General features: G+C 35.6%; 1 protein-coding gene across 1 annotated transcript; it reads left to right on the top strand.

The window, feature by feature from the left end:
- Positions 1–13,763: 13,763 nt before the first annotated feature.
- Positions 13,764–49,148, top strand: LOC131614321 (uncharacterized). The gene is made up of 3 exons (XM_058885922.1): positions 13,764–13,788; positions 14,239–14,337; positions 48,079–49,148. The coding sequence occupies exons 1-3, from the start codon at positions 13,764–13,766 to the stop codon at positions 49,146–49,148; spliced, it is 1,194 nt and encodes a 397-aa protein (XP_058741905.1).
- The last annotated feature ends 22,941 nt before the right edge of the window (positions 49,149–72,089 follow it).

A 72,089-nucleotide genomic window follows, 5' to 3' on the forward strand; every position in this document is an offset into this window, starting at 1 on the left:
CCTAGTTAGGGACTGTTTGTGTAGGAGACAGTTAAGCGTACCTGATTTTTGTGCAGTGCTGAGTCTCTGCTGATCATGTGATTATCAGAAGACTTCTAGAACAAAAATCTTGTAATTTTGAAATGTAAAAAGATTGATTTGATTGATGGTACAAAACACGGAGAATCGTGCTGTCAGCGGGTTTGACTGTCAACTGGCTGTCCGGGCATTAACGTAGCAGTTAAAGTGAAAATTCAACAGTTAAAGTTAATTTTTCTTTTTGTTTTTTTGTTGTGTTAATGGTGAAAATTTATTTACATGAGTTGTTAGAAAAACACAAACATAATAAATAAATAAAATATACTGTACGCGAACAAAATTACCGATAATAACCTTGAAAAATATTTAATGCACAGTGAAATAAATACTTAACTGGCAGAAAACACACAAAATATTATCTGGATAATTAAACTACAGTACGACAGATAGTACGACATTTAATGCTGACAGTACAAATATTACATAATATAATGAACAGTACAACAAATAAACGGTACATTATTTGAAAATAAAAGATACGACAAACTTTAAAAATGACGATTAAAAACCCATGCTCTAAATAATAACATATAGATGATTGGGAGTGTAAACAACCCAGGTCCGCATTTTTTAGGACTGTGCAGACATAAAAAGGACATGATCACCACCAAGACAGTGATGACCATAAGAAAACATGTATCCATCCACTTCGCCATTTTTGCAGGGGAAGAAGAGAAAATAAATATGAGGTAGAAATTTGAGAGATGAGTTGAAATTTGATGTGAGAATTTATGGAAAAAATGAGAGGTATTTATAGAGTGAAAAGAAGGATAGAGACGTTGGGGAATGAAGTGATTCCGTACAAAAAAGGAAAATTTGAGTGGTAGTAGGATTTGAAAGAAAGTGTATGGTAGGATTTGAAAAAGAGAGATGTGTAGAATAAAGTTAAGATTTGATTTTGAAAGAAAGAGATTTTGAAAAGAAAGGAAAAGATTTTGAAAATAATAAAATATAGTACAAAAATTAGTGGGAAACAAAAAACTAATAATAATTTACTCGTTACCAGTACAGTCTGAATCCCCGGACTCTGCGCCTGCAAAAAAAATTAGTTCTGTACCAATTGCGTCAGTACTATTTATCTGCAAATAAATCTCAAATAAACAGCGTGTGGGAAGTGATAAACAGTACTTGGCGTTCGTGTAAGAATAAATTCAACAGCGAACCAAAATACCGTATAAGAAAAATTCTAAAAACCGAGTATTCATAAAATCAGGATATTTATGAAATAAAATCCAAGATTATATGAAACTCCCAATTTTTAGACAGAAGTCTGTTGCCTTCTTTCTGAAAAAGATGCGGGTAAATTTTGGGGTATAACAACGGGAAGAAGGTCTATGTTCCAAGACCTGGTGCTTAAATCTGCTGGAGAAGTTAAGTTTGGAGGAGATCAGAAGGGCAGGATAATTGGTTCAAGAACCATAAGTACTGATAACTCTCCTTCTATAACTAATGTTCTTCTGGTAGATGGATTAGCTCATAACTTATTATCCATAAGTCAATTAAGTGACAATGGTTATGACATAATCTTTGATCAAAAGTCTGGTAAGGCTGTAAGTAAGAAGGATGGCTCAATCCTATTTACAGGCAAGAGAAAGAACAACATTTACAAGATTGATCTTCAGGATCTTAAGAATCATAAGGTAACTTGTCTTATTTCTCAGATTAAAAAAATAAATCTGGTCAGAGGACTCCCTAATCTGAAATACAAATCAGATGCTCTTTGCGAAGCATGTCAGAAAGGGAAGTTTTCCAAACCTGCATTCAAGTCTAAGAATGTTGTTTCTTCCTCTAGGCCGCTAGAACTTCTGTACATTGATCTGTTTGGCCCAGTCAAAACAACATCTGTCAGAGGGAAGAAATATGGATTAGTCATTGTAGATGATTATAGTCGCTGGACATGGGTAAAGTTCTTGAAACACAAGGATGAGTCTCATTCAGTGTTCTTTGAATTTGATCGCGACTTTGCGTGTCTATTAGTCGGGATAACTGCAAGTGCACAGTCGTGTCGTGTAGTTTTAAAAGATATCGAATCCACAAGGACTATAAATCGACCTACCGTTATCTAAAGTTACTATGTAAAGCTAAGGCTAATGATATTTGGGTTTTTTTATAAATGGGGAAACTAAAATCCTAAATCTAAATAAAATAAAAATGCGCGGATATCGGTATGTAGTTCGTCTAACTTAGGTGATCCGAAGTTCCATTGGCCAAATTCTAATTAAATCAAAGATCTTTACTAACTATGTTATTTAAAAGTCCTCCTCTCAAACTCTCGCTCTATTGATTCAGACTACGATCCTAACTCTTAATGTACGCTTTCGCCATCCCACCAGATTTAGAAACGCTTTTTGAAAACAACCTAGTTAATAAAATGCTTGTTTTATGAAGTCGTTATCTACTTAAATCTCCTAATCTCAAACTCTCGCTCTGTTGACTCGGAACATGCTAATATCCCTAACGTACGCTTTCGCCATCCCGCGCGGGTTTAAAAACACTTTTTGAAAATAAATAAGTTCTAATTAGTTTTAATACGCTTTCGCCATCCTTAAAACTAATGTCCTATGTCTACTATCCAGTTAAAGATCTCAAACTTTCGCTCTATTGATTTTAACCTTTGACCGTCTTAAGCCCTCAAACTTTCGCTCTATTGGTTTTAAGACTTACTAATTAAATTAGACATACAAACCAAAAACAAGTGATATTTAATAAAACATAATTAAACCAATTTATTTTGGATCCCTTTGGTTAGAGTACTTTACATACCGACATCTAAATAAATTAGCCAGACATATTAATACGGTTAAACATGCATAGATTCATTTGGTTTATAGTAAAAGTCATGTTAAATGGCATACAATATATCATGCAATAATAATATAAATAAAGGCGGTAAATAATAAACCTGAAATAAAATAAATCTGAATTGAATTGAATCTTGAAGTACTCGAACTTCCACCACAGGTTGGCTGGATCGTTCTTCAGAAATTATTCAGCGTAAATTAAACAAGGAAATTAAAAACCAAATCTAACGTAAGGTTAGATCCGTTAAAGATTCACAACAATTTCCGGTGTAGAAATTGTTGTGAGAAAATATGAACGAAAGTAGAAATAAAAGCTGGAATTAAAAATGCTGGAATGAAAGGGAAATAATACTGAACTAAAAATGGTGGCTGGGACTAAGCATGGTCCAACCCTTTTTCACTTCGTAGAAGCCTCTATTTATAATGAGAAATGTGGTAACTGCTTCTTCACGTGTTCCTCTTTCTTCCCCGAGAATTTAGGAACGGTTTTGACTTGGAAATAGTTGGAGACGTGCGCCTTGTGTGAGAAAGAAGTGGAGAAAATAGTGGAGAGGTGGAGACGGGCGTCTTTGGTATGGGCCATGAAGTGTTTTAATTGGAGACGGGCGTCTCAATAGTAGTGGGCTGGCCCACTTCGCGTACTGCACCAAGAGACGGGCGTCTCCCTTCAATTGCATGTCGTCTGTCAAATGTATATCACATTATATATGTAACATATATATATGATATATGAATATATATGTGATATCATCACACTAACGTCACATATATATTGCACATATATATATGATATCATCACATTTCACATTATGTGATATTAAATGTGGCATGGGGTCCACATCATTATATATATATATATATATATATATATATATATATATATATATATGTCTTCATTTCTTCTCTTTTTGTGGTTTTAAGCTCGATTCTTCTCCAATTTTGCGATTTTCTTCAAACATGCCCTGTAAGTTGTAAAAACCTGAAAACATAGAAAATACCGGCATAATACCGTAATAATGCAACATAATTAAGATAAAATAGGGAAATAATATATGTAAATCAACCCAAATATGTGATACATTTTCGTGTTATCAAATACCCCCACACTTAAACCATTGCTTGTCCTCAAGCAATCAACCACACGGTAAAAGAAAATGATTAAGCAAGATTCGAAACAAGGGCATGGCACGACTCCCAATCATATTTATGTTAGGCAAATGTTACATCGATAGGAAATAGATATCAACACCAAGGATATCGTAACGACACAATGTTCAGAAACTCCCTCCTTATACAAACCAATTCGAATTATGCCATTATAACTCAACCTATATCTCTCGTTTTTCTTTCGCTCCTTTTCATTCAAGCGCAATCACATTAAGCCCGTTATCCGTACACTCACATAGTAGGGGAATCGGTTAGCGACTATGATCCTTTTCTATTCTTTAGCACGGGGTTCTGGTTTTTTAAATCGCGAAGCCCCATATTTCCCAATTGTGGTTGCGGGGGATCAGACCGTAGTCCACCCTACCAAGCCCAGTACCAGTGACCTCTAGGCCAACCAACAGTGGGTGCTAATTATTAAATCCTTATATGCGTAACAACCGTTGGGCTAAATGACCGGGTGAGGGTCACCTAACTTAGAGGGTTATTTTTTTCAATCAAATCATTTATCTATTAAAAACAGGATCATTCACTTATATTCATCGACTCCCTACGTAGTTTGTGCTTAAGATGGTGTCGACTGCTAATATAAACTACTTAAGAGCTACTTTGAAAACTTGAGCCTAAGGTCTCGACATAATGGGCATCCAAATTGATATCATATAATGAGGGGGTTTAGGGTGTCAGGACGGTATCGATGTTGTTGAAACATCTCAAAGTCTTTCTAACAATGCCTAAAGTGTGACAACCTCTATACTTTCAGAGTGTGTATGCCATGCGTCAAAATTCAAATTTTTGTTGAAGGTTAAAATTTTCAGGTTAAAATTTTCAAATTTTGGGGAAATTCGATAACAACAGAAAAATCATATATAAACACTTGACAATATAACTAGGAAACAATAAATAAAGAAATAAATGAAAGCGGTAAAGCTTCTCCCCCACACTTAAACCAAACATTGTCCTCAATGTTTTGATCCAAGGTGGAGAAGAAAAGACAGAACCTATATGGATGCTACCGGCAGGCTATCACGACCAAATCCGCTCCGCATCCGGAGGAAATACCTTCTCCTATCATGCTCATCAATTGTGTCACCACCAGCAGCAACACTCGTAGGAATGTGCGTGGAGACCTGCTCATCTTTGAGATGATCATCTATAGGTTTTGGTATGGGCCATGAAGTGTTTTAATTGGAGACGGGCGTCTCAATAGTAGTGGGCTGGCCCACTTCGCGTACTGCACCAAGAGACGGGCGTCTCCCTTCAATTGCATGTCGTCTGTCAAATGTATATCACATTATATATGTAACATATATATATGATATATGAATATATATGTGATATCATCACACTAACGTCACATATATATTGCACATATATATATGATATCATCACATTTCACATTATGTGATATTAAATGTGGCATGGGGCCCACATCATTATATATATATATATATATATATTTATATTTATATATATTTATATATATGTCTTCATTTCTTCTCTTTTTGTGGTTTTAAGCTCGATTCTTCTCCAATTTTGCGACTTTCTTCAAACATGCCCTGTAAATTGTAAAAACCTGAAAACATAGAAAATACCGGCATAATACCGTAATAATGCAACATAATTAAGATAAAATAGGGAAATAATATATGTAAATCAAGCCAAATATGTGATACATTTTCGTGTTATCAGAATTCTGCACTCAGATTCAATCTGAGAAAGAGTGTAAAATCATAAAGGTCAGAAGTGATCATGGTGGCGAATTTGAGAATAGATTCTTTGAGGTTTAATTCAAAGAAAATGGTATTGCCCATGATTTCTCTTGCCCTAGAACTCCACAGCAAAATGGAGTTGTAGAGCGAAAGAATAGGACTCTACAAGAAATGGCCAGAACCATGATCAATGAAACCAATATGGCTAAGCATTTTTGGGCAGAAGCAATAAACACTGCATGTTATATTCAGAACAGAATCTCTATAAGACCTGTTCTTAATAAGACTCCTTATGAATTGTGGAAGAACAGAAAGCCCAACATTTCATATTTTCATTCTTTTGGATGTGTTTGTTTCATTCTGAATACTAAAGATCATCTGAGTAAGTTTGATTCTAAGGCACATAAGTGTTTCCTTCTTGGATATTCTGAATGCTCTAAAGGCTACAGAGTATACAATACTGAAACATTGATTGTTGAAGAATCAATCAATATCAGATTTGATGATAAGCTTGGTCTTGAAAAGCCAAAGCAGTTTGAGAATTTTGCAGATATAGATATCTCAATTTCAGAAGCTGAAGAACCAAGAAGCAAAGTATCAGAAGCTGAAGAACCCAGAAGCAAAGGATTAGAAGATCAAGTTGCTGCTTCTTTAGAGAATCTCAGAATTTCTGAAGAACCAACTGTCAGAAGATCTTCTAGACTCATCTCTGCTCACTCAGAAGATGTCATTCTTGGAAAGAAGGAAGATCCTATTAGAACAAGATCTTTTCTGAAGAAAATCAGTACGGACTTATGATCTGAATGAGAAGATGAGAAGTTCTAACTCTTTCAGAATCAAAGTTAAAGCAAAACAACTGTCACCAACTTTTCCAAAAGTTGAACAAGTGTTCACTCTATTTGGACAAGCATGCGTGCAACTGTTGAGACGCCGCCCTAGGTAACTGTGCAAATCATTTCAAATTTCATGTTATCCCACCTAACGTCATTCATCATTAAATGCATTTGATTTTCTTGATTCTGTAACTGTTCATTCTCATAATTTCATTGCATTCTTTTTCAAATCCGTTTCTATATAAACTCCCCTCATCATATCATTTTCTCTTTTACGCATTCTTTCTCTCTCCGTGTATGCATTTCTACAATTTGTTTGCCATTTTCTCTAACCCCAAACCTAAACACAAGAAGAAACCTAGAAATTTCAGTTGTGTGCAAATGGCTGCTTCTTCATCACATATTGATGATTCTTTATCTCCTCCTCAACAACATCAACAAGAAGAAGAACAACTATTCTTTCCACCAGTCACTTGCTCGATTCCTCGGGATGATTTAGAAGTTATTTGTGAGTTAATGGTTGACGTTGCTAATCTTGAAGAACATGGGTTTCGTCTCAGAGATAATATGATCTTTCAAAGGTGGTCATCATTGTTTCTTGAGTTCTGTGGACCAGTCTATCCTGACTTGGTAAAAGAGTTTTGGGTTAATGCTTTCGTCATTCCTAAAGCAATTGTATCTTTTATTCATGGAAGATTCTTTGCTATCACTGAAGATACCTTGAGAATATTGTTTGATTTGAAAGAGCCTGTTGGTGCTTTTGAATTTTCTCGTAGAGCAAACTGGGCAGAGGTTCTTGCTGAACTATACCCAGATGTGACGAAAACCAAGAATGTCAAGGATTTGAAGGACATTTACAAAGTATGGACAAAGATTCTTCTAGGATGTTTCTATCACAGAAAATCAACATGTTCACCAAACTTCATAAACAAAGACCAACAATACATCATGTATTGTATTGGTACTCAGAAGAAGGTTGATGCTCCTTACATCATTTTCAATCATATGTGGAATGCTGTAAGAGATACTAGAGATGAGAACAGAACTAAGAAAGGAAATGTTATTCCTTTTGGAAGAATCATTACCAATCTTCTGGTTCAAACCAAGATGGTTGAAAAACTGGAATCTGATGGTGTCATCAAGGATCTTGTCACTGTCACTGGAAGCATCTTGAATGCTAACACCTTGAGAAAGATGAATCTTATTCGAGCTGTTGAACATGCTCCTCAACCTATTCCAGGAGTTAGAGACAGAAGAGGCCCTGTTCTAGCTGAGTTTGAAATGTTCTTCAGAAAAGAATTATCAGAAGTTGAGGTTAATTATCTTAATGTTTTCAAGAGGGGTAGTGCTATTGATGCTCCTAATGAAGTAAGTCGTCAGAGGCCTTCTACTTCCACGGCTGGAGTATCAGAAGTTGTTCCAGAAGTTGTCCCAGAAGCTGCTTATCTTCAGGAAAGAAGAACAAAGCGCAAGCGTGATCTTCCTTCTGTCAATGAGGAGAAGGATAATCAAGAAGAAGCTGCTGCATAAATTGATGAAAATGTTGTTGTTGAGAATGAGAATATAGAACAAGAAGTTATTGAGAAAAAGAAGAAAAAGAAGTCCAAGAAAGAAAAGAAAGAAGCTGATGAGAAATATTATGAGAAGGACGTAGAGAAGAAGAAGAAGAAAAATAAGAAGAAGAAAAAGAAAGTTGTTGTTGAAAAGAGATCAGAAGAAGAAGTGAATCAAGAAGAAGTGAATAAGGAAGAAGAAGAGAAGGAAGCTGCCAGAAAGAGGAAAATTGCTCTTGAAAATGTGAAGGTTGTTTATGAGAAGAAGAAGCGAAAGGCTATGGAAGATGATTCTGAGAGGCCTCAGAAGAAGAGCACTTCAGGTACTCATGTTTCTGAACCTGACTCTATTTCTGTTTTAAATTCAGAATTTGTACCAACAGAAGTTCCTCAACCCTCTCAACCAGATATTCAACCAGAAATAGCCTCCACCATATCACCCTCACTTACCAAAGTTCTCACCCCTCCTTATTCACCCATAACCAATGTTGTTTCTGACCAACCCATTGATACACTTGTTCTAGATATTCAACCCCTTCAAACACTCTTTCCCCCTCAAACAAATATCTACATGTCTTAACCTCCTTCTCATACAAATTATTCCCCCATTGCTAACCCAATTACCAACAATTCACCTGAATCAGAATCTAAAAGTACTGGTTGTTTAGCACAATTGTTTTGTGATTGCAATTTCACTCCTAAACCCCGTCCTGAACCTGAGCTTGTTGTGCTAGATGCTGAGTCAGAAGAAGTAGAATCATCTCTCACTCTTGATAGAGAACCTCAACCCTACTTCTTTCTGAACCCAGATTCTGCTATCACCAAACTCAAATCCCGCCGAGAATTTTCTGTTGGTGTACGTTTTGAATTGTTAAAACTAAAGATGCAGACAGGTTTGGAGACATTGAAGGCAGCACATCATGCCCGGATGGATGATATTGCTTTGAGAAATCTCTGGAGGATCTTCAGAAGAAAGATGAAATCTGAGTTTCTGAAGCTTCAGAAAGCATGTGAAGCAGAAGCTCCAGGTCATCTTGGATTTCTCAGGCCCTATGAAGAATTATGGGTCAGTCATCTCAGGGGCAGGTATTGTTTTGAAGAAAAAGAATTCGTTGATGAGCTTGCAGAAGATGTATCTGACCAAGTGCCTTGTCTTGCCATGGTCGTGTGGAAGCCCCACTACTCTGTTCTGACTGGAGATTTTCAGTCTTTATTCAACTGGCTAAGGGAGAATCCCTCAGAGAAAGCACCAGATATGGTATATCCAGTTGTTGAATATCCTTTAGAAGTTGCTGCTCCTACACCTCCAAAGAATCTGGCAGAGATTCTTCTAGCTCTTGAGAATGAAGATTCTGATATCCCTGCTGCAGAATATGCTAAAGATGCTTCTATGTCAGAAGCTGGTGCTGAGAAGCAAAGTGCTGAGAATCATCCTGCTGAGAAACTTCCTGTTCAGGAAAATCAAGATGATGTTCTCATGATTGATGCTGCTATTGAGCATGCTATTCCTTTGGATGATAGCTGTGAAGCTTCTTCTGATGAACCTTCTGTTCTAGTGAATGCCATGAAGGCTCTTCAAAAGAATCAAGCTGATCTTGCTTCTCGTTTTGATAAGCATGAAGATACTCACAATGAGTTTCGCTCATTCATGAAGACGCAGTCTGCAAGCACTTCTGAGATTCAAAACCTTCTGGCCAAAATAGTTTCTAAGCTAGGCTAGTTGTAGTCCTTTGGTCTTAGTTGTTTTCTTGTTTCTTGCATCTGTTTCTTGCATCTGCTTCTATCTTTGTATCTTCTGATATTTTGTTGAATCAATGAAATATTATCTTCTTCTCTCATATTGTTTGTTTTTCATCTGAATCTTTTATATGCTTTTTGATGTTATGACAAAAAGGGGGAGAAATGTGATAATTGATTTGGTTTACTATATCAGTTGCTGGGATTAAGTCTCAACATTCCTAACAATATTTGCAAGTTCTATGTCTTTGAGATTTTTTGCAGGATTGAAGATATTCTGAAAAAGCTCAACATGAGAAGCAAATACATGAGGAAAAGCAATTCTATAAAGAAACATGTTCTTGGAATTTGAAGCAAGCTTAGTGCTGTGAAGCTTCAAGATCAGAAGCAAGAAGGAAGAATGTTCTGATATTCTCGTGGCAGAATATGCTCTAACACATTCTATCCCTCATATGTTCTGATACATATTTTTTTAAGAACTTATCAAAGTTTGCTCTGATAGTTTTTTCTAGCATTGCTCTGATACATGTTCTTTCTTAAAAGAATGTTCTGATTCATTCATGCTCTGACTTTCGTTGTCTAGTTTGTTCTGAAACATTTCAGGATGTAAAGATGCTCTGATGATTCTCTGGTACATTCAAGAATGTTCTGATACAATCAAGCATGCTATGATTCAAGAAGAAATTCAAAGCTCTGAAGCTGTCCTATGGAAGCAAGAAGCAGAAGCTCTGAATGTTCTGAAGTTCTAGGCAAATGTGAACGTCTCGACTGAAATGGAAAATACTCAGGGAAGTCTTTTATTTATAAATTCTTCTAGTATTTATTTCAGGGGGAGATTGTTAATCTCAGGGGGAGACATATTCACACACTATGTTTATATGCTTATGCTATAACTGTGTAATTGTCTTTAGTCATCTGATATTCTGATTGCAAATTCATATCAATTATATATGTTTTTGTCATCATCAAAAAGGGGGAGATTGTTAGAACAAGAATTATTCTGATCAATATTCTTAGTTTTGATGATAACAATGTATATGAATTTTGTATAAGACATTGTGGTACTCTAATCCTATGCATTTTCCATTTCAGGAAATATATGATGAGTATGCACAATTCAGCGCAAGAAGCACTGACTCAGAAGGTTCAAGTATGCAACATCAGAACATGCTCTCGCAAGACATCAGAAGATGGTCAAGCAGAATCAGAACATGGTCTATTGAAGCATCAGAAGAACTTGAGTTCAGAAGCAGAAGCACTGAAGTTCTTATGGTATCACGCTAGAAGCACTTCAAAGTTAGAAGACAAGAAGATGCTCTGCACCAAGCTGAATGACTCTGATATTTAAAACGTTGTATCTACAAAGATCAGATCAGAAGCAAGTACAAGATGGCAGGCTACACTGACTGACAAAAGGAACGTTAGAAGCTATTAAAGGCAAAGTCAGTTAAAGCAGGAAAAGCAAGGCTCGAGGTAGTTGACAAAAGAGTGAAACATTAAATGTAATGCTGTACGGATCATGCAACGCATTAAATGCTCCCAACGGTCATCTTCTCAAAACGCCTATAATTAGTGAAGTTCTGATCAAAAGCAAGGTTACCAATTTACGAACAACTCTTTCAATCTTGCTGAAATGCTGCTGAATCAAAAGCTATCAAACTTCATCTTCAACCTCACATTAATTTTGTAATATCATAGTGAGATTTAAGCTTAGAACTTGAGAGAAATATCACAGTTGTGATTATAGCTTATTAAGAAGCATTGTAATACTCTTGTAAGAATTTGCTTACATTAATTTGTAAAAGGTTCCTAGAGTGATCAAGGTGTGATCAGGATACTCTAGAAGACTTAGAAGGTATCTAAATGGAAAACCATTGTAATCAAGGTTGATTAATGGATTAAATCCTCAGGTGAGGTAAATCACTCTAAGGGGGTGGACTGGAGTAGTTTCGTTAACAACGAACCAGGATAAAAATCATTGTGCAATTGTTTTTATCTTAAGAGTTTTTAAAGTCACACTTATTCAAACCCCCCCTTTCTAAGTGTTTTTCTATCCTTCATTTAGTTCCAACTTGGTGTCTTTTCTCACGGTATCGTCGTTCAATTTTTCAATTTTTGCTTCTTTTGGTGGTATTTCTTTACCTGAATCCCGAATTCAGCAAACACTGCTGGATTTATTTTTCTTCTTCCGGGTTGAGGATTTCACAAACATCCATGAGAGCTTTCTCCAATGGTGTTGTTAAGTGTACTTTTTCCCGTACTTTCATAACTTCCTCATCAATTGTGTCAACTCTAAAACAAGCTCCATTGCCTTTAGGATGTTTCATTGCGTCAAAGAGGTTAAAGCTGACTTCTTCTTCTTGAACACACACTTTCATCAACCCATAATCAATTTCAATCATCATACGAGCAGTTTTCATGAAAGGATGCCCCAAAATCAGTGGCACGTCATCATCTTCTTCAATGTCCATGACAATAAAATCAATTGGAAAAAGAAATTTGTCTACCTTGACTAGAACATCTTCGAAAATACTGGATGGCTCTGTAACTGATTTATCGGCTAGCTGCAATGTCATCCTTGTATTCTTAATATCCAAGTCACCAATTCTTTTTTATCACGGAGAGTGGAATAAGATTGATACTTGAGCCAAGATCGATTAAAGCTTTTCCAACATCAACGTTTCCAATAGTTACTGGTAGCATAACTCTTCCAGGATCTTTTTCTTTTTGTAGAAGTGTTTGTTGTATGATTGCGCTGTATCTCGAGTCAAGATGAATTGTTTCTTCATCTGTAATCCTTCTTTTCTTTGTAAGAATTTATTTCATGAATTTTGCATATGTCGCCATTTGTTCGAGTGCTTCAGCAAATGGAATGTTGATTTGTAGGCGCTTGAAGATGTCCAGAAACCGAGCATATTGTCTTTCCTTATCCTTTTTAGTTGGAGCATGAGGATATGGTAGGTTTTGTGCCGGTAGATTGATCATCTTTCCTTTTCTTCTCTAGTTCGCTGATTTTTCCAAGCACCACTTGTTTCTTTCTCATTTTCTTCTTTCTGTTTTTGTATCTTTTCAATTAATTCATCCTGACTTTCATGTTTTTCTTTTTCCTTTTCTTCCTCTTCTTGCTTTCTCTCTTTTTCCTCCATCATTCTTCTATCTTCTTTCTCATTCTCATTTATTCCTCATTCGATTACTCGACCGCTTCTTGTCGTAATTGATTTGCAGTATTCTTTTGGATTTGTTTGTGTTGTAGCTGTGAAAGTTCCTCTTTTTTGATCTGCTAACTGCTTTGCAATCTGTCTAACTTGTGTTTCGATATTTTTGATGGAAGCATTGGTGTTTTTCTAGTTTGCAATTGAGAGTTGCATGAATTGTTGCCGAGTATCTTCAAGTTTGGATGTTCTGTCTGAGTGATTCAGATTTTGTGGTTGTTGGTAGTTCTGGTAATAATTTGGCCTACTTGTTGTTCCAGCATCTTGTCTCCATCCTTGACCATAAGTTGTGTTGTTTCCGCGTTGGAAATTCCGATTGCCTTGATACGATGCCGGTCTTTGTTGATTGCCCATATAATTGACTTCTTCATTGGGTGGAGGGCAAAAACCTGTTTGATGATCTCCAATGCATAATTCGCAAAAAGTTACTTGTTGTGATGAGCTTGTCGGGCCGTGCATTTCCTTGAGTTGTTTAGGAAGTTTGGACAGCTATTTTGTTAGCTCTTCGACAGTTTGACTGAGGAGTTTGTTTTGTGCTAAGATTGCGTCAGTCGTACCCAATTCCAATATTCCAGGTTTCTTTTGAATGACACCTGTATTGTGTTAAACTTGATGATCTGGGAGAGCCATTCTATTAATAATTGCAACTGCTTCTTCTGCGCTTTTTGCAAGTATGGATCCTCCGGATGTTGCATCAAGTAAGAGTTTTGGTTGAGGTAGTAATCCATTACGGAAAATATGGACCTGTGACAAGTTATCAAAACTGTGTTTAGGACATTTTCGTAGCATGGACTTATAATGCTCCCAGGCCTCGCACAAAGTTTCATTTGTCGCTTGAGTGATTGTTGTAATAGCTATCTTCACGTACATGAATCGGTTGTGAGAGAAAAATCTGTTCAGAAAATTTTTCGCTAAGAAATTCTAGCTGGTCATTGTTTCGGTTGATTGATCAAGATACCAATATTTTGCCTTCCCAATTAATGAATGTGGAAAGAGCCTCATGAACCCAACTTCCTCTTCTGTCTCAGGTGCACCTAACATACCGACGATCTCGTAGAATCTGGTGAGGTGAGTGTAGGGATGTTCATGATCTAGACCTGCAAAAAGGTTAGCATAAATGATTTGCAATAGTATTGTTTTCATTTCAGCGCGTCGTGCGGCTGGATTGTTGGTTAGACGGGAGAACCGTCTTGGGTTGCTTTCGCATGGTGGTTCCACATGGTTTTATGCTGCCATATTTGTTACTGGTACAACTGAAGTGTATTCTTTTTTTCTGTACTTGTTAGATTGCTTTAGCTTCTTTACACATCTTTTGTTTTTTCGGGCAGTTCTTTCAATCTCAGGATCGGAAGGTACTAAATCTGTTGAGTTTGTACCTCACATACACAAAGCTTTGCAATTCTAAATAAGAAAGGTTAGGAGAAGTTAAGAATATATATAAGTATATGTGCAATATTTTGAACAAATATACAAACTTCAAAAGATGGCAAAAATCATTTTAGGTTCATAATATCTAAACGCCAATCCGTGGAAACGGCGCCATTTTGATGTTGAGTATATCAAAAGAAAGTATTTTTGTATCGTATCCACAGAGACTGGAGTGATATTACTAACGATTTGATGACTGAAATATTTTTATGTTATGATTTTGAAGAATAGACTTGGTTTGGTGAAGTGAAACTTAAATGTAGTGAACTAAAAATTAAACGTAATAATGCAAATGAAAGGTTACGATTTAGGAAAATCTTGTAGGGATTGGTTTTCCTCTATTGTTTTTGTATGCAATATACTGATTAATTATCCATAACCAAGTTATTACTCAGATCTCCATATACTTTTCAAAAGCGACGTGTATGTCTACGCGAAGTTTTATGAATTCCTTCGGTCTATTTAATTGATGATGTCTCAATCGATTAAACAACCTGAAGGTAATTAAACACAAGTATTTAGTGATCTCAAACATATTTCTATGTCTAGCAATTAGTATTTAAGTGATTGATTATATTTCATTCAGGAATTTGAATGCAATTGTCATTAACATTCCAATTCATAAAGTTTATAGATGGAAATCAAGATAAAATCGATAATCATAATAACATGCTTATATTATAAAGATAATCGGTAAACATACATACTATTTCAGTAAAGTATTCCAATCCCTTACAAGAGAGAGTTTAGTTAGCCATTCTCATGGTAACTTGTACAAAAAGGAAGAAATGGAGAGGAATGAACATCAATGATGATTCCTAGCTCGTTGAAGTGAATCTAGCTCGATTTTCCAATTCTCTCTTTCCTCAATATCTACTAGTTTAGAATATACTATCTTAAAGGTTACAATTTCTAGCTGGTGTAAAACTGATATTAAAAAGATGGTCCTTGCTGCACTTGGTTCTGCTCTTTTTATAGCAGATTCTGCCACCTGCATTCGCTACGCGAACGCTTTCTTCAAAGCTAAGTATTTGAATTTGAATGCCTTCAGTAACTCGCTAGAGTTCGCTTAGCGAACTATTCTTTCGCTTAAGCGAACTATCTTTGCTGCTACTCGCTACAAGCAAACTGAGAAGAAATATTTCTGTTTGCTATAGCGAATCGGGGCTTCCCAGAGCGAATAATGCTTGTCTGCTTGGCTTCGCTGGGGTTCACTGCAAGCGAATGGCTCTTTCTTGTTTCTGTTTTCCTCTGGGCGAGTTCTCTACAACGAATTGGAGCTTTGCGTGGCGAATGTCCTTTTGCTTTGATTTCGCTGTAGCGAAACAGGACATCCTTGATTGAGATTTTTATCCATTTTTGTTTCTATCCTACACAATGCAACATAATTCAGTGTATGTAATATTTATTTATTAAATTGTGCAAACAAATGTGAATAAGTGAGTTGTTAGTACAATAAATGGTGTTTTCGTGAGTGTTATTCTAACAACTTATGGTTTTTATCACAATTGCTGAAGACTATGAAGATGTGACTCTGAAGACTCTGAAGACTTGAAGTTCTGAAGAATTCAAAGATTATTATCTTTTCTTCCAACTCATGTTGTGAGCCTCTGAAGTTCAAGAAGGAAAGAAGATAACGTTACTATGTAGTACGAGGTACAAGGTACAGACGAATGTTTCGTTCCACTACCAAGAAAGGACGGACGTTGTGTACTATCTTTTCTCCCATTACATTCAAGCCTACAAACTTTTAAAAGTTCCAGAACTGCCCTCCAATGGATATATTATTGTATTGGCTATAAAAGGGCTTGAAGACTCAAAGAAGAAGCAAGAACGCTCACGATCATATTCATTATGTATAGACTGTTAATAGCTTCATATTTCTTTTATTCTTAGATTTTAAAAAGTAAAGTTTACATCTAGCTTGTGTAGAAGCACTATATTGTAAACAAACCCTGATCAAAGGTTGTTTGATTGTTCCTTGAGAGGCCGAATGAAGGTTAATAGTCTCAAGAAGTCTAGGACTAGAGAGTCTTAGAGGTTGTTAGTCATAGGGGTTTCCTGTGCAGGTGTTAGTCACAGGGGTTTCCTGAGCAAGGTTAGTCACCAACGATTGCTCGTGCATTGTAGTTAGTCACTTGAGGTAGCTTGTGAAAGGTTAGTCACCAGCAGTTTCACATGCGATTGTTGAAATTCTGGTATGACAGAGTCAGGATGTCATATAAAGATGTCTTGACATCTGATCTGACGTTATAAAACAGATAAGGTAGGAGTTCAAATAACAGTGCAGAAAAGCAATTAAAACACAAGAGAATTGTTCACCTAGTTCGGTTCAACCAACCTACTCTGGGGGCTACGAAGCCAGGGATGAAGTCCACTATTAGCAGTATCAATTCAAAGCTAAACTCCCTCGTTTACAACTTCTCACTTAATCACTACCCAATGACCCTTCTACCTAAGTTCTCCCTAGATATGAGAAACCGCTCTCACTCCCAATCATAGCAATGATGTCTAGCAGTCAACAACTCAGCCACTGCATCGACGGCCTAATTTCCAGCATTCTAAGCACACAAATAAATACAACTTGAAGTTGCTTCAAATCTTCCTCCAAGAACAATACTCCTCTTGCCTACAGACTCCGAGGATCACAATGCTAACCTTCCCACAGACCGGGCAGTTTACCTTACAGACCCAGCCTTTAAAAACTACATTATTAAAATTACGGCTGGTACAAAACTTAGGTTACAAAGCTTCTATTTATAACCTATTCCCAACTGGACTTGGGCTTATAATCACAACTATATTTGCTGTTACAAGTCAGCAGAAATCTTCTTGTAAAAGAAAGGTCTTTAATCATAAGTTTCCTAAATTGTCTCCACAATTAGAAACTACACAATCTTCAATATTATGACTTGATTCTTTTGACCTTTAAATCGTAACAAACTGACATAACAAACTGTTGCTAAAATTACTCCACAATATAAGCTCCAAGATATTCTCCACAAATATCTCCATAAAATATGCTCCAAGTAACAACAATAAGTTGTTACACTTTTGCAATAGATTCTCCTATAAAATCTTTCAACATTTAGTTCCCTAAATGTTCTCCTTAGATATAGCTCCTCATAGGATCCAATGTTTTAGGAATATTCTGTTTCTGTTATAACAGAATCCAAACTACTATCAGCTCAAACACGATGTCATTTACAATGTCATGGTATCTTCTTCGACATGTTGTTCCAGATGTTGAAACATTTCAACACAACATGTTTCTCCATTAAATAGAACTTCAACCTGCTTTCTCTTACAAGTTATAATTCTATTTAACCTATTGCTTCTAAATTAGTTTTACCAAACATAAAGCCAATCACATGACTCAAGGCACTAACAATCTCCCCCTTTGGCTTATTTTGGCTAAAACTAATTTACATAACCTCTGTATTACAGAAGCATAAAAAATACAAGGGTTTAAACATTACAATTCAGTAGCAGCAATTTAAAAGTCTTCAGTAGTCACTATTTATGATATTTTCAACTTTACAAGTGATAGTCTTCAGTCTTCATACTAGGACATTTTTCTGCCAGGTCCAACTCCAATGTTCTCTCTCTCTTTTAAGGATCCCACAGATCACACAAAGTTTCTCCCCCTTAAAAGTTGATCTTCAAAGGTAACATAACATAACCACTTTTCCCACTTTTTAGCCATAATAAGACAAAGGCTTTGTTGAAGGAGAACTCACTATAGCATAAGAAACATAACATCACAGATATCATCTTCATAGAGAAGGAGAAAACTGAGGCCATGATGCACATGAGGAAGAAAATACTAAATGCTCCCCCTCAAACTGAGAACTATGCTACGACAAAAATTGACACAACATCCTCTTTTAGAGCATAAGAGGATACTCACTAACGGAAATTTAAACACTTGGATTATCCATTTACAGACATAGAGAACTGTCATACCCCAAAATTTGCCCGTCTTATTTCATCTGCAAGGGTTCAAGGCTCAATGGTTAAACTCAAGTCACTCTCTTCTAATCAAAGGTTTAAATCAGGGTTTTTTAACTAAAAAGTCAACTCAACTTTGACCGGTCATAACTTTCACATGGTTTGTAAGAAATTGTCCAACCAAAGCCTGTTCTAAAGGAAATTTCAGTCTCTACAACTTTGATGTTGGGCCCAAAATCAAGAAATGCACCATTTGGGAGATATGGACAAAAACATTACAGGTCCTCTTGAAAGTCAATTAGAAGTCATCTTTTTCAAATGAAGCATACATGAACATGGAAGACTCAATCGAGATGAAATAAAAAGGATCATTTAGAGGACACTCTAAGCTTTCTAAAATGTTCAAGAACATCCTCATAGGAGAAAGATTGAGAGAAATATGATTGGTGGAAGTTGGATAATTTTTGAGGAAAGGTTGAAACCCTAAGTAATGGAAATTGCATTCTTTTGACTAATGGGCCTAAGCTTGAAGTTTCTACACATGATCTTAATCTCACCAAAGGCCCATAAGTCCATTATTTTATTTCTCATTATTTTATTTCTTTTATATTGATTTTTTTATCAAATAAATAATGTGAAATAAATATAATATTTGCATTGGTTTATTTTATCACAAATCTTGGGCTAATTATCAATATATTATCATGGGATGGGATTGGCAAAATATTGGGTGCAAGAATGGAAAGAATAGCATGTAATTTGAAGCAAATCTTCAATCAAAGATTCAACCTTTCTGTCATACCCTAATTTTTGACCCCCCTGAGATGACATATCTTCAAGATTTTCATCAGGTCAAAGCAAGTACCCAGAGCAGTCACTTCTTCATCTGGCATTTAATCAAGGATGTTCAAAGACAAGAAAACTCAGGCAAAGGATCAATCAATAGAAGGATTGGTCTCTAACACAATAATAGGACTCAAAAGATTCACTTTTATATTCACCTATGATTGATTAGGCACCCAGTCATCTGAGTACAGGTTTACTCAGGTCACCAGACTAGGGTTTTTTGAGCCTATCAAGGACTGAAATCAGGGATCACCTTTGGGAAACCCTAAAAAGCTCCAGGACATCTATTAAAGACTTCAATCATCTTCAAATGATCCATAAAATAAGATCCACTGGACATCACACCTCAATTCAAGATCCACAGTCACCAATTTCATCTGGTCGACAATTAGGGTTTTTAACCTAATTCATCTAGATAGTTGACTTTTAGTCAGGGAATGGATCCAAAACTCAAGACATGATTCAAGATCCTCTACTACCTCAATATAACCCATTTACATCACTCATTTGAGGAGAAGATCTTAATTCCACACAAAAGTCCAAAATCTCACTTTATCTGGAAAAAGTCAACTGTATGGGATCACCTTTGACTTTTAAGATTTTTGGTCAAACCATGACTTTAAAAGATCAATATCATCAATATATGGATATTAAAGTCATTTGACCAAAGAAATTCAAGAAGAATCATCAAGGAGCGAAAAGTCGGGAATTAGGGTTTTTGAGGGCATTGTGGGAACTCAAAATTTCACCTACACAACTCAAAAAACTTCCAACATGAAAGTTGTAGATCTTGCAAAATAAAACAACATCTTACATAAGAACTTTTTTCAAAAGATCAACCATTTAAGAGATTTGGAATTTTCAAGCTTTAGGTTATAAAAACTTAGAAATTTTTCTAAGTGTTTTTAACCTAGTTTTCATCCAACTTTGGGCTCATTTTTCACAATTTTCCCAAATGATTCTGAAGAAACCCCAAACTAATGATTTGAAGTAGATGTTTAGGGCTTTCCAAATTATGCTCAACCTTCTCCAAATTCATTTTGAGCTAGGAGTTATGCTTGTTCAAAGTTGGCCTCATAAGGTGAAATTATAGGTCATGTACAAATTGGAACTTTGCAATTTTGTGCAATTAGCTTCACTAAGTGATGCTACACGAACTCTAAAACATCTGCAAGCATGCCATACATCAATTTCCATCATTGCATAAGGATTGAAGAAGATTCCCAAAAACAAAGGCATGTGATTATGTAATGATTGCATTTTTGAATTTATGGCAAATGGTGAATCATCAAGGAATCTTGCTCTAAGCCAATTAGAACTCTCCTCTGCATCAGAAATGTTCCCTAAGATCATACAAGATCAATGGTTGGGGAAGCTAGCCCGAAAATGCATCATTGCATTTGGGATATTTTCAAAATTTCTTCATGGCTAAGAAACCAAACTCACTTCACTAAGCAAGCTTGCTATGTTCAATTGCTCTGAACCATTTGCCTATAAATAGAGGGGTCTTTCTCATTCAAAAAACACACCAAAGCAACAGAATTCTTGCTTTCTCTCTTCTTTCTTCATACTTAAGGTTTTCAAAGGTTCTTTGGCAAGAAGACTCGGATTCTTCAAACCAGAGCTCTTCCTTTGGAATTAAGTATTCAAACACCTTAGGGGAGTCATTTAGAGGTGATCCAAACCTCTGAAACACTTCTGAACGTGGGGAATCATCATCTTCACCTCTCACTTGGAGCTGTTGCAGTTGGGGTCGAGCAAGAGGTTCTGGGCACTTTCAGTCCAAGTTAAGCATCTCAACACCTTCCAGGAGGATCACTGAAGCTATCTGGATCGTTGCAACAACTCTGCAACACACTTTGATCAGAGCCAAATCTTCATTTTTCAGGTAAGTTTCAAAAGCTTCAAACTCTATGATTCACGCATGATAAATTTAAAATGAAGTTACCAGTTGGTTTCTGCACCTTCATAGATCATTAGCCCTCAATCAATTGCATCAAATCACGCATATATAGTATTTCATGTTTAATTTCAGTTTTAGGGTTCTTAGTGTTCATGCTTGCGAATTTTATGTTACACTTAGAATAAATGAAATTAAAGGACACCATCATGATCCTCGTCCAAAAACGAGCAAAATCCATCTTTACATCTTTGAATTTAGTTGAGAATTGAGGGAGATAGGATTTCCAGAAATTGAAATCGTGAGGTTGAAGATGAAGTTGCTTTGCGCGCGTTTTTTTGAATTCTCAGAAGCAAGTTTAAAATATAATCAATTGGAAGCGTGTTTTGAACGACTAAAACGTTCAGCTCACTTGGTTACAAGCGCCTCTCACTTTCTCATGCCTTAGGTCTGGGGTTCGATCCCCCCCTCAGACCTTTTGTTTTTATTTTTCATTTTAACGCGCGTGTTTTATATATAACCAATTGGAATCCCTCTTTAGTCACACTGAGCGTGTAGCTCAGTTGGCTTTGTTTTGTGTGGTGACCATGGGAGCGTGGGTTCAAGCCTTGGTAGTGACAAAACAATATTTTTTATCACTTTTTCCATTTGATTTCTTTACAACTTTAAACAATTATTTAACCTATCAAATTAATTTATTTTAATTTCATTTTTTACACACTTGTCATTTAATATATCTATTTTATGAATAATCAAAAAAATCATAAAAATATTATTTATTTCATATATTCTTATTAGGTTTAAAATAGTATGTTTTAAGTGTTTTCTTAAATACTTTGAAAATATATATTTTCATTTTGTTTTAACCTAATTACTTTGTGAATAATTTTATGATAAAACCCTAATTATTTAGGTCTTAATTAGGTATAGATTTCATCTTTGCCTTAATTAAGTTGACTTTTGTCAATGTTCAAAACTGTTTTCAGTCTCCAATTAAACGGATGATTAAGGTTTTCAAACAACAAAACCTTATATCATTTCAATCATTTTCAACTGTTTCTCATAAACAGTAAATCATTTTTAAGTGGGCCTCTAAAAGAGTGTAAGTCCCAACACCTTCTTTCTTTTCATAGTTTGTTTTCAAAAACTGTATTTTCAAAATCTCCTTTCTGTTTTCAAAACATTCTTCTGGTATTTGAAGGGCATTATTCCCGGTGAAACTCTTCAGATACCTATGTGACCTTTGTCCATCTTCACTTCTTCTGTTTTCAAAACCCTTAACTGTTTATCATATATATATTCAACTGTTATCCATCAATTACTGGTAAGGCTTTGTACATACTTCTTCAAAGGCCTCCACTCCATCCAGGTTAGGCTTTACAAGCTTTCAATTTACAGTCTTTATTTAAATTATTGTCAAATATAGAACTGTTTATATATATATTAGAACTACGGTTGAGTGTAAACCCTAGGACAGTTAAACTATATATATATATTATAGGAATATGACCTAGGATTGAGAATGTCTTCCCGGTGAAGGCTCTTTCCTAATTAGAGATTTGTAGTTCAAACCCCCAAGATGAATTATTCCCGGTGAAACATCTTGGCAAAAACCTTAGAATCCAAAAAATAGGACACATCCACCCAAAGAGGAATTATTCCCGGTGAAACCTCTTACCCATTTGCTTAAAGCCAAAATAAGTTCAAAACCACATAGCTTTCTCTTGTGCTATAACAAGGACCCTCGATGACCCTCGACTAGCCTCCTCTTGGGCTTTGTACAAGGACCCACAGGCTTCTTAAAAGCATTTCAGCTTCTTCTTGAGCTTGTATACAAGGACCCATCAGGTTTCTTATAAACATAGGAACAGGTCTTTAGTCACCTTTTAACATACCCTGGTGAGTTTCTTCCAATTTAAACCAGACTTTAAACAAGCTAAGTTTGTCTCAATTTTACATTGAGTACACCTTTTGGAATGAGAGACATGGACAGTCTCTATCACCCTTATCTTCATTAATCTTCCTTAGCAGAGTCTAGGATCCATATTTGTTTACCCTCAATAAGTGTCAGCCTTCATCTTGGGCTTTAAACAAGAAGTCTCATTAGATAATCTTTCCGCCATCATTTTAATAAAACACCCCTGGAAAGGGTTAGCCTCCAAAATCACTCCTTCAAATCCAAAGATTTATTCCTTTAAAGGGATAAATTCCCCAAAAAGAGTCAAAAACCCCTGGAAAGGGTTAGCCTCCAAAGTCAATTAATAAAAATCTGTTTAAAAGAACAAGACCCCTGGAAAGGGTTAGCCTCCAAGTTCAGTCAATAAACAGTTAAAACCCCTGGAAAGGGTTAGCTTCCAAAAATCATTCTTTTCAAAAGATAAACTCACCAGCTGAGACAAAACCCCTGGAAAGGGTTAGCTTCCAAAAAAAATCAGTCTTTTAATAAATAAATCCTTCGATAGAGTCAAAATCCAACAAAAATAGTTATCCTCAACCTTGGGCTTCATACAAGGCACCAAAACAATAAAACTCCCCTGTTAATAGTCAGCCTCAACCTTGGGCATTGTACAAGGCAGATAATAGAGTCTCCCCAGTGAGTCCTTCATCATTCAGGTAGCCACAACCTTGGGCTTTGTACAAGGCAGATAAACCATACTTCATGTGTCAAAGATTCCTAACATCTAGGATCTTTTCCCTATTAGAGTCATTCATATTCAGTCAGCCACAACCTTGGGCTTTGTATAAGGCAGGAAATAATATTTTTTCTAGCTAGAGTCAGCCTCAATTCTGGGCTTTGTACAGAATACAAAGATTCCTTGTAATTAACCCCCAGTGGAGTCATCTTCCAGAGTCAATAAATAATACATTAATAAAAAAGCCTCAAGCTTGGGCCTCATACAAGCCAGTTAAACATCAAATCTTTTATACAGTAGATAGACATAGCTTATCTCTATAGAGAGATCTTTCCTCTATCTCACCACATTCAAACAAACAAACGTTACATTTCATTTTAATTTTAATCAAGTCTCCCATTTAGGATTTTGAAAGGCATGAGCTGGCAGTAAAACCCAGACATGTGGTAACTTTCCCTAATTTGGATGAGCATCTTTCTTTCATTTAAGAGGCATTTGACTGGTATACTTGCACATACACAAGTAAGGTCCCCCTCTTGAATGAAATGAATTCAGTTATTCTGTCACTCTTTTAATGTTTGTGGTGGAATAGTAGAAATACCTCTCTGTAAAGATAAATTCATGTCTCTTTACCGTAAACAGAGATTTAATTCAAGCTTCAACCTTGAGCTTCAAGCAAGGCACCCAAAAATAATTAATAATTAGTTAGTTCCCCGAACTACATTAAGCTCTGACTTCCATTAGGGATATGTAGGCATGAGGTTCACAAGGAATCTCAGCGAGCTAATAAAATACCAAAAATAGTCAGTCAGTCTGTCTGTCTTTCTTTTATTCAATTCAATTCCTTCGCCTAATACAAAGGAGAAACTTTCCCAATAATCATTAGCAGCACAAACACATTTAGACACAGAGAAGGTTCCTGTAGAGTACTACAGATATGTAGGGTGCTTAAACTCTTCCCTATGTATAACCGACCTCTCGGACTCCAGAATTTCTAGTCTAGGTGAATCCCCACACTTAGCAAACTCCTAGGGTTTAGTTGAGATCTTTTTTTCCCTTTCCTACTTGTAGGACAATAAGAAAGTTCGTGTGATATCGTAGGAAGAACTGAAACAAAATTCATCCCACCACGGGCGCATTCTCCTTCCAAATTTCGCGTGAAGGGTCTAGCGTGCCGTCCTCCCAAGTGAAACGGGGAGGTAAAAAAAACGACGCCACACTTTCAAATCTTTGATTCTTTGTCAAACAAAAACCCTAATGGATCCCATATATAAAGAGAAACCTATCTAGCAAAGGGGGGGACGAAAAAAGGAGAGGAGAGGCTAGGGTTTTCAATGTGAAAAATACTCGAAAATAGGGGAAGTTCAAAAGTCGAATTTCCAGGAGTTGTTAGGCTAAGCTATTGATCCAGTATTGTTCCTAAGATTTCCAGGAGTCTCCCCATGTCCAATATCGATCCACATCATGCCCAGAATAAGCTCTTTCAAGTTCACCATTGTTGGTAACTTTTAAATTTCGAATCCATTTAATTATGCATTGTTGACTGATGTTATGAGCATGCATGTAATCAGGGACCTATTTAGAACCATCCTGACGTGATTCATGTGATGTTTGAGGCTGGAATTATGAGACACCATTCTTAGGGATCAAAGGTCGTATTGCTTCGTACCCATGCTTGCAGGTGTTTTCCGACAAAAGTAATGCCACCATCGGACTCGGGATGGTCGATTTATGCGACCTGGGTGTTCTGTGATACCTGATTCACGTGTTTTTGAGTTTTTTTGATCTGCAGCAATTGCTACGAAAATCGCAGCCATGCTTCGTAGCCAATTCCAAGCTTGTTGGTAGCAAATCCAAGGAAGAAGATGATGAACAATTCTTTTGACCTTGGACCCCATGCGTGACACTCCCATTGGACGGTCAAACATAAGGGAATTCTCTCTCTCTGTTTCATTGGTTCATGCGCACAAGGAGGGGCCCACCATTGACCCGGTTTTGAAACTCTATTTACTTCATATTTTCCTTTTTTATTGTTTGGTTTTGGATTATAAACAACTAAATCAATTGGCACATGTGGTAAGGAGGAAGTAATGGCAACCAAGGTGACCTGGGTTCGATCCCCAGGCTGTGCAAAGTTTTTTTTTCAAAACCTTTGAACGCTGATCCCATGGCTCTCATCAACGCATGCCTACCATGGGTCTTCAAACGTGAGCCTCTAGATCTCTCCACATGCCAGATCCAAGAGCCTAGAACTGCACCTCTACCATGCACCCTCGAGAGCCACCACACAGAATCACACCCAGGTTTTATCTTTCTATTTTTTTATATTATTTTTGTTATATTGTTTATATAATTATAATTGGTTTTTAATTATTTTTATTATCTACATAATTTACTTTTAAAATCATATTAATAATAGAATTAGGATTAGGCTATAATTAGAGTTTAGAATTATTTTCCCGATTATTTCGATTATATTGATTTAATTTATTTAATTAGTTTTAACTTATAAAATCACAAAAAAAACCCTAGAAAGGTTTATCAAAGTAGTATTAGGGTTTGCCCCAATCCCATTGGTCACCCTTAATTAATTCTCTTCTCGACCCAACTAAATCTATTAGTCGCATTAGACAAGAGATAAAAAATTTACAAAATTTAAAATACATTCTATTTGCTGCCCGCGACGATCGAATCTATCGGTCAGAGTAACCAGCGATACACAATTCAATCTGTTAACTATAATGATCAAACCTATTGATCATCACAACTAACGGTGACATATTAAACCAGGGTTGTACGCCAAACATTCAAAACACACTAAACCACGACACTACGGAATTTCATCTCTTCAATACTGCGATGTTCAAAACTACGATAAGGTAATTCAAAATACCTTCGAACTTCGCATCTCAAAACTACGATAGGCCATTCAAAAAGCCTTCAAACCATTTCATAATCAATTCTAAGGCGTACAACCCTGTGCCCGAACTACGTTGACTCTGATTCTCCCTAAGGAGATACGTAGGCACTTGGATAACCAAGGCGAGTCCCCTTCCCCATAAATCTCATTTTTTCCCCTATTCATTTCCTTAGCTATTAAACCTGAACATTTTAGCCATAACATTTGACCTTAGATTCAAAGCCATATGAAAGGGTTGAGGGTGCCTAACACCTTCCCTCGACCTGATTATAATAATCTTACCCCGATCTCATAACTGCGTAGGGTTTCCTATTCGCCCTGGTAGAATAGGTGGCGACTCTAAAAGTTTAATTTTTTAGGGCAGGTTGCTACAAGAACCAGACCTCTGTATTGGATAATTCAGAACACAAGACAGTTAGTGCTCATGACTTTAGAATGATTCAAAAAAATATCTTTACAAAACAACTGCAAAGAATGACCTTAGACTTAACAATGTCTGAACACTACCCTTATTCCATATGCTTGTCACAATTTGACAAACATAACCCAGTCTCTAGACTTTACTCATATCCGAAAGAAGAACATGAGAGACTCAAACAAAGAAACAAAATGAAAAGGAAAAGACTCTAAAAACCTGAGAAATTTAAATAACATACCTAGACTTTAACAAATTTCTTGATCAAGAGATGTTATTTGAGAAAGAGCTGCATCAGGTCGACTTGTGCAATGGTTGGAACATGCACTATATCAGAACAAGTGATATACACCATCAATACATGTTTTTAGATGTTAATCCAAAGAATGATCCTTGCTGGTTTTCAAGGATAAAACATGTCTTGAGTTATGTTCTGACATCTTGTATGACATTGTTCTTCTGGCTTAAAGATTAATCTTTGAGAGACTTTCCATTTGATTAGAAGCAGAATAACATTGTCCTTGCTGATCTTCATACTCTCTTACTCCCCATGAGATATACAAATTTAGGACATCTTTGATGTTCGTCCTTGAAGCACCCTTCATTTGGAATTCATCACAGTTTCCAAATTTAGAATCTTCAGTTTGCTTGCTACACAAGATTCAGATTGCCACACTCTGCAACTTGAAGTAGAAGAAACTATGATTGTATAACCGTAAATCAATCTTCAGCAGATAAGACTGAACCTTATCTCTCATGTGTCTTCAATAGTAGTGATGATGTATTTTCATGTAGAGCTTTTTCTTCATCACATACTTCTTCTCTTCATACAGTTATTGCAAATATCCAGCTCCCATCAAGATATTTAACAGTAACAGTATGCTTCACCAGATACCATTGCCAACCTTCCTAAACTTGTGAAAATAACAGTGAACATTAACATTTAGTTCACACTAGTCCATGAATTCTTCATACAAATACTCAGCTCCCGACAAAGTATAGGAATCTTGCATTCAGGCTGCAAATCTAATAAGTTCTAAGTCTCCCGTCAAAGTACTTACCAGTTAGTCTGTTAGAATTTACTACTCACACTAGATCATTATGACTGATTACCTCTTCACACTTATATATTTTCCTCTTGGCAAAAACAACAAAAAGAAAAAAACTGAAGACCTTGAGATGATGTTGTAACATCTAATATGACATCATCCTTCATGGTTCTTGGTTAACATCTCTAACATCTAATTCATAACACTTGGGGTGGAAACAATAGAGTGTAAATATCAGCAACATCCAGACATATCAAGGAATAGAATAGCCAACATCTCAATAAGCTTTTCTTCAGACTTTCATTCTGATTTTGAGATGATGGATACCATAGTCTATACCTATAGAGGAGATTCCCTCATTTAGGTTTCTGGAACAGACTCAGTTATGGTATAACACTGAATTAGTCAGATTCTTCTGAGCCATTTGACTTCCTTGATTCTACATAACACTACCCTTTCTGGATAACAACAAGGGCAGTCAACATTCATGACCATATTTCACTGTGGTTGAGACACAGTATTCAGCTCCAATAACTGCTCTATGGTTATGAATGAAAGACCATATATCTGGTTCCTTTGATTAAAGAAAAATACCAGATGTAAGCTCATCTTGATTTAAACATAAAGGATCAGAAAGGAATACCTTCACGAGTCTTCTTTTAGCACTGAACTTTTACTTCTAAACTCCCATAATTAAAGATTTGGAGTAGAAGTATATGTTGATCGTGTCCTGATCAACTTATAATCAAATGTCTCCTCTTCCAAGTCAGGAGTAGGTTCCAAACCAATGTTCTCACACTACATTAGTTTAGCACCAGAACACCTGTTCTTCAGTTGGTAGCTGCATACCAGTTCTTAATGTCCTAACATCCGGTAGGACATCTGTTCCTCCTTTTAGGAACACTTCAGCCTTGATATTTTTCAAGGTTCACACTTGCAGATGATTATGAACATCATTGATCAGTTGACATTCATCAGCTCTAATAAACCATGCCATTATGAGTGGACTTGAGAGATTACTCAAGTATCTTTGACACTTTAATTATAGCTGTAAGGTTCTGCCATACATTCTGTTGAATATAAATAACCCTAGAATCTTTCTTTTACATTAGAGGTTGCACCATAGGCTATGCAGCGGAAAATAGCCATACTTCAACAGAATTCACACAATGCTTACTCCATGAATCAATTGTAAGCATGACATCCACGGATTGACTGCAACTCAACCCTGCACAATGCTTGCTTCTGCACCAAGCAACATTCTAGACCCTACTCCAAACATCAAATCCTGATCATAAGCCTTAATTACAGAGGTTACCTTATCAGAGTCTTCACTCCCGCATGAAACTTTTGATAATACTCTTCTCTGTGTATAATGATTGATAAATGCAATCCAAAATCCTCACTCCCGCATGAAATTTCTGAATATAATATTCTTGTCCAAGCATCATTATATTCTTTCATCAAGAAGGTACAACAGCTCTAGTCAAGATGGTCTAGTCTTCCACAAATAGGTCCATCCTCCACTTCAAGGGACCATACAATATGAACACTCCTTGTTCAAACAATCTTCTACCTTGTACACAACCAGAAAGTATCCCCCACGGATCTCATCCAGAAACAGACAAGATGCCTGCTCTGATACCAATTGCAATTCTGGTATGACAAAGTCGGGATGTCATATAAGGATGTCTTGACATATGATCTGACATTATAAAATAGACAAGGTAGGAGTTCAAATAACAGTGCAGAAAAGCAATAAAAACACAACAGAATTGTTCACCCAGTTCGGTTCAACCAACCTACTCTGGGGGATACCATGCCAGGGATGAAGTCCATTATCAGCAGTATCAATTCAAAGATAAACTCCCCCGTTTACAACTTCTCACTTAATCATTATCCAATGACCCTTCTACCTAAGTTCTCCCTAGATATGAGAAACCACTCTCACTCCCAATCATAGCAATGATGTCTAGCAGTCAACAACTCAGCCACTGCATCGACGGTCTAATTTCCAACATTCTAAGCACACAAATAAATACAACTTGAAGTTGCTTCAAAGCTTCCTCCAAGAACAATACTCCTCTTGCCTACAGACTTCGAGGATCACAATGGTAACCTTCCCATAGACCGAGAGGTTTACCTTATAGACTTAGCCCTTAAAAACTACATTATTAAAATTATGGCTGGTACAAAACTTAGGTTACAAAGCTTCTATTTATAACCTATTCCCAACTGGACTTTGGCTTATAATCACAACTATATTTGCTGTTACAAATCAGCATAAATCTTCTGGTTAAAGAAAGGTCTTTAATCATAAGTTTTCTAAATTGTCTCCACAATTAGAAACTACACAATCTTCAATATTTTGACTTGATTCTTTTGACCTTTAAATCGTAACAAACTGACATAACAAACTGTTGCTAAAATTACTCCACAATATAAGCTCCAAGATATTCTCCACAAATATCTCCATAAAATATGCTCTAGGTAACAACAATAAGTTGTTACACTTTTGCAATAGATTCTCCTATAAAATCTTTCAACATTTAGTTTCCTAAATATTCTCCTTAGATATAGCTCCTCATAGGATCCAATGTTTTAGGAATATTCTATTTCTGTTATAACAGAATCCAAACTACTGTCAGCTCAAACACGATGTCATTTACGATGTCACGACATCTTCTTCGACATGTTGTTCCAGATGTTGAAACTTTTTAACACAACACGTTTCTCCATTAAATAGAACTTCAACCTGCTTTCTCTTACTAGTTATAATTCTATTTAACCTATTTCTGCTAAATTAGTTTTACCAAACATAAAGCCAGTCACATGACTCAAGGCACTAACAATTGTAATCAGTTTTGCTATAGTGGATTAAGTCCTCGATTGAGAGAGGAAAAATCCTCTCGGAAGGGTGGACTGAACTAGCTTGATATTTTTCAATTGAACCAGTATAAAAATATTGTGTTCTTTCTTTCTTGCATCTTTTTGTTATTATCAAGAGTCGAAAGTTTGTGGTTTTAAGACAGGGGATTGTTTTTTATTACAAGCACTATGTTTTAAAAACCTATTCAAACTCCCCCTTTCTAGTGTTTTTCACACCTTCACTTTTATCTTAGGGATCGAGGTATTCCTAAAATCTCATCTCTCATATACTAACATGTCATAAATCCTGTAATTATATACATATTCATATTTATTTATTCTATTCAACACTAAAGTATATGGTATGTAGAACATGTATATGTGATTAATTGTTATTGATTTAATTTCCAACACATTATTCAAACTTATTAATACTTTACAGAATGAACTAGTAAAAAAAGGAAATGTTGGTTGAAGAATTACAAGCATTATATCAAATTTTAACTGTTAAAGAGCGAGATATAGATAATGAGTTGTAGAAAGCTCGAAAAATATTGATTAATTTAACCTATTATATGCTAAGACTTTCACTATAATGGAAGGTATAACCATGGTGAAATGTTGTACGCTAAGTATTTCACTATAGTTGGAACATTCAAATGTGATGAAATGTTGAAAATCTCTCAAAGTGGTGGCGCCTGGTATCAAACCACTGACCTCCACATTTTACTACACTTGGCTTTCTACAACCGTAGTGATAGGTTATGAAATATTGAGTTTTTTCGACGACTATCATCCTGTGGTAGTAAAGAGGACACACACTACCACACCTTTCGTTACCACAAACTACCATTGGTGCGGAATCATTGTACCAACTGTGGTAAAAGGTTTTTTTGTGTAGTAGTGCCTTAATATGATTGCTTTGTGTATTTGAAAAGGAAATAAAATCTGGTGCAGAGACTTATAGTCAAATCCATAGTGGAATTGATGTTTTTAAGGGAGACTCTAGTTTGTGTTCTCACAAGACCCTTAGGATCAAGTGAGTACCGAAAGAATTAACTCATAACCAATCATAACATAGGCTCCCATATGAGTATATTCACTTTACTAGTTTGAACTCTTCTTCGAAAAACCTTTGCTTGTTTAAATTCTTTTGATATATGCAAAATTTCTCGAGGACAAGCATTGATTCAAGTGTGAGGGGATTTGATCAATGACATTTTGACTATGATTTTTTGTATGTTTTATCTGTGAATCTTAAGAAGTTGATCTTTGTTATTATGCACATTTATGCGTGTTTGTGTGCTTTATTTGCTTTTTAGGTAATAAGGAACTTGTAGGACAAAACGTAAGTGACAAGATCGAAGAATACATGTAAAAAGAATCACCCATGAGGGTCATTATCAATAAAGCATACAAAAACACATAAAAGTGCACGATGATAAAGATCAATTTGAGAATCATAGACAAAACACAATAAAAGCATAGTAGAAATGGTACTGATCAATGTTCATGAATGAATAATTTTTCATCAAGAGTGCAATACTTTTCCATATAAAATATCGGTTTGGTTCGGGTGATTAGTCGGTAAAGTCTCAATTTGGTATGTAAGCTCAACCGTAAAAATCTACCTTTTGTTTTCGAATGAACCTATGTAAAATATCTTGTATTTGTAATAAGATTTGTGGGAATATCCATAAAATCTCAAGATATTTTATAGTGGAAGTTGTTACACCCCAAAATTTACCCTTTTCATTTCAATCATATTTGGCTTATGCTCCATTATCATATGCATTCATACATTAAGATGGGGTCAAGGTATTCTGGTATTCATTAGCTTCATCAAGCTATAGAATAAGGATATTTTTCAATCAGTGCAAAGAGGATCCAATATCCTCTTTATTTTGGTAACTTAAGATACAAGGGTTTCTCATACCTCAGGACATCTCAATATGGATTTTTATTTGATCAAGTTCTTGAAGCATCAACATCTCATCATCATACAAGACATAATTTCTCAAGAGATTCCCTAAATTGCTCGGAGGAATTAGGGTTTTGAAGTTGAACACTCATCTCCTATATTTTGAATTAAAATTAGGGTTTTGGTCAAAGTCAATTTCACATTGACTTTTTGATAAAAACTTGATTCCATGGTCCTCGATATGTCATAAAATATCTAAGGATGAAAAATTAGCCATTGATTTTAATCAAAAGGTTTTCAATTGCTCTAATGATTTCAAATCAATCAAATTTAGGAAAAGTCAACTATGCAGTCAACTCTTGACTTTTTAAGGTGAAAATAATGTTTATAAAGTCAAATGTGGCCTATGTACAAGATTTGATCTATAGATTCCATGGGATTCACAAAAATCAAGAATTATACAAAGTTGCCAAATTTAGGAATTAGGGTTCTTGGAAAGTTACTATTTTTGGAGGGTTTTACAAGTGTCATACCCTAATTTTGACCCCCCTGAGATGTCACACCTCCAGATTTTTCATCAAATTGAAACAGATACTCAGAAGAGTCACTTGTTCATCTGGTGCTTAATCGAGGATGTTCAGAAACAAAAGAGCTCAGGCAAAGGATCAATCAATAAAATGATTAGTCTCTAATACAATCATAGGAATCAAAAAGCTTCATTCTATTCACCTATGATTGATTAGACACCCAACCATCTGGGCCCAAGTTTGCTTAGTTCACCAATCTAGGGTTTTGAGCCCACCAGGGACTGTAATCAGGGATCACATTTGGGAAACCCTAAAAAGCTCCAGGACATCTATCAATTGGTTCAAATATCTTCAATTGGTTCATATGAAATTATCCATTGGGCATTACACTTCAATTCAAGATCTACAGTCATCAATTTCATCTGGTCGACAATTAGGGTTTTTAACCTAATTCACCTAGACAGTTAACTTTTAATCAGGACATGGATCCAAAACTCAAAACATGGTTCAAGAACTTCTATTACCTCAATATAATCCATTCACATCACTCATTTGAGGAGGAGAACTTGATTCATCACAAAAGTCCAAAATTTCACTTCATCTGAAAAAGTCAACTGTACAGGATCACCTTTGACTTTTAGGGTTTTTAGTCAAACCATGACTTTTGAGGATCAATATCATCAATATATGATTATTAAAGTCATTTGACCAAAGAAATTCAAGAAAATTTATCAAGGATCAAAAAGTCAAGAATTAGGGTTTTTAAGGGCATTGTGGGAACTCAAAATTTCACCTACACAACTCAAAAAACTTCCAACATGAAAGTTGTAGATCTTGCAAAATAAAACAACATCTTACAATGCAATTTTTTTTCAAGAAATCAATCATTTAAGAGATTTGGGATTTGGAAGTTATAGGCCTTAAAAACTTAGAAATTTTTCTAAGTATTTCTGACCTAGTTTTTTTCCAACTTTGGGCTCATTTTTCACAATTTTCCCAAATGATTCTGAAGAAACCCTAAACTAATGAATTGAAGTAGATGTTTAGGGCTTCCCAAATTGTGCTCAACCTCCTCCAAATTCATTTTGAGCTAGGAGTTATGCTTGTTCAAAGTTGGCCTCATGGAGTAAAATTATAGGTCATGTACAATTTGAAACTTTGCAATTTTGTGCAAATGGCTTCACTAAATGATGTTACACGATCCATAATACATCTGCAAGCATACCATACATCCATTTTCATCATTGCATAAGGATTGAAGAATATTCCCAAAAACAAAGGCATGTGATTATGTAATGATTACATTTGGGAATTTATGGCAAATTGATGAATCACCAAAGGAATCTCTTCCCAACCAATTGGAGCTCACTTCTGCATCAAAATTTTCCCCTAAGATCAAGCAAAACCGATGGCTAGGGAGTGGTATCAAAGAGCTCATCATTTCACTTGGAATATTCTTTGAATTTCTTCATGGCCAAGAAACCAAACTTACTTTACTAAGCAAGCTCACTATATCCAATTTCTCTGCATCATTTGCCTATAAATAGAAGAGCCTTCATCGGTAATAAGGACACCAAAGCAACTCAATTCCTTGATTTCTCCTTCTCTCTCTCATGCTTATGGTTTTTCAAAGTTCTTTGGCAAGAAGAATCGATTTCTTCAAACCAGAGCTCTTCTTTGGGAAGTAAGCATTCTAACATCTCAAGGAGGTTCATTAGAGGTGATCCAAGCACCTGGATCACTTCTGTAAGTGGAGGAACACCATAGCCACTTTCATTTTGAAGCTCGAGCAATTGGAGGTCTGTAGCACAATTCAAGAGGGGTCAAGAAAGTCCATGCATCCAAACATGTTCCTTAGGATGCAGTGAAGCTATTCAGATGGTCGCAGCCTATCTGTAAGTACAGAATCACTACTTTCCATTCTCACTTGGAGCTCAAATAGAAGGGGTCGGGTAGAACAATACTGAAGCATTCAAGGTGCAATAAGTATTCAGTTAGCATCACTGAGTCCCAGGGAAGCTTTTAGGATCATTCATACAAGCCCAGGTGCTCTCCATCATTCTCACGACCTCCATTTTCAGAGGTAAGTTTCTCAGCTCCATCTCTTCAATTTAGTTGCTCTTTTCGTTAAAACTCGATACCATTCTATTCAGCATCATTAGAGGATTAAAAACCCTCTATCATTAGTCATTTATACTTCAGCATAGCCATTTAATTTAGTTTTCAAATTTTAGGGTTCTTCACGTAGTTTGATTAATTCAGTAGATATAGTTAATATAAATTCATGTTAGTTATATATCTAGAATCGTGAGTGAATTTAGAACAAGCTTGCTGTTTACACTTTGGTCATTGGTTGAGAATTGAGAGATCTGGAAATTCAAAAATCCAAAAGCTAGAGGTTGAAGACGAAGATGGAGGTTGGCGCGCCATTTTCAAACATCCATGACCAGTTTTAAAATATATTTAGTGTAAGGTATTCCTATAACGAATACATCGTTATAGCCTAGTGGTAAAGAGAGTTTGTGTGTTGCGTGTGCCCAAGGTCTGGGGTTCGAATCCCCCTCGCCCCAGACCTTTTGTTTTTTTTTCATTTTATTTGTGCTATACACTGAATAACCAATATGTTACCTTGGAGCCATTGTTTTGTCACCAAGCGCGCGTTGGCTCAGTGGTGTTGTTTTGAGCTAGTGATTTAAGGGGCGTGTGTTCAAGCCTTGGTGGAGACAAACCCATATTTTTATCACTAATTTCTTTTATTTTCTTCACAACTTCACACAATTGATTCACTTATCAAATTAATTCATTTTAACTTCATTTTTCACCCACTTGTCAATTAATATATCTATTTTATCAACAATAAAAAAAATCACAAAAATATTATTTATTTGATATATTTTTATTAGGTTTAAAATGGTATGTTTTTAAGTATTTTAAAATACTTTTAATACATGTTTTCTTTAAAATTTCAAAACCTAAATATCTCATAAGTATTTTACTAACAAAACCCTAATCATTTAGGTCTTAATTAGGTATAGAATTTGTCTTTACCATAATTAAGTTGACATTTGTCAATTTTCAAAACTATTTTCAATCTCTAATCAAACAGACGATCCAGGTTTTCAGACAACAAAACCTTGTATTTCCTCAACTGTTTTTTTTCATAAACAGTAAATCATTTTTAATGGGCCTCTAATAGAGTGTAAGTCCCAACACCTTTTTCTTTTCTTTGTTTGTTTTCAAAAACTGTATTTACAAAATCTGCTTTCTGTTTTCAAAACATTCTTCTGGTATTTGAAGGGCATTATTCCCGGTGAAACTCTTCAGATACCTATGTGACCTTTGTCCATCTTCACTTCTTCTGTTTTCAAAAACCTTTAACTGTTTATCATAAATATTCAACTGTTATCAATAAACAATAAACTGCTGGTAAGGCTTTGTACATACATCTTCAAAGGCCTCCACTCCATCCAGGTTAGGCTTTATAGCTTTCAATTTACAGTCTTTATTTAAATTACTGTCAAATATAGAACTGTTTATATATTGTTTAGAACTACGTTTGAGTGCAAACCTTAGGACAGTTAAACTATATATATATATATATATATATATATTATAGGACTATGGCCTAGGATTGAGAATGTCTTCCCGGTGAAGGCTCTTTCCTAATTAGAGATCTGTAGTTCAAACCCTCAAGATGAATTATTCCCGGTGAAACATCTTGAAAAAAGCCTTAGAACCCAAAATAGGATACATCCACCCAAGAGGAATTATTCCCGGTGAAACCTCTTACCCATTTGCTTAGAGCCAAAATAAGTTCAAAACCACATAGCTTTCTCTTGTGCTATAACAAGGACCCTCGATTAGCCTCCTCTTGGGCTTTGTACAAGGACCCACAGGCTTCTTAAAAGCATTCCCAGCTTCCTCTTGAGCTTGTATACAAGGACCCATCAGGTTTCTTATAAACATAGGAACAGGTCTTTAGTTACCTTTTAGCCTATCCTGGTGAGTTTCTTACATTCTTTAAACCAGACTTTAAACAAGCTAAGATTTGTCTCAATCTCATATTGAGTACACCTTTTGGAATGAGAGACATGGACAATCTCTGTCACCCTTATCTTCATTAATCTTCCTTAGCAGAGTCTAGGATCCATATTTGTTTATCCTTGGTCAAAGTCAGCCTCAACCTTGGGCCCCATACAAGGCATGAAATAATGACTTCCCCAGTTAAGAGTCAGCCACAATTCTGGGCTTTGTACAGAACACCAAATAAAAATCCATCACATAATTACTCTCCAGCTAGAGTCAGCCTCAATTCTAGGTTTTGTACAGAACACAAAGACTTCTTAGCTTAAGTCAGTCCCCAATAGAGTTATCTCCCAGAGTCAATAAAATAATAAATCAATCAAAAGCCTCAAGCTTGGGCCTCATACAAGCCAGCAAAAAATCAAATCTTTTTTTACAGTAGATAGACATAGCTTATCTCTATAGAGAGATATTTCTCCTATCTCACCACATTCAAACAAACAAACATTTCAATTTCAATTTCTATTTCAATTTCAAACATTCTCCCATTTAAGACTTTGAAAGGCATGCTCTGAGGAAAACAAACCCAGACTTGTACACTTTCCCTAATTTGGATGAGAATCCTTCTTTCATTCAAGAGGCATGTTGGCTGTCATACTTGATCAACCAAGTAGGTTCCCTCTCTTAATGAAATGAATTCAGCTTTTCTGTCACTCTTTTAAATGTTTGTGGTGGAATAGTAGAAATACCTTTCTGTAAAGATGATTTCATGTCTCTTTACTGTAAACAGAGATTTAATTCAAGCTTCAACCTTGAGCTTCAAGCAAGGCACCAAAAATCATTATTTCCCTAATTAGTTCTCCGAACTACAAAAAGCTCTGACTTCCATTAGGGATATGTAGGCATGAGGTTCACAAGAAATCTCAGCGAGCTAATAAAATACCAAAAATAGTCTGTCTGTCTGTCTTCTTTTTAATTCAATTCAATTCTTTCTCCTAACACAAAGGAGAAACTTTCCCAATAATAAGCAGGGTGCTTAAACAGAGAAGGCTCCCGTAGAGTACTACGAATATGTAGGGTGCTTAAACTCTTCCCTATGTATAACCGACCTCCCGGACTCCAGAATTTCTAGTCTAGGTGAATCCCCACACTTAGCAAACTCCTAGGGTTTATTTGAGATCTTTTTCCCCTTTCCTACTCGTAGGATAATTAAAAAGTTTGTGTGATATCGTAGGAAGAACTGAAATAAAATTCATCCTGCCACAGGCGCATTCTCCTTCCAAATTTCGCGTGAAGGGTCTAGCGTGCCGTCCTCCCAAGTGAAACGGGGAGGTAAAGAAAACGACACCACAACAAGCTTTTTAGTAAACTCTGTGGCAAGATTTCTCAAAGATGCAAGCTCCAATTCAAATTAGTTTAAACATGAAATGTTGTTCCTTTTTCTCCAAGCTTTCCAACCATGTAAAGAACACCTCATTTGGATTAAAATTGAGAGACTTATGTTGGTTTAAAGACGGGCACTTCAAGCTTTGAAAATCTCAACACTTTGTGAAATTTTCACTAAGTTATTTTCCAGCCAAATACACCAATCTTCGCGCCAGATTTCATGTACCTTGCAAGTTTCAATTCAAATTTTCTCCAACACCAATGTTGAAGTACATAAGTTGGGATTTCCGTTGATTACAAGAACACATCAAATGGTGTAGAATTGAGAGAGAAATTAGCTTAAGTCTAATTCATTTGGCAAGGCACCATGACCAACTTCTTGACAAGATTGCTAGGCATCCTAAAAATACCAAACTCGGGCTCAGTTTCCAGCTTCCTACAAGCTTCATTTCAAAAAGCTTCCAACATCAAACTTGTTCTACATAACTTAGGCTTTACAAGGAGTACAAGAACTTTGCAAATGGTTGAGAATTGAGGGAAATATTATGATAACGCTTGCACGTGTTTTGTAGGTGTTGTGTGTGCACGGGTGTAACTCGGTTTTTCGCGAACTGACTCCTTGCTCTTTTTTGTTTTTGATATTTTTTTTTGCAAGAGTCGCCACCGACTTTTATTTTATCCAAATAGGAAAGGAATAAAAGAATAGGAAAGGCCTTTTGACAGATTTCGGGTTCGGGGGGTTGGTTATACAAAGGGAAGGTTTTAAGCACCCTTTGTATCCATGGTTATCCATGGGCTCTTAATTGCTTAACTCACTTTTGTTTAAATGCTTTATTGATTTGAAAATAGAAGAAGTGAAGATGGACAATAGGTCACATAGGTCTCTGAAGAGTTTCACCGGGAATAATGCCCTTCAAATACCAAATGAAATTTTTTGGAAATAGATGAGAAGTTTTGAAAACACGTTGTTTGTAAATGAAAGGTGTTTGAGCAATCAATTAGGAGTTACCTACTCTCAATTTATAAGATCTTTCCTATGCATTTAATACTTTTGGTATGATTAAAAAAAAAGTAATAAGAGGGAAAACCATAGAGGTGCAAGTGAGCAAAGTGCTTTTTTTTTTTAAGTTTTATCTTGATTGTTAATGTTTTAGCTCAAAGGTAAAAATATGGTCCAAGTGGACAAAAGGAAGATGACGGAAACATAAACAATGCGTCCAAATGGACAAAGAAAAAATAGCGGAAGCATAAATAATATGTCCAAATGGACAAAGAGAAAATAGCGGAAACATAAATAATATGTCCGAATGGACAAAGAAAAAATAGCGGAAACATAAATAATACGTCCAAATGGACAAAAAGAAAATAAAAGAAACATAAATAATACGTCCAAATAGACAAAGAGAAAATAACAGAAACATAAATAATACGTCCAAATGGACAAAAAGAAAATAACAGAAACATAAATAATACGTCCAAATAGACAAAGAGAAAATAACAGAAACATAAATAATACGTCCAAATGGACAAAGAGAAAATAACATAAACATAAATAATACGAATGATAAAAATAAAGCATAAAACAAGAAATATAAAGAACAATATAATAAAATGCGGAAATTAAAGTCAATTGTTAGTATGTTAGCACGTGAATCATCTTGAAGCTAGTCAAGTATATTTACGATGTTAGTGAAGATCGATGGTGAGTGAATGATGATCTCGGATTTAAAGTTAATGAAAATTTATCAGAAGTTTGATAGAATCATAGCGACTACACGATAAATTTCAAAAGTCTTAAATCAACTGCATACAATCTTTGTCATATTTGATCTTTTATTCCAATTCGGGACAAAGAAAAAGATAAGAAATAATATACAAAAATAAACCTGAAATTGTGAAAAATTTACACAATAATAAGAGAGATATTTTGAAAGTATAATTAGGTTAAGAGAAAATAAAATAAAAAAATCTTAAATCTAAAACAAATTAAACCTAATTCATTTTTTTTTGTGATTTTTTTTGGAATTGATTTTAAGTTAATTAACAAGTTAATTAAACAAATAATTATACAAATAATTAAACTTAACAAGAAAAATAAATCTAGTTATGTATAAAATTAGTATATAATATATAAACCTAATTTAACAAAATAAAATATTTTTTTCGAATTTTTTGATAGGTTAGAAATAATTAAAAAAAAACAAATATATACATAATTACTAATTAATTAAGAAAAATAAATTAACTATGAATAAAAATAAAATATTTTTATGTCAAATATTAGATTATAAAAATATAAACCTAAATCTAAAAGGAAAATATTTTTGGAGTTTTTTTGATTGGTTGAAAATAATTAAAAAGCAATATTTACATAATTACTAATTAATTAAGCAAAATAAATTAATTATGAAAAGAAATAAAATATTTTTATGTTAAAAATTAAATAAACATTTTATCAACTTAAAACTAAAATTAAAACATTTTTTTTTGAGAAATTGAAAATATGCATAAATATGGAGTTTTTAATTCATGAACTCCTAACACTACTACATATTAAAAACTACATTGTACTTACTCTATGATGTCCCAAGAGTGGAATAGAGTGATTGAAATTGATTGAAGGTGGCTATTTGAATGAGCCTTGATTTTTTACAAGTTTCTTGAAACTTTTGAAAAATATAAAATGCTTAAACTATGGCTTTGGTGTTGTTGTTATGCTCTCCTTGTTGCTCCTCCTTTTGAATGAAGAAAATGAAGCTCTATTTATAGGCAAAGAGTTTGATATTGGAGGCCAAGCAACTTGAAATTGTCATGATTAATTTTGTGGAAAAAGAATGGAATATTCTTTTATACTAGGTTAAAAACTTAACCATGGTTTAATCACTCAAGTATTATTCTCTTCAATCTTGCAATATTATCTTTAAGAATCTTGAATGGTCATTGCTTGCATCACATGAAGCTTCCTTGCATTATCCTTGAATTATCTCACTTTAATTAAACTTTAAATGAATAAAATTCAATTAAAAATGAAATAAAAATATCATGAATCATGGATATGTTGTGAATGCCTTTAATCATATGAGAATCAAGATTGAATCACAAAATAATTGGCCTTTTTGAAAAATAATTAAAGTTTGGTAATTACTTGTTTCATGCATTTTTCCAAAAAAGGTGAACTTCATCAAGGCATATCTCCCTCAATTTTGATCCTATGAAAGTGTTCTTGTACTTTTTGGAAAGCCCAAGATGTCCTCTACAAGCCACTTTGGAAGCTTTTTTGCATTTGGAGAAGTTATCTTAATGATATGGGCTTTGACAAAAAAAGCTTTTTGTTGACTTTCAAAATGACCTGTAATGTTTTGGCTTATATCTCTTATGCGGAAGCATTTCTTGACCTCGGGCCCAACATCAAAGTTGTAGAGAATTTAATTTCCTTGAGAATGAGCTTTGGTTGGAATTTTTATGATAAATTATGAGAGAGTTATGGTCGGTCAAAGTTCAGTTGACTTTTAGGTAAAAAACTCTAATTTTGAAACTTGGAGTTTTGTCGATTTCTGAAATTTTCTTGATGAATTATGATCAACCATTGATCACATGATGAATCTTTTGACAAAATATGGATGTTGACAAAAAATTGCATTTTTGACTGTCTGTTGACTTTTTGGTCAAACTGGTCGTCTATTGACTGTTTGAGCTGTTGATTGTGCGTCCGAGCGAATCGAAGTTTGAAAATTTGTCTGGTGGTACTTTGAGACATATGGGGATCCATGAAATCCATTTGAGGTCTCAAAAACTCGTTCTCCTGAAAAAAACAAAAACCCTAGTTAGGGACTGTTTGTGTAGGAGACAATTAGGCGTACCTGATTTTTGTGCAGTGTTGAGTCTCTGTTGATCACGTGATTATCAGAAGACTTCTAGAACAAAAATCTTGGAAATTTGAAGTGCGAAAGATTGATTTGACTGATGGTACAAACACGGAGAATTGCGCTGATAGCGGGTTTGACTGGTAACTGGCTGTCCGGGTATTAACGTAACAGTTAAAGTGAAAAGTTAACAGTTAAAGTTAATTTTTCTTTGTTTTTGTTGTGTTAATGGTGAAAAATTATTTACATGGTTTGTTAGAAAAACAAAAACATAAAAATATATACTGTACGCGAATGAAATTATCGATAATAACATTGAAAAGGATTTAATGCATAGAAATTAAAATTTAACTAGCAATAAACACGCATAATATCATCTCAATAATTAAACGACGGTACAACAGATAATACAATATTTAATACTGACAGTACAAATATTACATAACAAAAAATATAACAAACAGTACGACAAATATTATGAACGGTACATTATTTGAAAGCAACAGATACGACAAACTTTAAGTATGACTATTAAAAATCCATGCTATAAACAACAGTATATAGATGTACGGGAGTGTAAACATCCCAGGTCCGCATTTTTCAAGACTATGCAGACAGAAAAAGGACATGATCACCACAAAAACAGTGATGACCACAAGAAGAAACGTATCCACCCACTTTGCCATTTTTTTGCCGGGGAAGAAGAGAAAATGAATAGGAGATAGTATGATAGAAATTTGGGAGATGAGTGAAATTTGATGTGAGCAATTACGAAAAAAATGAGGAGTATCTATAGAGTGAAAAGAGAGAGATAGAGACGTTGGGGAATGGAGTAGTACCGTAAAAAGGGAAAATTTGAATAGTAGTAGGATTTGAAAAAAAGTATGGTAGGTTTTGAAAAGAAAAGGGGTATAGAATAAAGCTAGGATTTGATTTGAAAGAAAGAGATTTGAAAAGAAAGGAAGATATTTGAAAAGAAAGAAAGAGATTTTGAAAAAATAATATAGTATAAAAATAAAAATTAGTGGGAAATAAAACCAATAATAATTTAATTGTTACCAGTATAATCTGAAACCCGAACTCCGCACCTGCAAATTTTAATTATGTACCAACTGCGTCAGCAATATTTATCTGAAAATAAATCTCAAATAAACAGTGTGTGAAGTGATAAACAGTATTTGGCGTTTATGTAAGAATAAATTTAACAGCGAACCAAAATACTGTATAAAAAATTCTAAAAATTGAGTATTCATAAAATCAGGATATTTATGAAATAAAAATCCAAGATTGTATAAAACTCCAAAATTTTAGACAGAAGTCTGTTGACTTCTCTTTGAAAAAAAAAGACGCGGGCAAATTTTGGGGTATAACAATAATGATCATAACACTTAGAAAATGATGGGATCTCAAAGGTCAAAAATTGGGGTATGACAACGGGTTATTATTGGATCCATTGATTTTCCTTTGATGTGTTTTGATGATGATTCTTCCTTAAACATATTTACATGATGGTGTTGAGTTTATGATGTGTACGATACTGAATTGTATGTCAATTCATCTCTCTCACTTCACTTCACCCCCCTTTTCCATTCTAGGTTAAACACATGATACATGGAACCTTACTAGCTAGTTTGCACTTCTTTACCTTTATTTGATGCTCTTAGATCCATACCTTCTAAGCATGACCCATAGGGATTGTTATGACATGAGTTGGTGTTTACTTAAGTGGAAATTTTCTTACCTTTGATGATTATCTTGTGTTTAGGACTTAGGTCCATACTTGTAACTTGTTTAAGTTCTATTCCCCATTTGCCATGCATGTTTGCTCAAGTTAAGTGATGTTTGTTAACATGTAGCCTTTTAATGGTAATTGGTGGTATCTCAAAGTATTTTACACTTAGGTATTTTCCTTTGTCTCTTTCTTGCATGATCGTTTGAACTTTGTTTAAAGTTATGGCCTCTAACTATTTGATTATCTCTCATCCTAGAAGTGTTCACTTCTTTCACTTGTTTCTTTACTTGTTCAAATATATATTGTTTTCTCTTGAGATGTTCATTTCTTATCTTTGAAGTGTTTACTTCTTTGTCTTTGTCACTTATTTTCATTACTTATTCAAGTAATTAGTTTGTTACTTAAGGTGGTTACCTCTATGTGTGTAAACATCTAGTTTAAGATGTTTTAAACTTGCTTTCTCTACTTGTTCAAGTGTTGATTGCTTTCTTTTGAGATGTTCATCTCCTATCTTTGAAGTTTTTACTTCTTGACTTAAGTGTTGAGTGCTTTCTTTTGAGATTCTCATCTCTTATCTTTGAAGTGTTTACTTCTTTCTTGTGTTTATGCCATGTTCCCTTAGGAATATGATTCTATCCCGTTCAATATGAATCATGCATACCTTAGGATTCATATCCATGCATGACACCATTCGGTAAATCTCTCTCTCTCTCCCTCTCTCTCTCTCTCTCTCTCTCTCTCTCTCTTATCCCAACTTTAGGTCCATAAGCATGACAACTAATTGGATCGAGATCCCCTTTTGTTTAGTCATTCTCTTTTGCATTCACCCCTTCTCTCTTCCTTTTCAAATTTCAAAACACTTAATAAACAATAATGAGAATCATGCTACTACGAGCCTTAAGTAATGGAAAAGGGTGAGTGGGTGCAGTCCCTACCTTATTCTTATTTGATTTATAGTCTTTAGTATGGATCGAAACACAAACTATTCCCATAAAAACACCCATCAAAACTCTTCTAAGAAACCTAATTAATAAACGACAAGAATCACACTACCACGGGCCTTAAGTAATGGAAAAGGGTGAGCGGGTGCAGTACCTAACTCATTCTTCTTTCATTTATAGTCTTTGGTGTGGTTTAAGTCCTAAACCTTAATAAAGTAGAGAGGTGATGAGTGTCCTTGCAGTGGGATCCACTTATAATTATCTACAACAAAAACACACACAAATTCAATTTTCTTATTTTAAAAAGCCTTTTCGGGTAAGAACATGTTAATTCCTTTCTACGACAACTGTGCGAGTCTCCAAAGGTTGAGCCACAGTGGAATGCGAAATTAGCATCGTTCATTAAAAAACACAAACTATCCAAAATGTTTGAGCCGAACTACGGAGCTATAATTCCTTGAAAGGGATACGTAGGCATTAGGTCGCAGGGCCTAAGCGAGCACAACTTTGTAAGAACTTTGTTTTCCCTGTATTTTATTTTCTTTACTTTGCATGCACTCCCCTAGCATTATGTTTTAGACTTATAGTTTTACACACTTAGATTAGAACAAAAAAGAGTGGATCCCATAGAGTACTACATACGTGAGGGATGTTGATACCTTCCCCTTGTCTAACCGACTCCCTTACCCTTCCTCTTAGTAGCGAGACCTTGTTATTTCTCTTGTAAGTTTTATTCGGTGTTTTCCTTTCCATTCTCTTGGGATAAATAAATATTTATGAAGCTTTTATCTCTATAGTATCATAAACCGTTTTCAAAAATAAAATAACTTTTTCAAATTAAGCATGATTTATGCACTTCACAATTTAACCCCCTTATTATGGTTAGAGTCATTTTTTCAACAAACTGGCCTCCTTACTAGATTCTCCATCAGAGTTCTCATCTTGAAATAACCAGCTAGGCAGTTGAGTAAACCATACGTTGAGCCTTATTGCGTACCTTATCGCGGGCAGAATATCATATATTGTGCCCACCCCAAGTACACAATGCAAAATAGTAAAATAGATTATTATTTTTTTTCTTTATTTTTTTTCAAATAGCTATTATTGCATATATTGATACGTACACTTTTTTAAAAAAAAATTCTTGACTATCTTCATTGTATTCAAAATTAAAAGTTAAATGAGACGTCCCTTTTCGCGATATGCGTTCAGTCAATTTAGTTGTTTCCATAATTTATAGTTTAATACTATGGATTCAATCCATAGTTACAAATGTTGAATGAGCTTTAGCATAATAATATTAAATTTTACCATTTAAATTAAATAAATGTGTTTATGTTTCCAATTTTAAAATCTTATTTAATTAGGGGCGAGGTGACCAATGGGAAACGTGCTCTGACGTGTTTTCCTTTTTATTTTATGAGAGTTCGTTTATATACTCTGTATAAAAGGGTTTTAAGCTCAATCGTGTACAACAAAGAGAATAAAATAGATAAGATAGTTCAATCGTGCAAAACAAAGAGAATAAAGTAGACAAGATGGTCGCAGAGAAATCAAGAAAGCAGCGAGGAAACAATGGAGAAGATTTTATCCGATCTAAAGGTTCCAACGGCTTACCTTTGTCACTATTAAGTATGATTTCATATGCTTATATGCTCCATCTTTTAATTTTGTTGGTTTCTAAGATGTATTATCATCCCTATCATATCATTATATGTATATATTTTTAAAATTAAGTATCAAATATTTAGCATATATTTTTCTTGTATATGTTGGTTTTGGATATTATTTTCCTTATTTCAATTGATTTTTGAAAATATACAATGTCTTAGTGCGCGCTACTTTCGCCGTTGTGGAGTCTTGGGTTATTTTTGCAGCGGAACCATAACTGATAGGTTACAAGATAGAAAGCCTTGTCGTTTGCCCTATGTTCCCATTTGATTTTTCCTTTCTTGAAATCTTAGTTTTTTCTTTTTAAGTTTCATTTGTTTATTTCTATGGTTCTTAGGTATGAGGAGATTTACTTGTGTTGAAAATCCACCATAATTGCAACAATTTTGGATTACCACTATTACATCTTCTAACATGTTCATAGTATTGAGTTCGAGGTGGTGTGTTGAGTTTTTAATTGTACAAATATATAGTAATGCTTTGAAGGCTTCAATTTTCAAGTCAACTCTCTATTTTGAGTTTTATCTCATGTCCAATTTCTAAGAAGGTATCAACGTTTATCTAAATTTTTTGTTGGACTGCCCACACCTTCCACGCTCAAGGTCCATAGAACTGGGCGTAAATTTTGGAAAGTTCGTTTGATTGCTCATTGTCCCTAGTCACCTATATTGTAAATAATTTAGGTTTCTCTTATTGCAATCTAAAATACCTTCATTATACTAGGTCTAAATTTAGTTTTAAATACTATAGAAACAGTGCCTTATTTTAAGGAAAATTGCTTTCTTGGATTACTATACTATTTAGAAACATTCCTTTATCTCGTAATTTTCAATGATATTATTAGCTAAGTGAATAAGTTTATATGTAATCTTAGTATTAATATTCTAAATTGCCTAACATTGTCACTGTAGCAGGGAAGAAAACAGAGAATAATATTGATTTCAGCCAACTTCCTTGGAATGTGCTTGATACCATTTCCCAAAAACTAAGTTTTGATGATCTCTTTGATTTTGCAAGTGTTTGTAGAGAGTGGAGGGTGGTTAAGAAGATTTATTGGAAAAACTTCCTAGAATCTCAATCGCCATTACTCTTGGAAACAACATCATATGCTAAGAAATCTTTTACTTTTTATAGCATACATGACCAACGAGCTTACCTTTCTGAGATGAGTTATTTTTGGGGATTATTCTATTGTGGTTCTTCCAGTGGATATCTAATCATGGCAGGTGCCAACAATACACTTCATTTAATGAACCCGTTTACAAGAAAGCAGAAAATAATTAACATATCAACAATTACAAATGATTTGAATTATTGTGCTTGTCGTGTCTTACTTGCTTTTGCCAAAGGCTCTGTTGAATTTGTCATAGTGGCTTCTAGCAGATCTTCGTTAAGCTTGCATGTATATCAGTCACGAAATTCCAGTTGGGTGACTTATATTGAAAGAAGAAATCCATTGAAGGTTGTGGACTTTGTTGTTTTGCATAATATAATTTATGTTATCACTAACAAGGCTGAAATTGGGGTACTTAGCTTGAACTCTTCAAGTTTGAAATTTCTACAACTCAAAAATACTCCAGACATAACTGATTCTTTCTTGAAGTTACTTAGTTGTGATGAGAAGCTTCTAATAGTTGATTTTACACCAGGGAGACAATTGGATGTCTACATGATAGACTTTGGCTTAATGAGTTATGTTAAGCTAGAAACTTTGGGAAACATTGCATTATTTTATTCGCGTAACAAATGCTATGCATTAGCAAACCCAAGAAAATGGGGCTATGAGAGCAACTCTGTGTATTACATTAATTGTATGTCTACAGAATGTGAAGTGTATTCTGGGAGTAGTAATGAACTGATAAAATGCATTGTGCCTGCTGGTAGACGTCGACCTCCTCGTAGATCAAGTAGATCAAGAACCTATTGGCTAGATTGGTGTTTTCGAAATCTACACGATGAAGTAGATTATTCTCTTGTTGAGTAGTATGTGGACTTTTACACTATGTAGCTCGTTGTGTGACCTTCCATGTTTGGATCATTGTTCCTCATATTTTCCATCAATTTCCTTATACTTTAACTATACTACAAAATTTGTTATGGTTTTTTAGTTTCATAATCTTGGCTTAAATTATGTAACTTTTGATGAATATTACTTGTTAACATGGCAATTATTTTGAGTTCTTAGGCTTAAAAGGCCTTATGATTATAGTTTATAAAATTTGTTTGAATGTTCTAGATATTGTATTATTTCATTCACTTGACATATCAGTCCCAAAGTCATGTGAGAACAGATGTAGCATGTGTCAGAATTTGCCTATATTTCATCAATCCCAAGTCCTAATGCATGTTTAAAAAGAAATTTTATGTTTGGTTTTTCAATGAGTTTGAATTTGTATGTTTGGACTCACGACGTGTACGGTTTTTCAATGAGTTTGAATTTGTATGGTTTTCTCAATTAAATTAAAATAAATTAAAAAATATATAATAGTAATTTTTAATCTAGCTTTTATATTGCTCAATTTTGTTAAAAATATACTACTAAAAGTATGCTCCTGACAGTGTATTTTAAATTATGTATCCTATCATATGTTTTCGATAACATGATAAAGGATTTAAGAAATTATCAAAAGTAAGAATCCACTTGGGAACTAAGAAAATCTATCCAATTTGTCCAAATAAAAATTACCCTAATTTTTTTATGGTTTAATATATAAAATTACCCTAATTTCTTTAAATTTTTATTTATTTTTTAAAAGTCACGTGGAATTTTTTTAATTAATTTTTTAAATATATATATATATATATATATATATATATATATATATATATATATATATATATATATATATATATTTGAATTTTTTGTATATAATAATTTTTTTTATATTTTGGATGTAAAAACAGTTATTAAAAAAAAATTATGTCCATGAAAGAATAATTATCTTATGCTTACTATGAAAGTAATCTCATCCTTTGATTTAATTGAATACTGTCTGAATTGAAATCATTCCACTTCAGATAATTTGTCCATGAGAGAAGCATATGCCTTCAAATCTATCAACTTTCAATCTCAAACTTGGAGCAAACACTTATGAAATCTAATCATTCCTCTATCTAAGGTCTTTCTTGCTTGGAGACTTTGTCATAATAAAATACCTAATGATGATTACCTAAGATTGAGAGGCTGTAATAGTTCTTCCATGTGCAGTTTGTGCATGTTCCATCAGGAAACCACAAAACACTTGCTAAAGGTGCATACTGCTTATAAGATCTTCGACATATTGAATCTATGTGACATGAATTGGAGCCCTCAATGTAATGTGGTTATTCAAGTAGAATTTTCACCTTTATCAACATTATCTGGTACTCTCGTAATTAAGCCAAATTAAATAAGCACTTGTTTCATTGGAAGAAAGTTTTAATTTGGTTCATGTTAAGGTCTCATTTATAGAAAACATTACTAACAAGTTTTCTAACTCATCCATCAATGAGCTCACTATCATCAAGAACTTCAATGTCAAAATTTATCCTTCTAATTCTCCATAAATTATACAGGTTTTATAGGAACCTCCTTCACGTGGTTGGCTTAAATGCAACACTGACGACTCTTTCTCCATGCAGTTGGCTTCTGTCATACCCCAAAATTTTCCCAACATATTTGTTCATATTTCAGCCCATCTGACTTTCAAACGCTCAAAGATACACAAGAAGGAACCATGCAGTCTCCCTCCTAAACAACAGCCTCTAAATTAGGGTTTTTGATTTAATCAAGGAAAATGGGACCTCTGATACCTTAAGTGAACTTCATGAATTATCATATGCCTCAAAGTAGCCTCATGCCAATTTTCAAGCTCTGATTCAAAAGATTGCTCACCCAATGGCCCAAACGATCAATAATCGACTAGTTGACCTAAAAGTCAAACTATGGTCAAACCATAGTCAAAACTTCGGATTTTTGGTCAGCATCCTCATTGTGAAGTATCATTTATCATTTGATCAAGGATTGATCATGATTCATCAAGAAAAGGCCAAAAATCCACAAAAGTACAAAGTTGCTATTTTAGGGTTTCTAGGTAAAAGTCAATCGAACTTTGATCAGCCATATCTTTCTCATACTTTCTCAGAAATTCCTCAATCGAAGCTCATTCTCAAGGAAATTTGATTCTCTACAACTTTGATGTTGGGCCCAAGGTCAAGAAATGCTTCCGCATAAGAGATATGAGCCAGAACATTACAGGTCCTTCTAGAAGCTCGCAAAAAGCAGTTTTTCGCCAGGAGCCATATCTTCCATATAAAATCCTCAAATGCAAACAAGCTTCCAAAGTGGCTTGTAGAGGACATCATGACCTTTCCAAAAAGTCCTAGAACACTCTCATAGGACAAATATTGAGTGATTTATGATCCTCAGAAGTTGGGCAAAATTTGAGAAAATGCATGAAGCTTTAATTGACTAATTTCATGTTTTTGACTAATGGGCCATAACTTTTTGATTACCCATGAAATCCTAAGCTTAAAAGTGGCCCATAATCAAATCCTAAATTATTTTATGATTTTATTTCAATTATTTTTGATTTTATTCATTTAAAATCAATTTAAAACAAATAAAATCATGATTTAATGAAAGAATATTCTATGGATTATTTCTTCTTCAAATATTCAATCCAAAAACAATCCAATGGCCAAGGAATCGTGAGAAAAGTGCATAAAATAGATTGGTTGCAAAAATGGAAAGTTTGTATGCAAATTCCAAATCAAATTTCATCATCATCAAAGGCTTGATTCAAATGATTTCTTTCCATAATTCTTGACCTAATCTAATGCCCAATATATATACAACAACTTCAGACTCCAAGAGGACGAGATCCTTGCCTAAAAAAAAAAACTAACAAGACTCACCAAAAACTCCAAAGCTAGGGCACGGTAGAATTCTTTCTACAACAAGTTTCAGACTCCACCATCCATTCAAATCAATTCCTGAGTGTCCAAATATTAAATCCAGGTATTTGGTAATGATCATTCACGTATGGAACACGCATACCATGTTCATCCCTTGCATTCATACTTTTAAATTTCGTGCATCATGTATTATTGTATTTTAACGTGATATGGTGCTTTTAACGTGTTCAAGGTGTTATTTAGATAAGCTTAGAACAGTTGAAACGAAGCTTTAATGCATACAACAAGAATCACCATTGTTAGAGCAAGGTGAAGCTCACTCGTCGGGTTCATATTTCCATGAGCTTTCAGCCAAAACCGAGACCATATTCATGTTCAGGGGAGAATTTTAAGTCGACATGGACTTTTCTTTTGTTTGTTCGAATCGATTTTGTAGGTCGCATGAGTGCAGAATAATTTGAAGGGGAAATCGCAAGAAAATCCGCAGGAGATATGGTGGCTAATTCCGCAGGTGCCTTGAAAGAAGAAGATGAACAGTATCTAGGAAACACGCATGGAGGCTTCGCGCACATTCATTGGCCGGTGACTTTTTCCAATTTCTCTCCCTTTTTCTGAGTGGCCGGTCAGCGTTTCAACGCTCTCTCTCCAACTTTGATTGGCTCTGTGTACAATCTGTGGGCCCCGGTTTGACTATCTTTTTCAATTTAACATTTATGTTTTTGTTTTTCCTATTTATCGTTTGATGTTGACTCTCTTACCAACGAAACAACTCAGCGCAGCTGGCATTGGGGAGAAACCCATGATTCTTAAGACAGGGGTTCGATCCCCAAGAACCATTGTATTTTGTTGAACTGATTTGTTTTCAGATCCCATACAGCAGCCTCACACGCACATGCCATGCGCCGTCAGCTACCAGCTATTAGATTCAACTCAAGATAGATCAAAGGGCCCAGAACACATCAGTCCACCATACACCTTCGTAGACTCACCACACATGATCAAACGCTAAGTGCTTTAAACTCTTTACTTTGTTTTCTTTGTTCAGCTTTCTACTATTTTTTTTTAATAAAAATCTTTCAATCAATTCTTTTAAAATTCAACCTTTCTCTTTTTTTTATAAAAAATAATATTAATTAATTTAATTTAAGTTAAAAATTTTAAATTAATTAGGATTAGTAATTCAATTTTGGATAATAATTTTAAATTGATTTTAGAGTTATAATTAGTTTTTATTAGGGTAAATAAATAGATAATTAAGTTAGGGTTTTTAAGTTAGTATTTATTTTAGGGTAATAATTTAATTTTGGGTTAATTAATTATTTTTATAACTATTTTTTATCATGACCACTAATCACTGTTCATCACTGTTAGGTAGATATTGTCCATTAACTTAGTGTCTCTTATCCTAAAACCTTATTCCCTAAAAAAAATCAGGGTTTACCCTGAGTGTTTTCAAAATCTTTTTCATAACCTCTTTTATTTATTATCAATGCCTTGTATTCGCCACAAAAAGTTTTCTACCTTTCTCTTCTTCATTTTTCAGGGTTAACCAAGATCCTTCAGCCACGCGCCATCAGATCAAAAAAGCTAAGTTTTCTAATTTATCTTGTTTAAATATCATTCTATTTTATTTTATTCTGCCTTTTAATAGGGTTTGCCTCTGTAGCCATTGAATCTGTAATACACTCACTTTTTATTTTCCGTCTAATTCTCAGAGGTTCAAGTGAATCAAGGATTCGAGGAAGATCAAGGCTCAAGATAATTATTCATCCCTCTTATTTTTTCTGTCTTTTAATTTCCGCATTGGTTTTTATTGTAATCCCCGTCCCCGCAGGTGTTTATTGTAATAGTGTAGGACTATTAAACTGTTTTATCTTTCTGCTGTGGTTAGTAATCTTAGGGAGTGCAAGCCTTGAATTAACATAGCTCACTAATTACAAGATAACAATATCTGAATTAACCACCTGATTGTATCACACACACACCTTTAGGGTAATCCCTCTTGTTGCCTTTGTTGCCTGTTGCCTTACGATTTTGTTGCCTCTAAGTATACTAAATAGGCTAGTCCCTCGATTCCGAGATACCTAAAGCAATGTTGCCTGTTGTCTTCAAAGTTATTGAGACTCCCTCGAGGTTGCCTTATAAAGAATAATTGTCCCAATTGCCAAGGTATCCTCGCATGATGCCTAAAAAATTAATGACTATTTTATCCTTCCCTTAGACTACCTGCTCTCTTTATGGTAGGGACAGTCTTATGGCGAACGATACTTCCTCGATGACCCTTAAATATCCAATTGAAAGGCTTCCTTCCCTCTCATGGTATGGATAGATCCTTTCGCTCGAAAGACTCAAACTTTCAAATGCTTTTCACACTCTTTTCAAATACTTTCAAACAAGGCTACGCTTATTTACAAGCTAAAGTCCTTAACGAAATCTTTTTACTATTCACACACGACACTTCAAACTTTTCAAACAAACAAGTGAGCTAAGCAATTAAGAGCCCATGGATAACCATGGATGCAAAGGGTGCCTTACACCTTCCCTTTGTATAACCTACCCCCGAACTCAAAATCTTTCAAAGGTCTTTCCTGTTCTTTTAGCCTTTCCAATTGGATAAAATAAAAGTCGGTGGCGACTCTTGCTTACCGCGACATTCCGATAAAGAGTCAGGTCACCGTATTACAGAACTGGCGACTCTGCTGGGGATTTTTTCGAATAAAAGAGGGGTTACCTTAAAGTTTAGGATTCACTTTAAATTGTTTGTATTGTTTGCTTTATATTTGTGGGCTTGTTTGGGTTTACTTGTGTGAAAGATATTAACCCGGATCTGAGTAACTTAAGTAAATGGCATGAGACCAAGGAGACTGCACAGCGTATACTGATGTGGTTGATATGGTGGCCATCGTTAGTGTGACACATTGGTTTGTCCTAGTGTTCCTTGGGATCTGACTTGAGGAAACACTTGGCTGCTGCGTGGTGTCATTAAGCACTAATTTGCCCCTAGAACCCTAGTTGAACTTGACTTTGGCCTATTAGAAAGTAGCGAGATAGCTGGCTTTGGTCCCGACTGAAGTTGGTTGATACTCGAATCTACACTCATATGGACTGGACTTTCAGGACCTTCTCGGTTGGCGATTTGATTGTCGAACTGAGATAAGCGCCTTCGAGAAAGGTCAATGATATGAGCTCCCTAGAACCCGATCTTTATATAGGACAAGTTGAACCAAATTAACTTCAGTGGGGAGGGTACTTACCTACAAACTTCACGCAAGCCTTTACACCTAAGGGCACTTGTGTGACTTGTTTGTGTTTGCTACTAACCTTTGTTTTCCTTTCAGGTTTTGTTTGTAGGATTTGTTTGTCCTTATTATCTTACGACATACCTAATGCATTGCATTGCATAACATCATAACATCATAACAAAACATGTTTGACTAACCCTTTCAAGGATCTTAGGAATTTAGGGCGCACAATTTCAGGTGCCCTTATCAAAGACTGAATCCCTATTAAGGGGCAAGAGGATTTATTTTCCTCTAGCCACATACCTTCCAATTCAGAGACTCGGTACCTATCAAGGGGCAAGAGGATTTATTTTCCTCTAGCCATATACTTTCAAATTCAGAGGTATTCCGAATCAGAGGCGATGACCCACTCGATATGGTGAGCTTGATTCTCAAAGAAGGATGTTCCAAGACGAAAGTCAGAGTTCTTCAGACAAGGTTGCGACCAATTTAATTTCTATATGTCGTGAACTAAATTTCCTAAAGAACCTTGAAAGCATTGCATTTGCATTCATAACATCGCAAAACAGGTTTCTCACAATAGGTATCTCATCCTCTCTTGTTGTTTACTTCAGCACAAATGGATTTCGAGCAATCAGTCAAACACCTTCAAGCTCAGAACATCCGATCCCAAACTTTGATTCTGAACTCAGCAAAGGAAAAAGAAGAATTGAAGGCACTCCTATTCCTGGGTACAATTACAATGCGAGATGTGCTTATTGTTCGAACAATCTTGGTCATGACACTAAGGATTATGGACCATTGAAGCATAAGATTCAAGACTTAATCGATCACAAGATCATTGATTTCATTTCACCTGAGGAACCTCATATAGCTGGTGTTGTGCACAACCAGAAAGGCCGTAATGAATGCAACCAATCTGTTGGGCAGTTATGATCTCTACACCAGCTCCACAACAACGACGCAAGCCAGATGCACCTAAGCGTCAATTCACCAAAATTAATATGACATTGGCTCAAGCATTACAACATCTGTCGAAGATCGAATTGATTACTCTGAGGGACCCTCCTAAGAATCCTAACACCTCCACTCCTGGCTATAAACTCAATGCGAAGTGCGCGTATCATTCCAACAGTCCTGGACATTACACAAACAATTGTCGAACATTGAAGAATAAGATTCAAGATCTGATCGATGACGGGGAAATCAAATTTAACCCTCCTGAAAACTCCTATGGTGATCACCGCTCCTATGCCTAGTCATGACAAGACTGATTGACGTCTAGACGGACGAACTTTTGGATCATTAGATATACTTTCATTTGCAAGTTTCTTTTCTGTTTGTTTAAACATTTGACTCATGATAGACATTATCTGTTTTAATAATCATCATCAGTGCATTGCATATGTTTGTCTTGAACAAATTATTTCGCTATCACTCACTTTAAATTGCGTCTTTACTTTGCATTTGTTTTGTGATACTCGACTCCTGCTAAAGTTGTATGCCTTTTGAGGGAGGATGACGAAAATGATACTGCAACTTCATACAATATGCTTTTGAACAGACTATGCTGACGACGTACATGCATTATTTCAATTCCTAAACAGTGGAGATATAAGGATGTTAATCCCTCGTCAACCCCTTTGAGCCTAAGGCGTAGGAGTTTTCTTTCTTGTACAATTTAAAACCCTTAATCAAAACCTGGGGCAGGGTAGTTACTCTGTTAACTCAATTATACTAGTTGTTGTTTACACAAATAATGATGGGTTCTTGCAACCATTAAGTCAGGCAGTCAATATCTATCAAAAAAAGAAAAAGCTGTTAAGTCAAAACCTATGAAGGAGGCTAATCGAAAATCGAAACATCCCGCTGACTGTAATCTCAAAATAAATAGTTCAGGCAAAAGTTAGGGATAACAAATTCAAAAAGGAGGTTGCTAAAAGATCCTCGACAAAAGAAAACATTTCAAAAGAGGTCAATGCAAATCCTCGACAAAAAGAAAGTATCGCAAAAAAGGACGACTGCCTGTCCAAATTAAACTTCTGGTACTCTAACCATCATCAAATATCAATGTTACAACTTCAAGCTTCGCTAAAGCTGAAACGCAAAGTTAACTGAGCATAGGATCGAAGAACATCACGAAGATTGGGATGGGTATAAATAAATTTTTGAGCCATTATCCTTTGTTTCTTAAACCGTGAACCAAGCCACGTTACAACCCTTGAAAGTCCTAACTGAAGCATGGTTAGTTCAAAAAGCATACTGTCACCAAAAAGGTATCCTGACTCCTTAAGGTTCACCACAAATGCTGAGTTGGTATTTCATTTTTTACAAACACCACGTTTTTACAAATATCACGCTTTTACATCTCATGTTTTAATGTTTTTCAAAAACTCAAGACAGACATATGCATTGCATCTCATGAATTCGTTATTAAACATATTTTGCTACATAATTTCAAATGTTAGCAACAGGAAGAATTTGCACATGGTACAACTAATGACTGAAAGTTATCCCGACAGACAAGATTACTCCAAGAAGCAATGTCTCCTACGTATACGAGGGGCATGACACGTTTTGCCCAATCAATCTGGGGCAATCAAGTCAAGATTCCAAGAATCTCTCAAATGGCAAACAACCAAAAGGCATACATCCCAAGTGGGTTTCAAACTATTTCCCGATCAATCTGGGGCAATCAAAGTCAAGATTCTGAGAATCTCTCAAGGATGCCAAAACAATCAGGGGCATGCATCCAAGAAGATCTGAAGCTGCTTCCCAATCAGCATGGGACATTGTCCTGGGCCTATGACTACTAGGGGCATGACGCCCATAGTGCACATCTCATAAAGTCCTCGCGAGGCGAATCTTTTCAAAGTTCCTACTAACAGGGGCAAATCTATGCAAGTCCAGTTTGACATCTCGATCAAAACTCAATGGTATGTCCTAAATCAAATCCAGGAATGGTAGTTACTATAATACTGGGGGCAATGTTCAAAGCATCCATGCCTTCCCACAACTCTGGCTTCACAGGATCATATTCCCACAGAGTAATCATTAAGAAGATATCTTCAAACGTTCCTGCCCCAACAAAGACTTAGTTCCTCAACTGAGTTTACATATTTGACACTGTTGGTTCTCCAACACTTTGCTCTTCTCCAACATGGTTTATTAATATCTCTAACCCCCAATCAGGATACATCAAGTTACTGATCATCCCCAAGCAGAGATCATAAATCCCCAGCTGAGCATCTACAAGATAAGATCAAACATCAAAATTACAATGACATGGAGATCCATCTTCTCAATCAAGATGTATCAAATAGCATACATCATAAATCATAAACATATTCGTACATCGCATACATCACCTCATAATGAACTCATGCATAACATACAAAGTTTCTCATTTATTTTGAGGGACTCATTACATAACACATACATCATGACATTGCATAAAAAAATTGCCATACCTATTGCAGAATACAGGTACAGACAAATGAACGAAATCTCCAAATTCCCAAGATCTAATTTAGCTACTACGAACGGTACTGACACGGTCAACACTTGAAGATCTAATTCATTTACTACGAACGGTGATGACACGATCATTCTCAAAGATCTAATTCAGCTACTACGAATGGTGCTGACACGATCGACTCTAAGAGATCTAATTCTATCATCACGAACGATGTAGACACGATCATCTTTCCAAAATCTAATTCAGGTATTACGAACGGTGCTGACATGATTAACTCTCAGAGATCTAATTCCATCATCACGAATGGTGTGGACACGATAAACTGTTTCTAAAGTCTATTTCAGTTACTACGAACGGTGCTGACACGACAAGAGATCTAATTCCATCATCACGAACGGTGTGGACACGATCATCTTCTGAGATCTAATTCAGTTACTACGAACGGTGCTGACACGATCAACCAACAAGGATCTAATGCTATCATCACGAACAGTGTAAACACGATCATATCTCTGATCTAATTCAGTTACTACGAAAGGTGCTGACACGATCAACATTCCAAGATCTAATTCTATCATCACGAACGGTATAGACACGATCATCCTTCAAAGATCTAATTCGGTTACTACGAACGGTACTGACACGATCAAAGAAAGAAACAGACTTAATCATGACACTCAACTCAGAAAAGAACACGACAATGGAGTCACAACAATAGAGTCACTACAATCAATTCACTTCACACTCCCAACATCCAGATGGCATCTGTAAGCCCATCTCCGATAAACTTTCCGTCAACGCCTGAATGGCATCTTTAAGCCCATCTCCAACAAACACTTCTCAATACTTCAAGCTCGGATATAGTCTAACGTACGACTTATTCTGACTTTTGTATTTACCCAGATCAGATGGCATCTTTAAGCCCGTCTCATACATCTTTTCTAACACTTGGACGGCATCTTCAAACCCGACTCCGGCAAAAGCCCCTGCTTCAGCCAGGGCAAATTCTTGGGTATTCTAGTGTTCAATCCTCTTCTACCTTCAGATTCCGACAGGTACACAAGCCAATCTACATCGTCAGGTATAAGAAGATTGAACAGGGGCAGCTGTCATACCCCAAAATTTTCCCAACATATTTGTTCATATTTCAACCCATCTGACTTTCAAACGCTCAAAGATACACAAGAAGGAACCATGCAGTCTCCCTCCTAAACAACAACCTATAAATTAGGGTTTTTGATTTAATCAAGGAAAATGGGACCTCTGATACCTTAAGTGAACTTCATGACTTATCATATGCCTCAAAGTAGCCTCATGCCAATTTTTAAGCTCTGATTCAAAAGATTGCTCACCCAATGGCCCAAACGATCAATAATCGACTGGTTGACCTAAAAGTCAAACTATGGTCAAACCACAGTCAAAACTTCAGATTTTTGGTCAGCATCCTCATTGTGAAGTATCATTTATCATTTGATCAAGGATTAATCATGATTCATCAAGAAAAGGCCAAAAATCCACAAAAGTACAAAGCTGCTAATTTAGGGTTTCTAGGTAAAAGTCAATCGAACTTTGATCAGCCATATCTTTCTCATACTTTCTCAGAAATTCCTCAATCGAAGCTCATTCTCAAGGAAATTTGATTCTCTACAACTTTGATGTTGGGCCCAAGGTCAAGAAATGCTTCCGCATAAGAGATATGAGCCAGAACATTACAGGTCCTTCTAGAAGCTCGCAAAAAGCAGTTTTTCCCCAGGAGCCATATCTTCCATATAAAATCCTCAAATGCAAACAAGCTTCCAGAGTGGCTTGTAGAGGACATCATGACCTTTCCAAAAAGTCCTAGAACACTCTCATAGGACAAATATTGAGTGATTTATGATCCTCAGAAGTTGGGCAAAATTTGAGAAAATGCATGAAGCTTTAATTGACTAATTTCATGTTTTTGACTAATGGGCCATAACTTTTTGATTACCCACGAAATCCTAAGCTTAAAAGTGGCCCATAATCAAATCCTAAATTATTTTATGATTTTAATTCAATTATTTTTGATTTTATTCATTTAAAATCAATTTAAAACAAATAAAATCATGATTTAATGAAAGAATATTCTATGGATTATTTCTTCTTCAAATATTCAATCCAAAAACAATCCAATGGCCAAGGAATCGTGAGAAAAGTGCATAAAATAGATTGGTTGCAAAAATGGAAAGTTTGTATGCAAATTCCAAATCAAATTTCATCATCATCAAAGGCTTTATTCAAATGATTTCTTTCCATAATTCTTGACCTAATCTAATGCTCAATATATATACAACAACTTCAGACTCCAAGAGGACGAGATCCTTGCCTAAAAAAAAACTAACAAGACTCACCAAAAACTCCAAAGCTAGGGCACGGTAGAATTCTTTCTACAGCAAGTTTCAGACTCCACCATCCATTCAAATCAATTCCTGAGTGTCCAAATATTAAATCCAGGTATTTGGTAATGATCATTCACGTATGGAACGCGCATACCATGTTCATCCCTTGCATTCATACTTTTAAATTTCGTGCATCATGTATTATTGTGTTTTAACGTGATATGGTGCTTTTAACGTGTTCATGGTGTTATTTAGATAAGCTTAGAATAGTTGAAACGAAGCTTTAATGCATACAACAAGAATCACCATTGTTAGAGCAAGGTGAAGCTCACTCGTCGGGTTCATATTTCCATGAGCTTTCAGGCAAAACCGAGACCATATTCATGTTCAGGGGAGAATTTTAAGTCGACATAGACTTTTCTTTTGTTTGTTCGAATCGATTTTGCAGGTCGCATGAGTGCAGAATAATTTGAAGGGGAAATCGCAAGAAAATCCGCAGGAAATATGGTGGCTAATTCCGCAGGTGCCTTGAAAGAAGAAGATGAACAGTATCTAGGAAACACGCATGGAGGCTTCGCGCACATTCATTGGCCGGTGACTTTTTCCAATTTCTCTCCCTTTTTCTGAGTGGCCGGTCAGCGTTTCAACGCTCTCTCTCCAACTTTGATTGGCTCTGTGTACAATCTGTGGGCCCCGGTTTGACTATCTTTTTCAATTTAACATTTATGTTTTTGTTTTTCCTATTTATCGTTTGATGTTGACTCTCTTACCAACGAAACAAATCAGCGCAGCTGGCATTGGGGAGAAACCCATGATTCTTAAGACAGGGGTTCGATCCCCAAGAACCATTGTATTTTGTTGAACTGATTTGTTTTCAGATCCCATACAGCAGCCTCACACGCACATGCCATGCGCCGTCAGCTACCAGCTATTAGATTCAACTCAAGATAGATCAAAGGGCCCAGAACACATCAGTCCACCATACACCTTCGTAGACTCACCACACATGATCAAACGCTAAGTGCTTTAAACTCTTTACTTTGTTTTCTTTGTTCAGCTTTCTACTATTTTTGTTAATAAAAATCTTTCAATCAATTCTTTTAAAATTCAACCTTTCTCTTTTTTTTTATAAAAAATAATATTAATTAATTTAATTTAAGTTAAAAATTTTAAATTAATTAGGATTAGTAATTCAATTTTGGATAATAATTTTAAATTGATTTTAGAGTTATAATTAGTTTTTATTAGGGTAAATAAATAGATAATTAAGTTAGGGTTTTTAAGTTAGTATTTATTTTAGGGTAATAATTTAATTTTGGGTTAATTAATTATTTTTATAACTATTTTTTATCATGACCACTAATCACTGTTCATCACTGTTAGGTAGATATTGTCCATTAACTTAGTGTCTCTTATCCTAAAACCTTATTCCCTAAAAAAAATCAGGGTTTACCCTGAGTGTTTTCAAAATCTTTTTCAGAACCTCTTTTATTTATTATCAATGCCTTGTATTCGCCACAAAAAGTTTTCTACCTTTCTCTTCTTCATTTTTCAGGGTTAACCAAGATCCTTCAGCCACGCGCCATCAGATCAAAAAAGCTAAGTTTTCTAATTTATCTTGTTTAAATATCATTCTATTTTATTTTATTCTGCCTTTTAATAGGGTTTGCCTCTGTAGCCATTGAATCTGTAATACACTCACTTTTTATTTTCCGTCTAATTCTCAGAGGTTCAAGTGAATCAAGGATTCGAGGAAGATCAAGGCTCAAGATAATTATTCATCCCTCTTATTTTTTCTGTCTTTTAATTTCCGCATTGGTTTTTATTGTAATCCCCGTCCCCGCAGGTGTTTATTGTAATAGTGTAGGACTATTAAACTGTTTTATCTTTCTGCTGTGGTTAGTAATCTTAGGGAGTGCAAGCCTTGAATTAACATAGCTCACTAATTACAAGATAAAAATATCTGAATTAACCACCTGATTGTGTCACACACACACCTTTAGGGTAATACCTCTTGTTGCCTTTGTTGCCTGTTGCCTTACGATTTTGTTGCCTCTAAGTATACTAAATAGTCTAGTCCCTCGATTCCGAGATACCTAAAGCAATGTTGCCTGTTGTCTTCAAAGTTATTGAGACTCCCTCGAGGTTACCTTAGGTGGTGTCGTTTTTTTACCTCCCCGTTTCACTTGGGAGGACGGCACGCTAGACCCTTCACGCGAAATTTGGAAGGAGAATGCGCCCGTGGTGGGATGAATTTTATTTCAGTTCTTCCTACGATATCACACGAACTTTCTTATTTGTCCTACGAGTAGGAAAGGGGAAAAAAGATCTCAACTAAACCCTAGGAGTTTGCTAAGTGTGGGGATTCACCTAGACTAGAAATTCTGGAGTCCGGGAGTTCGGTTATACATAGGGAAGTGTTTAAACACCCTACATATCTGTAGTACTCTACAGGAACCTTCTCTGTGTCATTGTGATTGTGTTTACTGCTAATGATTGGGAAAGTTTCTCCTTTGTGTTAGGAGAAGGAATTGAATTGAATAAAAGAAAGACAAACAGACAGACTGACTATTTTTGGTATTTTATTAGCTCGCTGAGGTTCCTTGTGAACCTCATGCCTACATATCCCTAATGGAAGTCAGAGCTTAATGTAGTTCGGGGAACTAATTGATTATTAATTGTTTTTGGGTGCCTTGCTTGAAGCTCAAGGTTGAAGCTTTGAATTAAATCTCTGTTTACAGTAAAGAGACATGAAATCATCTTTACAGAGAGGTATTTGTACTATTCTACCACAAACATTTTGAAAGAGTGACAGAATAACTGGATTCATTTCATTAAGAGAGTGACCTTACTTGTGTGTTTGCAAGTATGCTAGTATCTCTTGAATGAAAGAAAGGTGCTCGTCCAAATTAGGGAAAGTGTACAAGTCTGGGGATGTGCCAGAGCATGTCTTTCAGAGTCCTAAATGGGAGACTTTGATTGAAATTGAAATTGAAATGTTGAAATGTTTGTTTGTTTGAATGTGGTAGAGTAGTAAAAATATCTCTCTATAGAGATAAGCTATGTCTATCTATTGTATAAAAGATTTGACTTTTTAGCTGGCTTGTATGAGGCCCAAGCTTGAGGCTTTTTGATTGATTGATTATGATTATGACTCTGGGAAAAAAAACTCTACTGGAGATTAATTTACAAGGGGTTTTTATGTTCTGTACAAAGCCCAGAATTGAGGCTGACTCTACTTGGGGAGTGTTTATTTTGATGGATTTTATTTGGTGTTCTGTATAAAGCCCAGAATTGAGGCTGACTCTAGCTAGGGAAAACATTATTTTCTGCCTTGTACAAAGCCCAAGGTTGTGGCTGACTCTTAAATAAACTGAGTATGGATGACTCTATGGGGAAAAGATCCTAGGTGTTAGGAATCTTTGACACATGAAAATATGGTTTATCTGCCTTGTACAAAGCCAAAGGTTGTGGCTACTGAATGATGAAGAACTTACTAGGGGAGACTCTATTATCTGCCTTGTACAGTGCCCAAGGTTGAGGCTGACTATTAACAGGGAGTTTTATTGTTTTGGTGCCTTGTATGAAGCCCAAGGTTGAGGCTAACTGTTTTTGTTGGATTTTTGACTCTATTGAAGGATTTATTTATTAAAAGACTGATTTTTTGGAAGCTAACCCTTTCCAGGGATTTTGACTCAGCTGGAGAAATTGTCTGTTGAAAGACTGATTTTTGTCATGTTTTTGGAGGCTGACCCTTTCCAGGGGTTTTGACTCTTTTGGGGAAATTATCTCCTAAGAGAAATGAATCTTTGGTTTTTGAAGAAGTGATTTTGGAGGCTAACCTTTTCCAGGGGTTTTTGTTAAGAATGAAGGAATGTTTGGAGGCTAACCCTTTCCAGGGGTTTTTGTTGAAATGAAAGAATGTGTGGAGGCTAACCCTTTCCAGGGGTTTTTGTTAAGAATGATGGCAGAAAGATTATCTAATGAGACTTCTTGTTTAAAGCCCAAGATGAAGGCTGACACTGACTGAGGATAAGCAAACATGGATCCTAGACTCTGCTAAGGAAGATTGATGAGGATAAGGGTGACAGAGATTGTCCATGTCTCTCATTCCAAAAGGGGTACTCAATGTGAAATTGAGACAAACTTAGCTTGTTTAAAGTCTGGTTTAAATTGGAAGAAACTCACCAGGGTATGTTAAAAGGTGACTAAAGACCTGTTCCTATGTTTGTAAGAAACCTGGTGGGTCCTTGTATACAAGCTCAAGAGGAAGCTGGAAATGCTTTTAAGAAGCCTGTGGGTCCTTGTACAAAGCCCAAGAGGAGGCTAATCGAGGGTCATCGAGGGTCCTTGTTATAGCACAAGAGAAAGCTATGTGGTTTTGAACTTATTTTGGCTCTAAGCAAATGGGTAAGAGGTTTCACCGGGAATAATTCCTCTTTGGGTGGATGTGTCCTATTTTTTTGGATTCTAAGGTTTTTGCCAAGATGTTTCACCGGGAGGGGGTTTGAACTATAGATCTCTAATTAGGAAAGAGCCTTCACCGGGAAGACATTCTCAATCCTAGGTCATATTCCTATAATATATATATAGTTTAACTGTCCTAGGGTTTATACTCAAACGTAGTTCTAAACTAATATATATGCACAGTTCTATATTTGACAGTAATTTAAATAAAGACTGTAAATTGAAAGCTTGTAAAGCCTAACCTGGATGGAGTGGAGGCCTTTGAAGAAGTATGTACAGAGCCTCAACAGTAATTGGTGGATAACAGTTGAATATATATATATGATAAACAGTTAAAGGTTTTGAAAACAGAAGAAGTGAAGATGGACATAGGTCACATAGGTATCTGAAGAGTTTCACCGGGAATAATGCCCTTCAAATACCAGAAGAATGTTTTGAAAACAGAAAGGAGATTTTGAAAATACAGTTTTGAAAACAAGCTAAGAAGAGAAGAAGGTGTTGGGACTTACACTCTATTAGAGGCCCACTTGAAAATGATTCACTGTTATGAGAAACAGTTGGAAATGATTGAAATGATATAAGGTTTTGTTGTTTGAAAACCTTAATCGTCTGTTTGATCGGAGATTGAAAACAGTTTTGCAAATTGACAAAAGTCAACTTAATTAAGGCAAAGATGAAATCTATACCTAATTAAGACCTAAATAAATAGGGTTTTATCATAAAATTATTCACAAAGTAATTAGGTTAAAACAAAATGAATATATATATTTTAAAGTTTTTAAGAAAACATTTAAAACATACTATTTTTAACCTAATTAAAATACATGAAATAAATAATATTTTTATGATTTTTTGGTTATTCATAAAATAGGTATATTAAATAACAAGTGTGTGAAAAATGAAGTGAAAATGAATTAATTTGATAGGTGAATTAATTGTGTGAAGTTTGTGAGAAAAAATGAAAGAAAATGGGTGTTAAAAAAAATAGTTTGGCCCTTGGAGGATTTGAACCCACGCCCTCTAGGTCACACACTCAAAACAAACACCACTGAGCCAACGCGCGTGTGGTGATAGCAAATTGGCTTCAATGCAATTCATATATTGCTCAAGTGTATAGGAGCAAAAAAAAGAAATAAAATCAAAAGGTCGGAGGCGAGGGGGATTCGAACCCCAGACCTTGGGCATGAGGAGACTAAGAGCGCATGTGAGGCCACTAGGGCAAACGATGAATTCGTTTGTAAAACACAAACCATTCAAAATAAAATAAACTTGGCCCTCAGATTTGAAATTTGCGCGCCACCACCATTGTCATCTTCTTCCTCAAGCTCCAACAATTTGAATTTCTGAACTCTCTCAATTCTCAACCATTTGCAACGATATAAAGACCAAACTTGCTCTAAATGCACTCACGATTCTAGATATGTAACTATTATGAATTTATATTAACTATATCTACTGAATTATCTAAAATACGTGAAGAACCCTAAAATTTGGAATTCAAATTAAATGACTATACTGAAGCATAAATGACTGATGATAGAGGGTTTTTAGTCCTCTTATGATGCTGAACAGAATGGTGTTGAGTTTTAGCCAGAAAGATACACGAATCAAAGAGGTGGAGTTGAGAAACTTACCTCTGAAAATGAAGGTCGTGAGGATGTTAGAGAGCACCTGGGCTTGTATGAATGATCCCAAAAGCTTCCTTGGGACTCAGTGATGCTAACTGAATGCTTATTGTAACTTCAATTCTCCTGAATTGCTCTATGGACCTCCCTCGATTTGAGCTTCAAGTGAACATGGAGGATGATGGATCTGCAGTTACAGGTGAGCTGCGACCATCTGGATAGCTCCACTACCTTCTATGGAACGTGCCTGGATGCTTGGCTTTGTTGGAAACCTTCTGAATTGCTCTATGGACCTCCAACTGCAACAGCTCCAAAGTGAGAGCAACAATGGCGTTCCCTCACTTACAAAAGTGATCCAGGTGCTTGGATCACCTCAAATGAACCCCCTTGAGATGTTAGAATGCTTACTTTCCAAAGATAAGCTCTGGTTTGAAGAAAACGATTCTTCTTGCCAAAGAAACTTTGAAAACAATAAGCATGAGAAGAGAAAGAGAAAGCAAGGAATATGGTTGCTTTGGTGTCTTTTTCTACTGAGGTATGCTCTCCTATTTATAGGCAAATGATTCAGTACTGATTGAGAGAGTGAGCTTGCTTAGTGAAGTGAATTTGGTTTCTTAGCCATGAAGAAATTTCAAAGAATATCCAAGTGTGATCATTGCATTTTCGAGCCAGCTCCCTATCCATTGATTCTATCTGATCTTAGGGAACATTTCAGATACAAAGTGAGCTCTAATTGGTTGGTGAGAAGATTCCTTGGGTGATTCATCAATGTGCCATAAATTCTCAAATGTAATCATTACATAATCACATGTTCTAGTTTTAGGAATCTTCCTCAATTATCATGGCATGGTGAAAATGAATGCATGGCATGTTTTCAGATGTGTTATGGGTCGTGTAGCATCCATAATTGAGGTCATGTGCACAAAATTGCAAAGTTCAAAAATGATGCATGACCTATAATTTCACTTCATGAGGCCAACTTTGAACAAGCATAACTCCTAGCTCAAAATGAATTTGGAGAAGGTTGAACACAATTTGGAAAGCCCTAAACATCTACTTCAAATCATTAGTTTGGAGTTTCTTCAGAATCCTTTGGCAAATTTGTGAAAAATGAGGCCAAAGTTGGAAGAAAACTAGGTTAAAACACTTAGAAAATTTTCTAAGTGTTTATGACCTAAAACCTCAAAATTTCCAAAACTCTTAAACGATTGATCTTTTGAAAAAAGTTCCATTGTAAGATGTTGTTTTATTTTGCAAGATCTACAACTTTCATGTTGGAAGTTTTTTGAGTTGTGTAGGTGAAATTTTGAGTTCCCACAATGCCCTCAAAAACCCTAATTCCCGACTTTTTGCTCCTTGAAGATTCTTCTTGAATTTCTTTGGTCAAATGACTCTAATATCCATATATTGATGATATTGATCCTTGAAAGTCATGGTTTGACCAAAAATCTTAAAAGTCAAAGGTGATCCCATACAGTTGACTTTTTCCAGATAAAGTGAGATCTTGGACTTTTGTGTAGAATCAAGATCTTCTCCTCAAATGAGTGATGTAAATGGGTTATATTGAGGTGTTAGAGGTTCTTGAATCATATCTTGATTTTTGGATCCATGCCCTGATTAAAAGTCAACTATCCTGGTGAATTAGGTCAAAAACCCTAATTGTCGACCAGATGAAAATGATGACTGTAGACTTTGAATTGAGGTGTGATGTCCAGTGAATCTTGTCATATGAGCTATTTGAAGATGATTGATGTCTTTGAATGATCCCCTGGGGCTTTTTAGGGTTTCCCAAAGGTGATCCCTGATTTTAGTCCTTGATAGGCTCAAAAACCCTAGTCTGGTGACCTGAGTAAACCTGTACTCAGAGGACTGGGTGTCTAATCAATCATAGGTGAAAAATAATGAAGCTCTTGAGTCCTATGATTATATTAGAGACTAATCCTTCTACTGATTGATCCTTTGCCTGAGTTTTCTTGTCTTTGAACATCCTTGATTAAATGCCAGATGAAGAAGTGACTGCTTTGGGCACTAGTTTTGACCTGATGAAACTCCTGAAGATATGTCATCTCAGGGGGGTCAAAAATTAGGGTATGACAGATGCCCCTATTTAAGTTTCTTTTATCTGGAGGGAGAGAGATTGATATCTCAATCTCTCCTGCGTGAAAGAGACTTAAATATCAAAGAATGCCCGAATTTTGGGCGCTCCTAAGATGTTGTAATTGATAAATTCCTTGCATGACTTGATCCCGTTGTCGCACTTGGCGGGGGATGAGGAGACAAACTCCTGTAGAAATACTTGATGTGGACTCTGGTGAATGGATGGCAGTGTAGAATGCTCAATCCATCTTCTTTAACTAAGTGTTGACACTTAGAAAAAGGTACACAACCTCCCCCTTGTTTCGGATGTCTATGTCTCGAAACTGGTTTCAGTCGTGTTTGGATAATATCCCAGATAAAGAGAGAAATTTCCAAAGATTTGTTTCCTCATCAAACTTCTCATCAGCACTTGGAGATGAGATGCCATTTGATGGTAGTAAAGAAACTTCAAAGGTTTGTTTCCTCACCAAACTTCTCATCAGCACTTGGAGATGAGACGCCATTTGATGGTAGTAGAGAAACTTCAAAGGTTTGTTTCCTCATCAAACTTCTCATCAGCACTTGGAGATGAGACGCCATTTGATGGTAGTAGAGAAACTTCACCATATTCCCTTTTGACTTGACGTCTTTGAAAGAATGTCATATGGCCTCATGATCTTTTGAGGGGCTAATGACTTTGCTTGAAGGAGGACGAACTGTTTTCGGGGTGAAAACCGCCATTCGTCGACTGATGCCGGGGAACCAACAAACTGTTTTTCTAAGAGGAAAACTGCCATTTGTCGAATCATGCCGGGGAATCAACAAACTGTTTTTCTTAAGAGGAAAACTGCCATTTGTCGATTCTGAGGGGAATTAACAAACTGTTTTCCTAGGAGGAAAACTGCCATTTGTCAACTCTGAAGGGGATGAAACATCCCAGAAACAGACAAACTGTTTGAAGAAACTGCCATTCGTCGATTTCTTGAGTTTTTAAACAGACAAACTGTCTTTCCTTGGGGAAAGACCGCCATTTGCCAATTGCTAGGGGAACAAACTGTCTTCTACTGGGAGAGACTGCCATTTGTTGATCCTGTCGTGAAAGAAAGTGAGCGAATTGTCTTCTGATGAAAGAGACTGCCATTTGCTGACTTTGTTGAGGAATCTTTAAGCGAAACGAACTGTCTTCATGAAGAAGGCTGCCATTCGTTATTTTCGTCTGAAAAAGCGAGTGAACTGTCTTTTGCCGAAAGAGACTGCCATTCACTGACTCCGTTGGGGATCATTCGTCGATCTGCTGGGGAGATTCCCAATTATTTTCTTTGACGAAGAGTGGCATCTCTTGACCCTGTTGGGGAAATACCAAACTGTTTCCTTTGACGAAGAGTGGCATCTCTTGACCCTGCTGGGGAAATACCAAACTGTTTTCCAGGAGGAAAAACTACCACTTATCAATTATGTCGGGGAATCCACACTTCTTGGAGAAGAGAACCGCTCATCGACCCTGTGGGGAATTCCAAAATGCGAAACAAACTACCTTATTTGAAGAAGATTGTCGAGCGTCGCTCTGTAGGAGATTCCCAGTTGGGGAATTCCAAAAGTGAACAAACTATCTCTTTGGAGGAGATTGCCATTTGTTGACTTGCCTGGGGAATTTGGGTGTATGAACCTTCTTTATGAAGAAGAAAAACCCTTTCACAACTTTGCAGGGGAATCTTGAGTATATGCTTTAATGACTCGAGCATTCACATGATCAAAGCCTGACTCGACTATGCAGTTATAATGTATGCATGAATATTATGACAAATATAAAATGTAAAGTGAAAGTGAATAGAATTGTCGCGGATGTAAAATCCTATGATACGACTTGAATCTTGTTGATCAGAAGATGTCCTCTTCTTGTAGTTCGAACTCTGTCGGGAATACCTGGTTATCAGTTGTCCGCTGTCCGAAATGAGTAATATGAATTGAAGTGAAGATCCGTCATCGGGAGATGTTCGCAAAGCGACCTCATGGGGAAATCTTGGTTCCCGGAGTCTCAACCGTTCTCTGAGCAACTGTTTGCATTCTTCCTATTGTTTGTAATCCTCAGAAAGAAATTTCACCTTTATTTTTTGCAAGTAAATTCATTTTATTTTATGAAAACATTTGTTTCAAGAAAATGACTGTTTAAATTTAAAATGCGTTTCGAGAAACTGAATAAGACTCGATTGCAAAGAAAGGCACAAGGCTCAAATTATTATATATGGAATGGTTATCAGCCAAATGCTTGATTCCATGGAGTATTTACAAAGTTGGAAATTGGTAATTTTTCGGGAAAAGGGCTACGATGAAACGTGACGACCGTTATCTTTCCCTTCCACTCCGAGTTGCGCTGTATTCGTGCTTCGTAGAAGATGACCTACTGGTGATGAATACTCCGCTATGGATTTTTGGATGATCAAGTTTGTCCTGAACACGGTTACTTGCCATATATCCCTAACTTTTGCGTAAACTACCCCTTTCGGGTTTTAAGTCTACCGGGATTGATTATTTATTTTTTTATGTCTCTAACTTTTGCCTGAATCGCCCTTTCGGGTTTTCGATTCACCGAGACGCTCTTTTTTGCCTAAGTCGCTCTTTGCGAGTTTTCAACTTAGCGAGCTGTTCTTTTAATTATTTAGGCGAAGTATTTCTTGACTGCGTCGACGTTCACAGGACGGGTGAATTCTTCTCCATCCATAGTCGTGAGTATTAAGGCTCCTCCTGAGAAAGCTCTCTTGACCACGTAGGGGCCGTCATAAT

This window comes from Vicia villosa, linkage group LG6 (assembly GCF_029867415.1).
Source record: "Vicia villosa cultivar HV-30 ecotype Madison, WI linkage group LG6, Vvil1.0, whole genome shotgun sequence".
Taxonomy (NCBI): Eukaryota; Viridiplantae; Streptophyta; class Magnoliopsida; order Fabales; family Fabaceae; genus Vicia; species Vicia villosa.

Coding starts and splice junctions, on each gene's coding strand:
- LOC131614321 (XM_058885922.1), top strand. CDS start 13,764: ATGGATCCTCCGGATGTTGCATCAA. Junction 13,789..14,238: donor TCCTCCGGATGTTGCATCAA/GTAAGAGTTTTG, acceptor TTTTCATTTCAG/CGCGTCGTGCGGCTGGATTG. Junction 14,338..48,078: donor TGCTGCCATATTTGTTACTG/GTACAACTGAAG, acceptor TCACTGTAGCAG/GGAAGAAAACAGAGAATAAT.